This window comes from Lepidochelys kempii, chromosome 1 (genome assembly GCF_965140265.1).
Source record: "Lepidochelys kempii isolate rLepKem1 chromosome 1, rLepKem1.hap2, whole genome shotgun sequence".
NCBI classification, from domain to species: Eukaryota; Metazoa; Chordata; order Testudines; family Cheloniidae; genus Lepidochelys; species Lepidochelys kempii.
In genome coordinates this window covers 18,188,442-18,260,530 of record NC_133256.1, presented here as the reverse complement: position 1 = coordinate 18,260,530, position 72,089 = coordinate 18,188,442, and the positions used below count along the sequence as shown (strand labels likewise).

Sequence of the window (72,089 nt, the reverse complement as noted above, 5' to 3'; positions counted from 1 at the left end):
GAACATTATTTCTACCCAAATGCAGCACTTTTCACTTAGGGCTTGTCATGGCAAGATGCGGTGTGAATCTACCCTGTGCGCATCTGCCATGCACTAACTGCCCGGGTGGACTCTGCTGATGCACATCACTTTGTCAGAGCACTTGGATGTAGTAGTCTTTGAAATGGGACTAGATCAAACCATAATAATAAACTGTTAATGTGCAACACTAGGATCCATACGGACAAACAGAGCATGGCAGGATAGTGCAGGATAGATTCACACTCCGGCTTGATGTAAGCTAAGTGCTTATATAGCAAGCCCTTAGATGGAATTAATTTCATATTCCTCTACACCTTGCCACCCAATCTATTCAGGTCATCTTGCAGAAGAACTAGATCCCTCTGAGTCTTAACCACACTCTTTACTGTGGTCACAATTCCAATTTAATCTTCATATTAATGCAAGGTCATATCATCCTTAGTAAAAATACTTAGGAGGGTCAGACCAATATACAGATCTGCTAGACTTGACCCAAGAAGAATAAACATCTGCCAAGGAGAAACCTAGCTCTTACTTTACAAAGATTTTCATGGGTTTTAGAATTAGATGTTTTTTTAGGCCAGAATTGAATTGCATTGTTGACATTTTGTGGGGAAAGCTACAGAGAGCTGGCCTATCATCCTTTAGCTGGTTCTATTTACTCCTTTCATTAGCGCTACACAGGTCATTAATTTCATCCTGAAAAGTGTAAATAATAGGCTACTATTGAATATTGTTTTGCTTCATATTTTATTAATAAACACTGCATTGTAGTGAGGGGATTTTTCCAGTTCAGGTTCAGTATTTTACAAATAGCTGTCAAATCCAAATCCTTGCCTTGTGGCATTGTATCAGTTCTGTAATTTGCTTCTAATTAATTGGATCTATTTATGGTAATCTACCCTATTGTTTTATTTGAGCAATTTCCAAGCGTCTGGGCAGTTATTCAGTTGTGGGAGAAAGAAATAACATAATTAATTTTATTTAGCCTCTGTATCATCTGTAAGTATCAAAAGGATAAAGCATCCTTCAGTAGCCCATTCACCTTCAGAAAAGGGCTATCATATCTATATTCTGATATGGTGCTGATTCTAATCAGTGGATTCTATTATAGGCCTTTAAGCAAAAAAGAAAGTGCTGATGAAGGCCATAAAAATAAATGAGGCTTATTGCTTCTTGACATCTTTAGCACTTTCTAAGGTTTCCTGAGTGAGGAGCAGTAGCAGACAATAGCTAGGAGATTGTGTCAAAGATAATGAGAAAAATAAATGCATCCTTGGAAGCAGCCAGCAGGAACTACTGCTAACATTCATTACCCAGGGCCTTGGCTGCCCCCAGTATGATGTTATTAATTTGTAGAATGAGCTAAGAGGTGTGAAAGAAAGCTGATGTTTGCTCCTAACCTTCCTGATCATCTTTTTTAATATTAACACAGAGGTCAAATGTGTTACCCGTTTGAAGCTGTCTTTCTTTTTCTGTTCTTCCCCACCCCGCTCCCCACCTTGTGTGGGAAGCGAAGTGAAACATAGGAGGTTACAGAGTAACAGCCGTGTTAGTCTGTATTTGCAAAAAGAACAGGAGTACTTGTGGCACCTTAGAGACTAACCAATTTATTTGAGCATAAGCTTTCATGAGCTACAGCTCACTTCATCGGATTCAGGTATAACCCTTAAAGTAAAATAATAATAATAATTAATAATAATAAATTAGAATAGAGTGGAAAACATTTTAATAAGTTGAGTGAATAGTGGGAGGTGGGGGAGAGATTTGGCTCATTCAAAACCCAGTGTCAGTTTGAATGTATTTTGCAACCCTTTCATGTTTTGCTTTCTGTGAACATTACAGCATTAGAACTTTACTAGCGGAAATACTTACAGAAAGGGAGTTTTAAGTTTGAATGCTCAACTTGTGAAGTTCAGACTGTGTATTTTATTTGCAATTCACAACCAAGCAGTCATCATTTACACTCTGCTGGTTAATTACATGAGTCGCACAGTATTGTTTCTGTTCCCTAGTTGGATGACTTATGTGACCAACGGACTCAGCATGATTTGCAGCAGCAGACCCACCAGTGCCTCTGTAACGATGCTGCCCGTGGTGGGACACAGCTGAGAGTACTGATTCAGGACAAATTGCTTAGAGCAGGGCAGTTACAGCCCAAGGCTGGGGTTCCTTTGCACACCAAGGCAAACCAAACCAGCCAAACAGAGAAGACTTTGGTTTTACCCCACTGGCTAACCATAAGTCATACAAGCAATTCTCTTAGACACTTCAGTTTCCCAGTATCACCACCAGTGCCACTCGTTATGGGGATGTCTAGTTATGAAAACCAATACCCCAGTAAAAGAAAAAAGGTTCTCCTGATCCCAAAGGACAAAGCCCCAGACTCAGGTCAAATGGTAACTTAGATCTTACCCAAAATATATGCATATAGTTAATTCTTGTTAACTAAATTAAAATTTATTAAAAAAGAAAAGAGAGTGTTGGTTAAAAGACTAATACACATACAGACTTTAATTCAGTTCTTGAGGTTCAGATACATAGCAGAGATGAGTTTGTAGTTGCCAAAATTCTTTTTAGAAATAGTCCATAGGTTACAGTCCAATGTCTATATTGAGGGTTACTCCAGTCAACGATTGGGGATCTCAATTCTTGTGGCTTAAGATTTTTCCCCTCTTGAAACCCAAAGCAGATCTGAGATGAAGAAGGGTTGTGTCCCAGGGTTTTTATACATTTCCAGCAGCCTTTTGGCCTGAGAAAACAATAGTCTTAACTTTCCTTCTCCCAAACATCATGGCAATTAGCACAGGATAATGTATCCATTAAACAGTTCAGATACAGGTTACCACAACCTTCAAAGAGACATAGACAATTATACTATTTCACTCAAGTGTCTTCCTATATATTAATACTCCCTTTTTTATCTTTGAATCAAAGCCATAGTAATAGTCAAGACTTGTTTGCTTACATCATAAGACCTGAGCAAACAGCTACCCTTCTATCTCTAACATTGCATTTCAAAGTTCTATTCATTTACATATCTGCATAATGAGTCTTTAAAGTTGGGCCATGGGTCATGTCAGTCTGTGAGTTAATTAACTCTTTCTGGTCCTGTGTCACCTTTTAATGAGATATTATATTACACTCATTATTAACGTCACATCTCACCTGTACTGCTTCAGGCTCCCTGTCAAATCTGCAGTGCTTTGGTTTGTGGGGATCCCCTCTTGATCTGGGCTCCATAACACATAGGAGGCCTGCACCCCCATGGTAGGTTTCCAAAATCCTGTCTTGCACACGAGTTGTGGTGCAGGGAGCTGTCTGCTTATCTGTAGCCATTAGCCTATATGTGCATTTAATATTCTGTGGGGAAAAAATACAGACCAGATATAAATACGCATGCATATTCTGGCGATTGGTCTGTCCCATATAAAATGCTTTATAGATAAACACATTTATGATTGGGAGGTAGCAGCGAGTCAAGATGTGTTGGCTGAACATTCCTAACATGACCTTTCACCCTGTATTGCCGGGGTGCTTTCTAACTGTGTGTATGGAGATAGTTTAATAACAGATACGGTTTCAACAGATGGCACCCAAGAGTGTGTGACACACTTGCAAGGTGTTCTAAGGTTTATAACATGCAGCGCTGTGCACTGCAGATTCTTCCCCTGGCAGCGCTTTACCTCAGTTCTTAACACCATGTGGTGTGAATGACCCAAACACAGATCCTATGATGACATTACGCAGGGCTACCTGATGTCTTAGGCACAGTCCTGAGGGAAGGGTGAGGTTAAGCAGTGCCACCCCAGAAGTAGCACCAAAAGCCCTTGTGACTCAGGAGTACAGTGCCTCCCCTCCATCGCCCCTTGTTGTTGGGGTGTAATCTATGACCCCACAGTCCTCCTCTCGCATCCAGCCATTGCCACTGGCCAACACGTAGGGGAGGTAGTACCAGGGTTTTGCTTTGCCCACTTGCTTGAAGGATGGGATGCAGCCCTTCCTTTCCTCAATACCCAGAGCCATGGCACTGGAAAGTCTAATGTGGCTGCGCAAAGGGGCCAGGAGTGCATTAGGAGTGGCCAGAATTGAGCCCCCAATCAATGTACTCTGATACATTTTATACAATGGATGCGCAGGCAATGTGGAGAGAATTGCCTCCTGTTGCTTTCTTCCCCTTCAAAGGAATTTGGCAAGGCAGCTTATAGTTGCATGGCTGTAGCAGCACCCCCTTATGGACCTTCTAGGTGCCCTGACAGGGTTGTGGGGTCTCTCTGTCTCAGGTGCCCATTGTGGCAGGGCTCTAGCCTGCCAGCCAATTGTCCCTTCAGTCTGATTCCCACTCTGTGGGGGGTTGGAGGGGCTCAGCCCCAAAATGTTCCAAAACAAAAAACAATCCCACCCAACACTGGGCCATCCCTCGCTCTTCTAGTGGGGGGATCCCTTCCCTTCTCTTCAGGCTTGGTTCCCAAACAGTCTCTTACTGGAGGATCACATCATCCCTGGGGTCTGACTGCTTGTCCCCAATGGCTGCTCTGGCTAGCAGGTTTGATTCCCTGCAATTTTGCAAGCAGAGCTGTCTTCAGGCACAGCACTGTCCTGGCCAGTCAGCCATGGCCCATGAACTGAGCCAGGCTCTCTTCTTTTTATTCTCCCCATCATGCTTGCTTTGGCTGCAGGTATAGCAGAGTGGGTCTTGCTGGGCCCACAGGTTCTCCTTAAGTCTACTGGTGTGAGGCCTCTCTGTACCCATCACACAGCTATCTGAAAGGGGAAATGTGTATTTCATTTTTCCGAATATAACAAATCAGTGCCTGTTTTCAAATGTTGTTAATAGTCCCCATAATAGCTAATTTTCTGGATTTATAGAAAACCAAGTCACTACACCATTATCTAATTGTTCAATTGCTTACATCTATATCGATTTGTCCTACTTGTAATCCCAATGAAATGGCTGCCTGGATATTTTCAAACAATGCCTTTTGTTCATGGAATTCATTGCTCGCCACTATTTAACTTCTATTAGAAGGTTGAAGAAAAGATTTGCTGTTTTCTCTTATGAATTACCATATATACTCGCTCATAAACTGGTTCATTTATAAGCTGACCCCCGCCCTAAGATGGATTAGTAAAAATGGAAAATTATTATGACCCGTTGTTAGCCGATGGCCAAGGATGTTTGGTGAGGTGCCAGCTATGCCCGTTTTATACCATCCGTGACTTTAACCGCTAGGACGCACTGTCCCTTCGCGGCGGGCAGCCCAGGCTAGGCTGACGGATGCCCCAAGGTCCTAAACACCCGTGACTTTAACTGCTAGAGCTCAGAGCTCCTTCGCAGTGGGCAGTCAACACCGACTGACAGGTGCCCCAATGGCAGCACTAAGAGCCTCTCCACACCCGTGACTTTAACTGCTAGAGCTCAGAGCTCCTTCGCAGTGGGCAGCCAGGATTGACTGACAGGCGCCCCAAGAGTTTGCCCCGTGGAGGCGGCACAACTCAACGCTAGGCTCTTAGTACTCTCACCTAATGGCCAGGCTTTATAGCCAAAACGGCTGAGGTTCTTTAATTGTGTTGGCTGCTTTACAGTAAACCAGAGAAACAAGTCAGGCTTATGCACAAATGGTTACCAAAATTTATTAAACTAGATTCTAATCATGTGGTTACAAAATTGCTAGTGCCTACTTATTTAAATGTAGAGATGTTACACACACAAACAAGTTACAAAACTGAAGCCACAATCCCAAAGAAAGAAAACGAAGTATAGAGCTCTATTTCAAAATATGTGTACACTAAAGATAGGAGATCAGGTGTGGGTGCTTCTTACCCTCCTTGCATCTCTCGATTCCAGCAGTGCCAAGCCAGGATCAGTCACTCAATTCCGCGGAAAGACGAATAAGGGACAAGGCTTAGGGACCCTCTTAGCTGCAGAAGCCTTGGGAGGCTGTCACTTATCTGACCAGCAGATAGATAGTGAAAAGCACTCAAAAATCATGGTGCTGTAGGTCCCATACTTATACCCCTGTACTCCTTTATTCTCTTTCTCCTTTCTTATGCCAAATTGGGGCTGGTCTGTCTGGGCGACGCCAGCTCTCCCAAGAGTAGTTTACACTTGCAAGGGAGAGAAACAATAAGTTTCGACTACTGGACATTCCTTTTATTAGGGTAAATATTTTCCCACCTAGGATGTTGGGGTGTGTGCATCACGCTATTTAGTAGGGGCTAAGAGCCATGTCTGTCACAGCTTCTCTGTCTGCTGGGAGCCTAATCGTCGTATATGTTCCCAGAGGCACATTGTAGCAGCACACCTGTGCTTCTCACAGCTCCAAAGGCTGTGCTGGAATTGATGTTAAGTGCCCTGTTGTTTTGGCTCCCTTGTGTTCCCAGCAATGCTGGTCTGAGAGGGGGGGCTGGCTGTCTGGCTACACCCATTCATAGGCCAACCCTATAATTCAGGGGTCAGCAAACTTTGGCTCCCGGGCCATCAGGATAAGCCGCTGGCGGGCTGAGATGGTTTGTTTACCTTGAGCGTCTGCAGGCCCGGCGGTAAACTTAAGTAAACAAAGTGTCCCGGCCCGCCAGCTGCTGACCCTGAGGAGCCGGGACAGCAACTGGTGGGGAATTTTTTTCGGGGGGGGGGGAGAAGCTGGGGGTCAGGGGAGTAACCCCCCCATATGACTCCACTCCTAGTCCAGGACCCCCACATTCTCCCCATCCCATCCCTTCCCACCTTATCTGGGGAGGGCCAGGGGAGGATGTCTCTGGCCTAGCTGGAGCTGCTCTGGCAGGCTGGGCATCGGGGCCGCAGCCTGCTCCAGGGAGCCAGACCAGCCGGCACGGCCACAACATGTTCCAGCGGGCAGGGCCGGTGGGTGCGGCCACAGCCTGCTCTGGTGGGTGGGGCCAAGCGGCAGGGCTGCAGCCTGCCAGCCCCAGAACTGCAGCTGCTTCGGAGGCTGGGGGGAGAGCAGCGTGGCCAGAAGTGGAGAGACTCTGGTCCCACCTCTTCCCTTCTGGCTCTGCTGGCTGTGTTGCCTCTCCTTGCTTCTTCTGCTGGGGTGGGACTGTGTCCCACCTCTCCCCCTCTCTATACCCATTCATAAGCCAACCCCTTCTGATGCTTCCCTTTTTTACCAAAAAAATGCAGCTTATGAACGAGTATATACGGTACTTGCCATTGTATAGCATTTAATTGTACAGCAATGTGCAACTCCTCTGTGGAGGAAGATATCTAAATGTATGTGGTTGGCTCTGATTGTCATTAAGAAGAGAAAATGTGTCTGTTTGCAGAATTCGCAGACATTTGGGATGACTTATATAATGCCATAAGTCAAGATATGATACAGTGGACAAGAGGTGAACTGCATAAAAAAGGACTAATTAAAAAGTCCCTGCCCCAATGACTAAATACTAAGGTAAAAACCGTTAAAATGCAATGCAGAACAATCCGAGGCTCTAATATTATGCGTTGAAAAGTGCTTGCAATCACCACTGACTTTGTGTACAGTCATTGGAGTAGAGGCCCTCGCAGCATTGGGGCCATAGCATATGGTTATTGTAAGCCTGATATTGTTCCTACTAAGAATATTGCCGGTGGGCAGTCAATCAGTAAATACATTAAGTAGAGCAGAATTGATAAAATAGATCTCAGAACTTTTCTACCATTTTGAAAGTTTCACATGCTTGTCTCATGAGACTTCAATGTTACTGAAGCCAAGCACCGAACCACACTCTTTCATTCCCAGGTCTGTAGATTAGCACTTTCTCCTTAGCTTGCTATGCATAGAAACTCGTAGGAATATTAATACATTATGTACTTTTATTATACCCTTTCCTGGAAAACCGGGACTCTTATAAATCAATAGGTAAATAAATGTATTATATATGCTAACACCATGCCTCAGTATTGATGGTGGTTCTTAAAAAAGAAAACTAATAAGCTAGTTCAAACAAACTGTAAGTGAATAATTAAAAGAATACCCTTGTATTTTCTTAAAACTCAGTTAATGAAAAATGTCTACAATCACGTCTCATACTCTCTTCTGTATCCATAGAACATAGGACTTGAAAGGACTTCCTGTCCTCTGCCATCACAGGCAACCCTGTCAGATCCCATTCATAAATGTATCAAGCTCCTTCTTAAAACTAATTAGGTTGTTTGTCCCACTCCTCCTATGAAAAGGCAGTCCCAGAACCTCACTTCTATGATGGTTAGAAACCATCTTTTAATTTCCAGCCTAAATTTATTCATGGCCAGTTTATACCCATTTGTTCCTGTGCCACCATTATCTTTGAGCTTAAACATCTCTTCTCCTGCTTGATGCTATCCCTTAGTTAGTCACACAGTCAGGTTGACCGAGAGAGAATGTGGTGCTTCACCCTTAGCCTTTGAGTGGAACTCTTTAAGAGAAATACTGTCAGTCAAGCAAAATGTAGCTTCCCATATGAGCAAAAACAACGAGGAGTGCTTGTGGCCCCTTAAAGACTAAAACCCACTTCATCAGCTTATGTCCAAATACATTTGTTAGTCTCTAAGGTGCCACAAGGACTCCTCATTGTTTTTGCTGATACAGACTAACATGGCTACCCCCCTGAAACCTTCCCATATGAGGAGATGTCAAGGTTCCTCCCCCACTCTGAACTCTAGGGTACAGATGTGGGGACCTGCATGAAAAAACCTCCTAAGCTTATCTTTACCAGCTTAGGTCAAAACTTCCCCAAGGTACAAAATATTCCCCCCGTTGTCCTTGGACTGGCCGCTACCACCACCAAACTAATACTGGTTACTGGGGAAGAGCTGTTTGGACGCGTCTTTCCCCCCAAAATACTTCCCAAAACCCTGCACCCCACTTCCTGGACAAGGTTTGGTAAAAAGCCTCACCAATTTGCCTAGGTGACTGCAGACCCAGCCCCTTGGATCTTAAGAACAATGAACAATCCTCCCAACACTTGCACCCCCCCTTTCCTGGGAAATGTTGGATAAAAAGCCTCACCAATTTGCATAGGTGACCACAGACCCAAACCCTTGGATCTGAGAACAATGAAAAAGCATTCAGTTTTTACAAGAAGACTTTTAATAAAAAATAGAAGTAAATAGAAATAAAGAAATCCCCCCTGTAAAATCAGGATGGTAGATATCTTACAGGGTAATTAGATTCAAAAACATAGAGAACCCCTCTAGGCAAAACCTTAAGTTACAAAAAAGATGCACAGACAGAAATAGTTATTCTATTCAGCACAATTCTTTTCTCAGCCATTTAAAGAAATCATAATCTAACACATACCTAGCTAGATTACTTACTAAAAGTTCTAAGACTCCATTCCTGGTCTATCCCCGGCCAAGACGACTACAGACAGACACAGACCCTTTGTTTCTCTCCCTCCTCCCAGCTTTTGAAAGTATCTTGTCTCCTCATTGGTCATTTTGGTCAGGTGCCAGTGAGGCTACCTTTAGCTTCTTAACCCTTTACAGGTGAGAGGAGCTTTCCCCTGGCCAGGAGGGATTTCAAAGGGGTTTACCCTTCCCTTTATATTTATGACAGGTGAACATAGGCTGCTTTCCTTCAATCTGTAGGCATCCATCATGGCATCAACATGTACTCTATAGTGGAGCTGGTCAGGAATTTTTTGACAAAAGATTTTTTTGTCAGAAAACACTGATTTGTCTGGTTCCGCAAATTTCCATTTAGATACAACCTTCTCACTGGATGGGAAAACCATTTCCCGCTCAGCTATACTACATTTTGCACTAACGATATACCATCAGTCCGAGAGAAATATTATGGGAGCCTTTTTTTAAAAAAAAAAGCATCAATCCCTCCAGGCTCATGCTTTATGAACCTTTATAATATATATAGATAGATATAGATAGATAGATAGATAGATATATTAAATAGTGTTCAACCAATTTCCATAGTTCTTCTAATTACTTCTGTGGCCCTCCCATTAGTGTAGGATCAGTGCACCTCACAGTCTTTAAAGTAATGAACCTCACAACACTGCTGGGAGGTAGTGAACTGCTGTTATGACCCCCACTTATAGATGGGGAATTAAGGCACAGATTGAGGGCAGGGCAGATGTTTAAAGATGCAAGACCAGGGGTCGGCAACCTTTCAGAAGTGGTGCGCCGAGTCTTCATTTATTCACTCTAATTTAAGGTTTCGTGTGCCAGTCATACATTTTAACGTTTTTAGAAGGTCTCTGTCTAAAAGTCTTTAATCTATAACTAAACTATTGTTGTATGTAAAGTAAATAAGGTTTTTAAAATGTTTAAGAAGCTTCATTTAAAATTAAATTAAAATGCAGAGCCCCCCAGTCTGGTGGCCAGAACCCGGGCAGCGTGAGTGCCACTGAAAATCAACTCACGTGTCGCCTTTGGGACGTGTGCCATAGGTTGCCTACCCCTGTGCAAGACAGTCCTTAATGGGATTTTCAAAAGCACCTAGGTTCTTTTGAAAACCCCACTAGGTTTCTATCTGCATCTCTAGGTGCACAATAATACCTTTAAAAAACTGGCCCTTAGTGATTTGCCCAAGGTCATACAGGAAGTGTGTGGCAGAGGAGGGAATTGAATCCACATCTTCCAAACCCCGAGTCAGTGCCCTAAGCACAGGACAATCTTTCCTCCTTGGGGAATTAGAACAGGTCAAATTTTTCCAATTCATAAACATAAAATGATGACCCTAAATACGGGGCCGAATTTTCAAGGTGATGAGCACCCACAATCTCTCTTGGGTATTAAACATAAAAGCTGGGATTTTCAGAGGAGGCCTAAAGGCGTTGGGACCTTACCTCCCTTAGGCACCTTGGAACATTTCCCAATTTTTACCCATTGATAGTAACAAGAATTAAAAAAAAGTAGTCATACAACCTCACCAAAATGTTAAGTAGAAAGAATGGATGGGTTAAATCTTGGCCCCGTTGAAGTTAATGGAAATTTTTCACCCAACGCTGCTATTTCATCACAGCTACCTGTTAATGCTGCCTTTAGTGCCATTCAGAGCATATGGGAAACTATTTGGAAGGGTGTCAGGTTTTTTTCATTATTTATAGTTGATATATTGTGCCACCTACATGTTAAGGATAAAGTTGTTCAGTCGATTCCCCAAGGGTGCTGGATCTGATCTTCTGGGAGATTACTCTGCCAAAAAAATATGAATGATTGAGAAGTTCTCATATTTTGAGGCTGGGAGAAGGACAGTCGGAATGTTTCCTAGGACTGGGCAGCATATGCTCAGATGCACAAAGTCATTAATTTGTTAAGGTACAATTTAGAGATTTATTCAGAATATACATGACTCCTGATAAACTCAAATTCCCTTTTCCAAGACTGCTGGAAAAGCTGATCAGACAAAAGCTCTTTTTCTCCACCTCTTGTCATTTTATTTCTACTATCTAGCAGCCTGTGAAAAACAGAAAAACTTGTTCATTATTTTCTATTCAATCTGTGTCTCTTCTGACCAAGTTTATCCCAGCTCCCCTTGAACTCAGCTGAGAGACAGCCATTGACTTCAGTGGTATCTAGATTAGAGCCTTAACAAATTATTACAAAGACTTGTGTTCACATCTTCTTTTGGCCACAAAGAATCTGATTACCAGACTGTGGAACCAAGTCTACCTGCCTACACAGACAGAGTGGCCTAATAAGACTTGATTTATTCATGCAATGGATAACGTGACTGCACCTTCAGAATAAACCAAAGTTAACCTCTGTGTTACTCCAACTTTGTGTACAGCAGAAATAAGCTACTGTTTAAGGATGGTCCATTGTTTAGGATGCTAGTATGGAATTTGGAAGACCTGGGTTCAATACCTAGCTCTGCCATGACTTGCTATGTAAGTAATTTCCTCTCTTGGGGCCTCAGTTTCCCGTTAGTAAAATGGAGATGATAGTAGTGTCCTAGCTCCCAGCAGTGTTGAAGATAAATATATTAAAGATTTTCAAAGGATCATATACTTCATTAATGGGGCCCCTATAGGTATTATAGACCACTGTGCTACTCCAGTTTGATGCTATCAGTCCCAAAGTCTTTTATTGTGACATGTCTCCCCTGGTAGGGAAAATATTATTTATGTATTTTCAGTGCAGGTTGACTCGAAGGGATGTAGCTGTGGGCAAAGATTTTCAAGAGTGCCTAGTGATTTTTGAGTACCGAGTTTGAGACACCTCTAACGGACGTTTGCTTTTTTCAGGAGGGCTGAGCACCCACCAGCTGACAGTCAGGCCCCTTTGAGATATCTCAAATTCAGCACCCAGAATCACGAGGCACTTCTGAAAATGTTGGCCAGGGATTTTTAAAATATATTGTGATTTTTAGAGCGAGAGCAATGGGACCGTGTGTGAAATGAAGATTGTGTGCCACAGAATGTTATATAGGACCGTACCTTGTTGCAAGGGGTTTTCTTTCCTTCTCTTCCCTTTCATTTACTGATTTACTGAGGTTCATGGATAGAATCTATTGGGTTTGCTGGTTGTGTAGAAATGAAAATGGGAAATGGAGAATTGAACCATCATTCCCAGTATAAGTATTAAAATGGGCATCGTTCCTAGTGGTTTGTTTCTGTTGCAGCTTGCCGAACAAGTTCATGATCAAAGTTAATTTAATTTCTTAATAAAACGTGCTGTACTTATAATGAAGCCCATGTTCAGTTTGGGGATTGGCCAGAAGTTTTGATTGATTATCGTGCCTGAATCAGTTTGCTGGGCATTTTACATGATTGTTCAAGGCCATAGGTATGCGGTGATTTCTGTATGGATTCTGTGCTATTCACTTTCTCACATGCTTCTTTCTTTTTGTAGTTAAAAAATAATCCCGTGACTGTACTGCTGGTGAAAGATGCCATATTGAAAGCCCTGGAGATGGAATTGCTCTTTATCCATATGTGTAGAGTCCTATGCAGATAAAAAATGTGTATCCACATCCAATCTGTGATCCACAAAAATTTTCTGCGGATATCTGCGGATTTGCAGGACTCGAAACAGCTCCATGCGGCGCTGGAATGGGGTGGGGGCCTATCCGCTTTTCACGGGGGTGCACCCTCCACCTTCTACTCTTCTTCCCCCCCCAAAACCCCACCCCCTTTCCCTCCGGCCAGGCCAAGGTGGAGCCCAGCTGGGGAGCCCGGGCAGCTGTGGGGAGCCACGGCGGACCCTCCACCTGCCTGCAGTGCTGGGGGGGCTGAGGGCAGCCCCCAGCCATGTCCCCACACTCCAGGCTCCCCGCCTAGGCTGAGGGCCGATTGAGTGTCCACGACTCCACACAGGCTCCCCACAGCCACCCTCACAGCTCTCCCCAACCTAGCTCCAGTGTGGGAGGAGTGTGCCTCGGAGCCTCGGCCAGACCACGGTAAGAGCCAGGCGGGCAACTGTGAGCTGGCCCCCCCTGGGCAGGAGGGCGGGAGGGCAGGGACATGGGCCGGGGGCTGCTCAGCCCCCACTCCCAGGGCAGGTGGAGGGTCTGCTGCTGCTCCCCACAGCTGCCTGCCTGGCTCTTATCATGGCTGGGCTGCGGCTCAGAGGCCCCCCGTCTGGCCAGAGCTGGGTTGGGGAGAGCCACACGGGCAACTGTGGGGAGCCTGGGTCCCTTCACCTGCGCTGGCTAGTCTGCGCTACAGCTCCAGAGCCCTGTGCAGATACTAAATTTGTATCCTCATCCAAACTGCTATCCACAAAAATGGTCCACAGATATCCGCAGATAAAAGGGGCTACCTGCGGATTTACAGGGCTCTTCACATGGAACCCCCACACCTCCTGGGTGTGGTGTTCTGTCCCCTCTAGTGGCACGAGACCACTTAGAGATCAATGAGTCTGCTACAGCCTTAGCTAAGAGCCATGTGGCTCTTAGCTCATGCAGTAAAGGCTCATGCAATAATTTCCAGGGGTCTCAGGTTTGATCACGCCCACCAACGACCGGGGTCTGTCAGTGTTACACCCAGAACATATGCAATATAGGAGGTAACAGTACGAGCTTCCATGTCTAACCATGCCTGCAGCGTCTGCCTATGAGGTTGTGAGTTAGAATGCCAGAGCCTCCGTTTGGGCAAAATCTGACTTCAAGTGAACTGGAAGGGGGGAGACGTGTGCAACATGGAGTGTTTTGTTTGTTGTAAAAACTGATTTTGAGTGCGTTGGTTTTTTAGGTGTGGGGTTTTGTTGTTGTTGTTGTTTGTTTGTTTTTCCTAAGAGGAATGGAAAACAAACAGAAAACCAGAACAATAAAAGGTAACAGAAGGTAGAACAATATTACTGCTACTCCTACTGAAAGTCCCTGGTCTCTGTATAGGTAGACCATGTCCGTGTACTGGATCGTATAATGCTATTACCAGAACATTATGGACTGGATCCTGCAAACTCCTGTGCGCAGATGGGTGTGCAAAAGTGTTGTGCTCCAGGGCAAATGGAGGCTTGAGCTGCGGGCGAGTAAGTTCAGATGCTAGGCATGGTTCTCTGTACTCTGAGTAGGGTTATGTTTGTGTGTGCCCACTCCCTCAATGGAAAATGCTCAGGGTACGAAGAGAGTATGATGAGGCTGGAGAATTAGATGTGCAAGGCAGCATGGGTTTAAGCATAATTCTCATCCTGTTAATTGGCACTTAGCTTCCTGTGATTCTAGTGTGAGTAATGTGCCCGGACAGCAGCACTCTCATCAATGTGGTTCTTCTGCACTGTCCCGCTTTTACTTTGCATAAAACTCCATACCTGCAGCGTCCAGGATCAAACTACAATAGCTTAGTTATTTAGGTATGTAAACAGAGGCTTCCCTTCCCCACCCCCAGCCTCCCTGATAAAACAGTTAACCCCCATTCATGCAAGAATATTTTTAATTTTGCTCTTGGACTACAAAATCCCTTCCATGTTTTAAGAAGCCTAATGACTCCCAGTGGGGAAGCAATGTGCAAAAATTGCTATTGAAACAAACAATGCAGGTAGTTTATGTTATGAACAGCTTTGCCCTACATAGAGCAAGTTCCCTCTGTTCCAGAAAGAACAAAACATTGTATTCAGTGCATTAAAGTGCAGGTTGATTTACTGTATTCTTTGATCAGATGATCAAAACCCACTTTAACATTACGCACGGGGCAACACTTACTCCTAGCAGATGTATCATTCATAACATGCTTGACATATGTACCGAGCATCCCAGTCCTTGCATTGAGGATCATAGCTTTGGTTGAAGTGCTTGCTTTCTGAAGTAAACAGCAATAAAACTAAAATGAGATTCCCTGATATTGATTGTGCCTGCTTGGCCTGTCTGTGGAGGTGTTGTTTTCCCTGCTGTGCTAAGTAAAAGAAACTAATTTGAGCCCTAGGAGGCATACATGCAGGGCCCACTGGAATTGCAAACTGGTTGCTGAATTAGCGGGTGAGACAAGGAGGCTTAACTATCAAATCTTTTATTGCCCCAGTGCAGGAAGGGAGCAATTAAAATGTGGGGGGGAAAGTAGCCAACTGTTAAGGGGGGAAAATTGGTAGAAAACAGGGACTATATAAAACATAGCAGATTTGAATGTTGTGGAACTACAGGCTTTAAATTACACAAGAGACTAGTTTTAAAGCAAATCAAGTGTAGTTTTTTTCAGCACTACAAAGTCAGGAGTTTAAATGGATTGTGGCCATGTATAGGTATTAGGGGGATGTTTTAATACACAGAACTGGGCTGGTACTTTTCTTCCGACTGTTTGTATTTGTAATTTCTCTTCATCCACTGGAAAATGAATTTCACCTTCCAAATATGGTTTGTGGAAGCTCAAGGCTGCTTGTTGATCACACGCTTCTGGGGTGTGTATGGGATAGATCTGAGGTGTTACACAGTGAGGCAGCTTCTTGCCTGAGGCAGCTTCAAGCACCTCCTAAAGAGACAAACATCCTTTTTACCTAAGTGGCTAGTCAAAGTTCAGGGCCATGAGCATGTTCCATTTAGGACCCGAAATTGGTGAGAGTCAGGTATTTTCTTTGATGCAGTGTCATTTATTTACAATGCTCTGCTTCTCTGAATACAGGAGGAACCAAGAACGAAAGAAACAGTTTCTTAGCTTACAGCCCCTTTAGCCCACAGCTTCTAATTAACCTGTCCTGACAGTTATGTTAATTGAAGGGTTTGTTCACACCCAATCTCACAGAGGTTTGGAATGGATGCAGTCACCAATATCTCTCTGCAAAGCAATCCTTCTATAGAATGAAAATTTGTGTCAGTTTCATGTTCCATACAGATTCTGGACCTGATTTTCCACTGCCTTGCACCTTGTGTGATCATTTACACCTCTGCAAAGTGGATGTTATATGCTACCAAATCAGAATTCTTTCACAGGTTCAGTTAAATCTGCTGATTCTTCAGTGATCTGGAAAAGGGGAGATCAATAAGGGGGCAAAATTTGCAGGTGGCAGAAAATTATTTAGGAGACTCAAAATGAGAGATGACTATGAGGGCAAACCCATGGTAAATGACATGCATTGTTGACAAATATAAAGCAATGTAGATTGGAAGGATTAATTTGAACCACCTATACACATTGCTTGGTTTTAAATGGATGTAAGAACTCAAGAAAATGTTCTGGGACAGAATAATAGATTGTGAACTTAGACTATAATCACTTCAGGGCAGGGACTGTCTTTGTTATGTGTTTGTACAGCACAGTGAGGCCCAGTCAGTGGAAACTTTTGCTCAGTGCAGTGGTCAAAAAAGCAAACTATGTGTTAGAATTGATAAAGAGTGGTATAGTAAATAATACTGAAACTATTAGCTTGTCACATAAATGAAGAGTGTGCTCTCAGCTTGAAAGCTGTATGTTCAGTCTGGTCAACCTGTCCCAAAAAACAAAACAAGACACACACCTTAGCAGAACTTCTGGATTGTTCAGAGGTGGGCAATAAAAATGATCAGAGGAAAAAATATACTTCTGTGAGACACAAGATAAAAGGGATCGAGACTGTGTACCTTAGAGATGAATAAAATGGGGTACGATTGAAGTATATGATAGTGAACAATATAGTGAAGGTAAATTGGAAATTGGGCATAATAAAATCTATAACTGTACAGTATTAATTATTTGTGTTATCAAAGCAGTAGTCCTGCACCAAGACCCCATTGTGCTAGGCGCTGTACAAACACAGAACAAAAAGATGATCCCTGCCATAAAAAGCTTCCAATCTAAGGTCTTGTCTATACTGATGGTTGTGTGTAGGTTTCTTGTAGATATACGTCACAGTGAAAAGAAGGCTGCATCCATCCTGCAGTGTGTAGTTACACATGGCACTGAAAGGCTCTGATGGGTGGGAGGCAGTGGGAAGCTGCTAGAGCCTTTTCCCACTGCCCCCCCCCCCCCCCGAAACCTTTCCCTGCTGCCAAAACCTTTCCTTGCACTGGGGAAATGTTCCGGCAGCAGGACCTACATTGCTAAAAAGAGGAGTAAATAGCAGTGCAGGTGGGGAGGCATGGCTTGGATGTATAAAGAGCAATGTAGGGTACATACCCCAAAGTTCTGGCACATCTTTACTCACCTCAGCAGTGCCTTAAATCTGGCTGGGGGGCATGCAGTGTATGTACTCTAGATGCTGCCATAAGTGCAGACATAGTACCTAATAATAATAATAATAATAATTAATAAAGAAAGCTATTAGGTTGATTATTAACAGGGTAATAAGCCACGTGGATAGGGGAGAAGCAGTAGATGTGGTATATCTTGACTTTAGTAAGGCTTTTGATACTGTCTTGCATGACCTTCTCATAAACAAACTAGGGAAATACAACCTAGATGGAGCTACTGTAAGGCAGGTGCACAACTGGTTGGAAAACCATTCCGAGAGAGTAGTTATCAGTGGTTCACAGTCAAGCTGGAAGGCCATATCAAGTGGGGTCCCACAGGAATCAGTTCTGGGTCTGGTTCTATTCAATATCATCATCAATCAGTAGAGAGTACACTTATAAAGTTTGCAGACTAATCCAAGCTGGGAGGAGTTGCAAGTGCTTTGGAGGATATGACTAGAATTCAGAATGATCTGGAGAAATAGCCTAAAGTAAATAGGACAAAATTCAATAAGGACAAATGCAAAGTACTCCACTTAGATGGGAACACTCAGTTGCACACATACAAAATTGGAAATGACTGCCTAAGAAGGAGTACTGTGGAAAGGGATCTGGGGGTCATAGTGGATTACAAGCAAAATATAAGTCAACAGTTTAACGCTCTTGCAGAAAAAGCAAACATCATTCTGGGATGTATTTCCAGGAGCGCTGTGAGCAAGACACAAGAAGTAATTCTTCCACTGTACTCCATGCTGAGTAGGCCTCAGATGGAGTATTGTGTCCAATTCTGGGTGCCACATTTCAGGAAAGATGTAGACAAACTAGAGAAAGTCCAGCGAAGAACAACAAAAATGATTAAAGGTCTAGAAAACACGCCCTATGAGGGAAGATGAAAAAATTGGGTTTGTTTAGTCTGGAGAAGAGAAGACTGAGAGGGGACATGATAACAGTTTTCAAGTACATAAAATGTTGTTACAAGGAGGAGGGAGAAAAATTGTTCTTGTTAACATTTGAGGATAGGACAAGAAGCAATGGACTTAAATTGTAGCAAGGGTGGTTTAGGAAAATCTTGCTAACTCCCAGTGTAGTTAAGCACTGGAATAAATTGCCCAGGGAGGTTGTGGAATCTCCATCACTGGAGATTTTTAAGAGCAGGTTAGACATAGACCTGTCAGAGGTGGTTTACTTAGTCCTGCCATGAGTGCAAGGGACTGGACTAGATGACTTCTCAAGGTCCCTTCCAGTCTATGATTCTATAGACTAAGTACAACACAAGATACAAAAAGTAGATGCAAACAGATTGGGGAGTACAAGGAAACAGTGAAGCAATATTAGCTTTAGCAGCGGTCTCTGCAAACCAACAGTTTAACCATTATCAAGAAATGTTTTACGTTCATCTGAAGCATCTGTTCCTGGCCTCCATCAAAGTTGGAACACTAGGCTAGATAGCCCACTAGTCCGATCAGAGATGGCAATTCCTATGCTCCTATAACCAGGTAACATCCACCAATTTAATATGGAATATATGGTAAATTAGGATTATTATAAAAAAAAATATGGGAAAAGACCCTAAAGACATCAAGGAGCAATTAGTAGAGGGAGCCTGCCAGCACAGAAATGGGGATACAGGAACTGGTAGGAAAGTTAAGGAGCATGCAGTTGTTAATAAGGGTCCACTTTAGTTTGTCGTCTTGTATGTTGCCTGTTTGTTTTGCTTGGACCATTTGTACCAGTTTTGTTTAAATATTGTGTGTACATTGTGCAGTGTGTCACTCTAAAATTTAAACAATGAAAAAACAAACATAAAGTTGTCAAAAACAGCATTGGATACTAGTCAATTATAGCTCATTTTGCCTTGGCTGCCACATGACTTATGAGGAGAGGCTGAGGGAGCTGGGGTTATTTAGTCTGCAGAAGAGAAGAGTGAGGGGAATTTGACAGCAGCCTTCAATTACCTGAAGGGGGGTTCCAAAGAGGTTGGAGCTCAGCTGTTCTCAGTGGTGGCAGATGACAGAATAAGAAGCAATGGTCTCAAGTTGCAGTGGGGGAGGTCTAAGTTGGATATTCGGAAACTCTGTTTCACTAGAAGAGTGGTGAAGCACTGGAATAGGTTACCTAGGGAGGTGGTGGAATTTCCATCCTTAGAGGTTTTTAAGGCCCAGCTTGACAAAGCCTTGGCTGGGATGATCTAGTTGGTGTTGGTCCTATTTTGAGCAGGGGATTGGACCAGATGACCTCCTGAGGTCTCTTCCAACCCTAATCTTCTATGATCTCCAGCTCTAGAGCTGGATTCCATGGGTGCATACTTGAAGGGGAACTGCTTAAGGACTACCCCCCACACTCCTCAACATGATGTGGGCCCTGCTGTGGTGGGGTGTATAGACATTACACTGCAACAGCAACCAAAGGGTTAATAGACAGAACAGCAACTTTCCCACCTGCAGCTAATTGTTTGACCATTAACAGCTGAGCTAAATGGTTGCAACTCAGGCAGAGAGGGGCAAACTGGGAGGAAGTGGTGCAAGGAGTCTGAACCTCCAAGGACAAAGCACTGGAATGAGTTGCTCTTTGAAAGGGACCTGGGGGTAGATGAAGGTAAGGAGTGACCCAGCAGTGAGTCAGAGGAAGCAGAACTTAGCTGATCAGTACAGGGTACCTAGCTGGAACCCAGAGGAGAGGGAGGGCCTGTGTTGCCCTGTCTGCCTCCAAGGAAGGGGATATAAGCCCTCTCGACACAAGGTGGCAAGGACTTTTGAGCCCAGGATGGGGCTGAAGACCTGGCATATGGTTATTGGATTTGTTTGTTGGTTTGGACTCTTTCTTCCTCCAGAAAGGGTGGGACTATAAGTGACTTGGCTGGAGAGCTGAGTGCTGAGGAGGGGCAAGTTACTGCAGGTTTGGGGTGGCTTTAGACAGAAGCTGCCTGAGTCAGAAGCTGCTACGTTATCCCCGGCCACATGCGGTGTACATTGGCTGGTGAGTGACTTTTCAAGATCCAAACAAGGGCCTATCCTAGTCACACTCCCTGCATCTGGTGAGGTGCAGGAGCTGTCTCCTCCCTGTATCCTCGGGTATGTGCATCACTCCACTCAAGCATTGTCACAGGCTGGGCTGGCCCTTAAAGGGCAATGTGCTCAGCCCACTTGTGTCTTGTTAGCTGCTTCCCCCGGTGACAAGTTTTGAGGCAGATAAGAGGGAGCCTGCTGGTGTGACTGAATCCAAAATTAATAGGCTGATTTCTTTTTCCCTCAGCACCGCTGTTCCTTGTGTGCCATGGTGCATTATTAAAATGAGTTTTATTAAAACTAGATGTGCATAGCCAAGGGAAAGCTTAATGGAAATGTCTAAATTACCCTATTTCAACCATGTGCATGTATAGAACACACAACATTGCACAGAGCAGACTGGATGAAAATGAAGTCCAAACTGCAGATGGAGAATAAACACTTTAATTAATGCTAACTTTTTTATAGTACTTGGAGGACCCACATGCTCGAGGATGTAATTCTGTTCCCATTTGGTCATGCAGAAGCTAATTCTGATGAATCTGCTAATTTTGCCAGAGAGAATTCATAGTTGCCTATCTTCACCCTAGTACATTTTCCCCTGTAATGACTGTTGTTTGACAGCTGTTGTTTTCATGTAAATTTCACAGTACAGTTCATGCATCTTAGTGAAGTGATATAACTAGGAAGATAGTTGTTATTTTTAATGGAACTAAATAGAGCTAATACAATTTTTCTAAAATGCAGTTTTATCCATCGTAGTCCTCTCTCACATTTATGGACCAAATTCTGCTCTCACTTATACCTGTTCAGTCCTGTTGAAATCACTGAGATTAGATGGATGTAACTCAAGGCACATTTGCCCTATTTATGTTACTGAAAGTTAATCAGTTCAGCCACTGGATAGTCTGTGAGCTTGTTTTTTCCACATCCTTGCATCTTCTGTAGTCATTTACCTCACTACAAAGGGAGTGTATAAGTGAGTGCTAGTGTTTTATACCCACTTCGCACAGGTGTAAATGGCAACACAAAGTGAAAGCTGGTGGAGAATTTGGCTCTGCTCCATGTTCAGAAGTTATATGGCAAGAATGTGCCTCTTAGTCTTTCTCTGCAAGAAATCCTTCTCAGCATTAGAATGGAAATAGTCAGCAAATGCGATATATGTGTTCAAGCACTGCATACAGTTAACACAGACTGGAGGTGGAACTGTATTTCACGCATAAGGCTCAGATTTTTTCATTGATATTTTTAGTAAAAATCAGGGACAGGTCACGGGCAATAAACCAATATCTGACCTGTCCCTGATTTTTACTAAAAATATTCCTGACAAAATGGGGAGGGGGGGTCCAGCACCCACAGCAGCTGAGGGTTGTGGGGTCCCCTCACCACCCGCAGTGGTTGGGCAGCTGCTGGGGGTCCCCCCCACTGCGGCTGAGCACCTGTGGGGTCCCCTCTGCCACCTGTCACTATTGGGCAGCTGTGGGGGGCCCAGCCGCCCATGGGAAGTGGGAGCTCCAGGGTCCCCTTGCTGCCTGTGGCGGCTGGAGTTCATAGAATCATAGAATATCAGGGTTGGAAGGGACCTCAGGAGGTCACCTAGTCCAACCCCCTGCTCAAAAGCAGGACCCATTCCCAATTAAATCATCCCAGCCAGGGCTTTGTCAAGCCTGACCTTAAAAACTTCTAAGGAAGGAGATTCCACCACCTCCCTAGGCAACGCATTCCAGTGTTTCACCACCCTCCTAGTGAAAAAGTTTTTCCTAATATCCAACCTAAACCTCCCCCACTGCAACTTGAGACCATTACTCCTTGTCCTGTCCTCTTCCACCACTGAGAATAGTCTAGAACCATCCTCTCTGGAACCACCTCTCAGGTAGTTGAAAGCAGCTATCAAATCCCCCCTCATTCTTCTCTTCCGCAGACTAAACAATCCCAGTTCCCTCAGCCTCTCCTCATAAGTCATAGAATATCAGAGTTGGAAGGGACCTCAGGAGGTCATCTAGTCCAACCCCCTGCTCAAAGCAGGACCAGTCCCCAATGTTTGCCCCAGATCTCTTAATGGCCCCCTCAAGGATTGAACTCACAACCCTGGGTTTAGCAGGCCGGTGCTCAAACCCCTGAGCTATCCCTCCCCCCATGTGTTCCAGACCCCTAATCATTTTTGTTGCCCTTCGCTGGACTCTCTCCAATTTATCCACATCCTTCTTGTAGCGTGGAGCCCAAAACTGGACACAGTACTCCAGATGAGGCCTCACCAATGTCGAATAGAGGGGGACGATCACGTCCCTCGATCTGCTGGCCGTGCCCCTACTTATACATCCCAAAATGCCATTGGCCTTCTTGGCAACAAGGGCACACTGCTGACTCATATCCAGCTTCTCGTCCACTGTCACCCCTAGGTCCTTTTCCGCAGAACTGCTGCCTAGCCATTCGGTCCCTAGTCTGTAGCTGTGCATTGGGTTCTTCCGTCCTAAGTGCAGGACCCTGCACTTATCCTTATTGAACCTCATCAGATTTCTTTTGGCCCAATCCTCCAATTTGTCTAGGTCCCTCTGTATCCTATCCCTGACCTCCAGCGTATCTACCACTCCTCCCAGTTTAGTTGTGGGGGACATTCCCTGCCACCCTCAATGCAGGTTCCCCACCACCACCCGCATGGGCTGGGAGCTCTGGGGTCCCCTTGCAGTCCAGGGGCTAGGAGCCCCAGGCAGAAAATGTCATGGAGGTCTCTGGACGTCATGGATTCTATAACTTCCATGACCTCCATGACATCACAGCCTTACTCTTGCATAAGAACATAAGAACGAACATACTGGATTAGACCAATGGTCCATCTAACCCAGTATTCTGTCTTCCAACAGTGGACAATTCCAGATGCATCAGAGGGAATGAACAGAACAGATAATCATCAAGTGATTCATCCCCTGTCGCCCATTCCCATCTTCTGGCAAACGGAGGCTAGGGACACTTCAGAGCATGGTGTTGCCTCTCTGCCCATCCTGGCTAATAGCCATTGATGAACCTATCCTCCAGGAACTTATTTAGTTCTTTTTTGAATCCTGTTCTACTTTTGGCCTTCAGAATATCCCCTTGCAAGGAGTTTCACATGTTGACTGTGCATTGTATAAAGAAGTACTTCCTTCTGTTTGTTTTTAACCTGCTGCTTTTTAATTTCATTGGGTGACCCCTACTTCTTGTGTTATGTAAAGGAGTAAATAACATTTCCTTATTCATTTTCTCCACACCCGTCAAGATTTTATTGATCTCAGTCAAATCCCCCTTAGTCGTCTCTTATCCATGCTGAAAAGTCCCAGTCTTTTTAATCTCTCCTCATATAGAAGCTGTCCCATACCCCTAAGAATTTTAACTGCCCTTCTCTGTATGTTTCCCAATTCAAATATATATATATTTTAGATGGAATGACCAGATCTGCATGCAGTATTTAAGATGTGAGTGTAACATGGATTTATATAGAGGAAATATGATATTTTCTGTCTTATTATCCCTTTCCTAATGATTCCTAACATTCTGTTACGTTTCTTTACTGCTGCTGCACATTGAGCGGATGTTTTCAGAGAACTATCCACAATGACTCCAAGATCTCTTTCCTGAGTAGTAACAGCTAATTTAGACCCCACCATTTTGTATGTATAGTTGGGATTATGTTTTCCAATGTGCATTACTTTGCATTTATCAACACTGAATTTCATCTGCCATTTTGTTGCCCAGTCACCCAGTTTTGAGAGATCCTTCTGTAGCTCTTCGCAGTCTGCCTGGGACTTAACTATCTTGAGTAGTTTTGTATCATCTGTAAATTTTGCCACCTCACTGTTTACCCCTTTTTCCAGATCATTTATGAATATGTTGATTAGTTCTGGTCCCAGTACAGACCCCTGGTGGGGGACACCAGTATTTACCTCTCTCCATTCTGAAAATTGACCATTTATTCCAACCTTTATTTTCTTATCGTTTAAACAGTTATTGATCCATGGGAGGACTTTCAAGGATATCTGGGACAAAGTTGTTCTGAGTGAGTGGCTAAATACTATAACAAGTGAATGACCGAGATACCTGGTACTACTCTAATGCCTTTCCATCAAGTTAGATGGAACGTGAAGCAACACTTTACAGTTATTAGCCAGATCTAAACACTGGCAAGATGTTACTAATATGAAATTTTCAAATGACTTACTCATAATGAATAAAGGAATATTGGCTTTTGTGTACGGTATTAGCTTCCTCAGTTAAGTCTGCATAAAGTAATGTATAGACATCACTGACACAAAGCCATGTGAGAGAGACTCCCTGTAGACTGGACAAACCTGGGCAATGAATAACAGGAAAAGCAGAGACGTTTTGGCTGCTGTCTTTTTACATATAAATAGCAGTCCCAACTACTCATAGCTATTAAATGATAAAATGATCCCATGGTCCTTTTCACGAGAGTAAGGGTCCTAACCTTGGTGTTCTGGACAAATTCCAGCTCTGATGATTACATGCTCCCTGCCGAAATTAATCTTGCAGTTTCAATTAGAAAAGTTATTCTTCACTTCCCCTCCCCAAACCCTGTATTACTGCTGCTTTTCTCCATTGCTCTGTTTCAGTGGAGAATAAGCAATTTAAATACCAGCACATTTAAATACCAGCAGGTCCTTTAGCACTTTGGGGCCCTTCAAGGTGAGGCAATTGACAGTAGTGTTGTGCTTTACTGTAGTCAAAGAACAGCCATGTACTGTACTTCCCTCATGGATTCTTTTATTTTAGTAGAGAGAAAACAACAACCAAACAGATATGAAGCCTTTATTTCGAGAGCTCAGACTGGATGTGTGATTCACTCTGTCACAGCAGCCACCTGGAAATAACTCACAGGGTGTTATACAGAGGGAGAGGGGGTCCTCTTGAAAGGTAAAGAAAACGGAGGAGAAAACTTTGCGGTTTCATAACTACATACATCATACATATAAAGCCATTTAATATTAGCAGTGTAAATGAGTCTCCCGCTATAACATGTTGTGGGAATGCAGTTAGACTTTACATAGAAAATGATGTGGAGTTGTGAAAACAGTAAAATGTTTGGTTTCAGAGTAACAGCCGTGTTAGTCTGTATTCGCAAAAAGAAAAGGAGGACTTGTGGCACCTTAGAGACTAACCAATTTATTAGAGCATAAGCTTTCGTGAGCTACAGCTCACTTCCTCAGATGCATATCGTGGAAACTGCAGCAGGCTTTATATATACACAGAGAATATGAAACAATACCTATTCCCACCCCACTGTCCTGCTGGTAATAGCTTATCTAAAGTGATTTCCAGCACAAATCCAGGTTTTCTCACCCTCCACCCCCCCACACAAATTCACTCTCCTGCTGGTGATAGCCCATCCAAAGTGATAACTCTTTACACAATGTGCATGACAATCAAGCTGGGCTATTTCCTGCATAAATCCAGGTTCTCACATCCCCCCCACCCCCATACACACACAAACTCACTCTCCTGCTGGTTTGTGTCATGGACAGACTAAAAATACCACCTTTGCAAACGCAACAGCTTCCCTATACTCCTTGAGGTGCTCGCTAGTGTATTTTAATCTACTTATTCAACTCTGTGGTAGCAATTCAAGGAAGAGGGGCTTTGCCCAATTACAATTCAGTTCGTTCAGAACAACAGGGTGGTTTTTGTTGTTGAGTGCGGGACTCTGGAAGTAATGTGCAGTGGATAACAGGATCAGCAACAATTTTATTTAACTTATTAATGGCAAAGTTAAATATTCTTATGTGCCAGCAGATGGTGCACTTTTTATATTAACTAGCTACATACATAGACACCTATGCACAGATCTCTCTCTCTTATCTAACTCGTCTATAACAGTAGTTTGTGTGTTAATTGAGACACTGTCTTGGATCCATAATTTGGAAACAGTCAGCCATCCCCTCTCCTTCCAGCTGTATAGCAGCCTGCGTCTGTTGGTAATGTCCTATCTCTCCGTGTTCTCTCTCCATCCCTCGCTGAGCTGAACGGGCATTTTCAGGATGGTGAATCAACATAGCTGGCATTGAATTAGCAATTCTTAGTATTTCTGGGTGTTCAACTGAACTTCGATGAGGTAATTACTTCTGGAAATACCAGTTCAGCACAGCCAGGGACAAACAGAAAAGAGATGCAGACTTTCCCAGCGGGGACAGCTGGGGCTGCTGATTAAGGATGGATGAATCTGTTTGGGAAAACAAATCAACCTAAGCCACAGTTCTGAAAAACTTCCAGACGAGTTCCTATCTTAGTGAAAATGTTTGCAACAATTCCAAAAAGAGATTTGGCATGGTTTGTTTGTTGTTTTGATTTTATTTTGTTTTTCGGCTCTTGAAGGGTTTTTTTGCCATTGTTACTATCTAGTTTTCTCAAAGTCCCATGATCTAATGATCACAAATGCTAAATTACTTTTCTGGTCATATCCCTGCAGTGTCGCTAATGATGCTGTACTTGGATAGTCTCCTAGAAAGCCTCATGTGGCTGCATCTTCATGAAATGCACACGTGTGGTGCAATGAATGATGATATAGAGCCATTATTAACTTGGTGATAGGTTGCATTGTATGCCGCCATAATTTGTACCAGTGCTGTCATCTGTACAGCTTAGTTTAGTAGTGGAACAACACCATACTATATTTGAAACAAAATAGTAGTCAAGTAACGGGGTTGAAATGGGCAAAAGTAATGAGGAAAAGCTGTAATAAATGATACTTTATGGCATGCAGATTTTACTTAATAAATACACTCATCCAAAAGGGATTTGAGACCCACATTTGCATGGTAGTTGTTCCCAATGAAAGAAGTGGTATCATAGAATCATAGAATATCAGGGTTGGAAGGGACCCCAGAAGGTCATCTAGTCCAACCCCCTGCTCGAAGCAGGACCAATTCCCAGTTAAATCATCCCAGCCAGGGCTTTGTCAAGCCTGACCTTAAAAACCTCTAAGGAAGGAGATTCTACCACCTCCCTAGGTAACACATTCCAGTGTTTCACCACCCTCTTAGTGAAAAAGTTTTTTCCTAATATCCAATCTAAACCTCCCCCACTGCAACTTGAGACCATTACTCCTCGTTCTGTCATCTGCTACCATTGAGAACAGTCTAGAGCCATCCTCTTTGGAACCCCCTTTCAGGTAGTTGAAAGCAGCTATCAAATCCCCCCTCATTCTTCTCTTCTGCAGGCTAAACAATCCCAGCTCCCTCAGCCTCTCCTCATAACTCATGTGTTCCAGTCCCCTAATCATTTTTGTTGCCCTTCGCTGGACTCTCTCCAATTTATCCACATCCTTCTTGAAGTGTGGGGCCCAAAACTGGACACAGTACTCCAGATGAGGCCTCACCAATGTCGAATAGGTACTGTCCATCCATATCAGATTGTTGTGTGAGATTATCCGTACATGTAAACAACTACTCCAGAGCCATAGGAAGTCTTAATTGGACTACACATCGGGCATTTTCCCAAAGAACAAGCCCACATCAAGAGTATCAGATGCTAAGGACTATAAAACTTAAACATAGTAAAATTCCCATTCAAAGATCACTTGGTGGGTTATGTGAAAAGCAATGTTCCAGCCATAGAACCTATTCTTTAAAAAGTCAGGGACTAGTCTGTCTTGTCTTCTGAACTCGCTCAAGTATTTCTACAGCACCCATCCCACTGGTTTCTAAGCATTGTGATATTTATACATGTTACTACAGAACTGTGAGGCAAGTGGGAATGGCCACACACTTATCTCATTATTTGTTGGATGCTTTTGTAATGCTGAAAGATAAAATAAGGCTGCAGAGCAGAAGGCGAAAGGAAAATAGTGATTCCATAGCCAAGGATGAACAAACGCTATTTACGAATTGATTGAAGCAGTCTGGAACGAATATCGTCCCATGCTGCTATACTAGTGATGATATTGTACTGCCATTTTGGAACATTAACAGTGGGTTTGTGTTGATCCATGATCAATTATCATTGGTGAGACCAGTGCTAGTCAATGGGAGTTTTGCCATTAGCTAGAATTGGGTCTGAGGTGGAGTCAATTCCTAGCCTGAATATCTTTCTGTCACAGATCCACAGGACCTGTGCTAGGCCCTGGCTTTAAGGAATGGCTTGGGAGGACCCCTTCAGTGTTCCAGACCTGCAAGGAGGTCAGACTTTTCCACAAGGATAGATCATGGGACCTCAGTGCCTCCTAATCTGAGCCTGGGGCTCCACCTTTCCTGCTTCTCACTGTGAGCTCTGCCCAGTGGGAGGCAGATTCCTGTTCCTTTTCAGGGATCAACGCATGTGCTTCATTTCCGTGCAGCCTTTTCACAACAGAGCCTAGGGAAGTTCTTGGTTTCACATAGCGAAGCAAAGGTTAAGGCAAAGTTCAGACTGGCCAGCACCAGGGCTTCCTCAAGCATCCTGCTGTGGGAACCATCTTCACTTCCTTTCTCTGTTCCTCCTGTTTCAGTCCCAACTGAAAGACCAGTGTCTCTGTGAGGCCGGTCCTTGTCACTTCTGCCCATTGTGATCCTGCTACAAAGCCATGCTGCATTCACATGTTCAGCCTGTTGGGAGCCTCCCATGGATAAGTGTCAATTGTTCTGTTGCTGAGGTTTCCATTTTCTCTGTAAGGTCTTCCACTGAGATGGGTTGGTTCCAGCTAGTTCTTAGTGACCCATTCTGATCAGCTGAGACAGCTATGTGACAAAGCACCTCCTGTCTCCTGATTTTGCCCCAGAAGCAGCATTTTAACCCTTCTGCATCCACTGGGTGGCAATAGCAAAGTGATAGGTACAGTCATACAGATAGTTCATAAAAATATTGCAGAAAATTCCCACTTCTGTCACATCTTCTTGTTAGGAAGATTATGTAGTTCAGACAAAGACAACTGCATCTACTAGTTACTTTTGGAGATATCACTGGGAGTTGGTGTCAAAGGAAAATAAATTAAGCAAAACATATGCAAAGACAATTAGCAACATAAGTAGGATTATGCTGAATTACAGTCTTGAGTGAAACAAGATGTTCAAATACCCAGCATGCTGTAGCATCTGAATTATTCTTTGTTCAGGGAATAGTGATAAGATAATGGCACAGGCATTCCCTTTGATTACAGGAAAGCTTTGCTCGTGTTTGTCTAAGAGTATATTTTATGATCATTAAGAGCAATGAAAGCAACTCAATAGGTAAAACCAGAAGATCAGAAGAAAACTTTTTCCAAGTCAAAGTCCTCTTCCCTAGGCTGCTTAGGTTGCAAACTGCTGCAGGAGTCACAAGTTCCTATTTCACTGCTTCCACAAACATGAGCAAATGCATGTACACCTTTGGAATAAGCAAACAAAAAATCAGTGTAGGGGAGTATAGTAATATTATGAGTCCTTCTCCAACCTCTCAGTGATTGGGAAAGAGTATGAGATATGCACAGAACCCAAATAAGCAGTTTGTGGGTCACTGTCCCCCTCTAGTGGCTGGTCCATATAAGAGGTCTGAGTTTGCAGTAGCTTCCTCCTAAGGAATATACTCTTCTGTCTCACACCATAGAAGCTCTGGTTTCTAGTGCTGAAGGTCCCAAAGTATAAATCCTGCTATTAGCCCAACAACACTGGTTATACTGACTTTCCCCTCCATTCCCGCACACGAAAACCAGCTGTCCATTCTTACTCTCCCAGCAGAAGACACCCAGGCAGTTCTCACAAAGAAAAAACCCCTTGCCCACCCCTGCAAAGCTCCCTGTGAGTTGGTTAGATTCACCAACCCTCCCACCGCCCACACCCTGCCCGGACTGGGGAGGTGCACATTGCCAGAGAAGTGGCTCTATAGGAAGAGAGAAGAGAACGTTCCAGGGATGCAGTGAATTAACAGATTCTCCAATAAATCTGGCTATGCCCCATATTTCCCAGCTAGTTTCCCCTTTCTCTCTACGCTACTTTCCAGGCTTTGCTTGCCACCTGCAGTCACCCTGGCAGGGGGAAATTGCAGCTACTTTTAGCTACAGCTTAGCCCCCAGCAGAGTTTCTGCCTGGGAGAATTTAGCCCACTGCATATAAATAGCTGTGGCCGAGAGCATAGCAGTAAGTTAGACTCTTTTCACATTGTGGAGTCAAAATGTGTCTGACTCAACTAACGTCCCAGAGGGACTAGATTAAGGGGCTTTGGTGTAACATAGGAAAGGGCATGATCTGAGGAAACCTTGGGAATACTGCAGAGAAGGGAGTCAGCACCATAGGAACTGGATGAAGTGGAATGAAGCATGAGAGAAATTAAATATCTGTCACTAGGGGGAACACAGTATCAGATAAGTGGATGAATGCTCCCCTGGAAGCCACTGAAATATGGGGACAGGAGCATAACACCATATGGAGGGCAGGCCGGTGAATCACAGCAGAATGACAAAATGCGTTTTGCTGCCCTTGCTCATCACACTGAAAATATTCAGCAAAGGATGGGGGGTAGAGATGGGGAGGGGACTCCAGCTGCTGTGATTGGATCAATAATACCAACTGCTATATGGTGTCAGATGTGAGCGCTACCTGACTGAAGACATGACAGAATCATATTCATTACCAAGGCGGAGAAGGAGTACAAAAGTGATTGGTTGGCTGACTGAGTTTCAAGCAGTCAGACAGACTTAGGACTTAAACCTATAACAACAAATCCAGTTTATCTCTCAGGAAACTAGTTTAGCTCTTAGGAGGAGCCAATTCATAAACTCTCAGCAGACCATCTGCACTGCTTTTCAACAGGACTCAGCCAGCAAGGATATGGAGATACTCTTTTCCTTCCATTACATTCACCCCCACCCCTCTCTCTCTGTGAGACAAAGATTGGGAAGGGGAGCAGGGAGATGTTCCCCTGGTTTCTAAAACAGGTTACATTGTTTTAACCCTGACTAACTTCAGTAAAGTCAATGGAATTACACTGGTATAAAACTAGTATAAATCAGATCAAAAGTTGGGCCCATTGCTCAATTAACAGTTTGACCCATTTTGATTGTAGAATACCCAGCAATTGACACAAAGGATACATGCTACCTACCAAGGTACACTATCAAATGGTGTTTAAGGGGGGGTAATAAGATCTTGTATAGTAAACCTATTTTTCCTGGTTTTAGTGTTCATTAGTTGATGCTTTGGATTTCTGTAACACTTCCTTTATCGTTACAGTATCCATGCTGTCAATAAGTCCTTTGTGTCAGCCTGTGGAAGTGCAACCCAACACCCTACAAAATTCTGCTGTGTCAGCTTCAGCCATAGCAGCAAAGTCAGCAGAGTTCTTGTAAAGCACTTAGAGCAAAGTGTTTGGCTGCCCTGGGAAAGGTGCACATTTTTCAAGAGGGAGTTCCCATGGCCTTTGTCAATCTAAACCTTTTGGTCCCATAGAATTAACCTTTCAGTCAGACTCCATCTATAGTATGCAGATCTTGAAGCTCAGCTGTTTTGTTTTTAGGATTTGACTTTGCTGGACTTGTTGACATTTTTGTCTTTTGTCATTTTTGTCAATTAAGACATTTAGACAAAATTCTGAAATTTTAAAAAATGGGGAAAACTTTCAACATTTTTTTTACAGATTTTCCCCCTCCCCCTAAAACTTTTTAACCAACAATTAATCTAGTTGAAATGTTATCAATTTCAAATTTCAAAATTTTGGTTTCTGAGGGGAAAGGTAGGAAATCAGGATGAAAAAATGGTTGAAATCCTTGTAATTGCTGCTCCTCATTTTAGATCTGACCATACTCCGTGTGTAGAGACCTAGAACTTACAACCAAACTCAGAGGGTGTGAAAACATGTGAACTAATACCAACAAGAACCCACAGTCAGCACACAGTCATACTGAAATTAGAAACAGGTTTGACATGATGAAGATGACCATGAATGATTACCTGTGTGGATGACCACAACCAATAGTAACATGCCTTTTATATCCTGAAATAATGGGTGATATTCTGATTTACACTGGTGTAAGTGAGAGTAGAAGTAACTCTACTGAAGTCCACTGTTAGTGGTATAAGTGAGTGGAGAATTAGGCCTACATGCTCTCACTTCTTTTGCTGGATACAAGTAGTTATAACCAGTAATTCAATATCTGAATCCTTTTCACAGTATAGACGAGTTTTTAGTGGGAGGCCATTCTTGGTCAGATCCAAACCAGGATGGGGCCTATTTTCTTGTTTTATATCTTTAAATTGTAAACTGTTAGGGACAGGGCTATTCTTATTGTGGTGGGTGTGTTGGGGAAGAGTACAGTACCTAGAACAATGGAGCCCAATCCTTGACTGCCTGTAGATGCTAGACCAATACAAATCATTATAGTCTCTCTTTGGTTGTGGTTTGGATGCAACCAAAATCATGTTAGAACAGCCATTCTTATGAAACTTCATTCAACACTGATGAAAAATCTTATCTTGCGAGAATTCCACTTTCAGAAACAAATACATCTTGGGATTGACTGATCTCGTACTTCCATCATTTTGGCAGAAAATCTTGTAAGACTCATACAAGAGTTTTGTGCCCATTGAATGAATCCACTTTAATGCAAATCCTGTAAGCCACTTCTACTGGGTTTAATGAAAGCCCTCCCCAGTGGTGCAAACAGAAATAATTTCTTGACGGTACTGCACTCATGGAAGGGGCAAAAGGGCAGTGGGCACATGACCTCTCCATGTGACTCCTCCCTGCCCCAACCCCACAATTTCCCCATCCACTCTGACACCCCCCTTTTCATATATAAACATCAACATGCTTAACTACTCACTCCCCCCACCCCAAATATGTAGTATTCAGTCTGTTTATATAGAATATGGGAGTTGGGTAAGGAGCCATTTCAGCATATGTATGACTTATTAAAAGATAAATTTTAAGTAGAAATGTATCCTAAACTGCTTTATGGTATTGTACCCAAACATTGCATTTAAATGAGGGATTCAACTACCTTTATAGGAGCAGACTCCTGAAACTCTTACCAGCCCACAAAAGTGGTCTATACTCATGCAAATAGTCCCATTGTCTTCAATGGGATTGATCAAATGATTAAGGGTTTACAGGATTAGGTTCCAAGTTTGTAAATCTTTATGAATGAAACTGACAATGCCTGAGCTGTCAGATCAGAAGGAGTTTCATTCCAGTAAAGGTGGGCAAATGTGTGATAAGTCTTAGCTCCGTTGCTAAGACGAGGAACATATTTTCAGCAAAGTTCTTGGCAGATTCCGGAGGCAGCTGGTTTAAGGCTGTCAGTGTCCGGCATTATAATCTTCATTTATAATTCTCTCACCCACAAAGCTGGAAAATGAGGCATTTATTTTCTTTGTTTTGCTGCTCCAGTTCCAGTTAACAAAACGCTTGTTAAACTAGTTTGGCTACAAAGAAGAATTCTAGGTACACTGGGGACAATACCTGATTCCCATCAGGCATTAGAATTGGTTCTGGCATCAGAATCCAAACATCCTCTGGTCAGTGCAAGCAGAGGCATTCCTCTAACGATTTGGACTTGATGTGCTGCAGTACGGATGTCATGGATAATTCAAACCAATGGGGAGAAACAAATCAAAAACACTGTTTAAACACCTTTCCTCCCCCCTCCCCCCCCACGCCTCTTGAGGACTCCTGGCCAATGCGACAGCACAATACATGTGCTAACAAATTTTAAACAAAGCCTTTGTTTAAGTCTGTTAGCATGTGTATTATGCTGTTAAAGCCATATAAAGAATGAATGTCCTTATTAGCCGATTTCTGCTCTGTTAAGGAGCAGAGTGCAGCCCTAGCCGCAAGTCTTTCTGGTACCACTTTCCCCTTAAAAATCTCTTGCATATTGGACGGTACCACCCTACTTGCACCCCTGGCCCTCACCGACGCTCAGGATCGGGTCCATCACACGCAGCATGTGCTTTTCAAGCTCTCTGAACCAGCTGACGTGAGTCAGCATGACTGTGTTGTGTGTATTCTGTAGGCTTTGGACAGCTTTTTATTTCATGCACCATTCCCCACTTGTTATAGTAATCCTACAAAGTAATATTTCATTAACACAGTTAAAAAGCTGAAAGAAAATTGAGAAATAATTGTACTCAGGCATGCTTGTAACAGATTTCATTGCACTCTAACATCACAGGCTGCGCTCCCATCCAAGTGACATCTATTGACTGAAAAATAAACAAGAGTTAGCAAGATGGTTTATTTGTTCATTTTCTTTGTGATTTGGGAACTTGGACCCAGCTAAAAACAGCCCAATTAACCCACCTTAGGTACCAGATTCAGAAGCAGCTATATAAAATTGTATATATCTCAGCTAGGCCAATTTCTCTTCCCACTGAAGTCTGTGGGGGGAAAAAGCTGGTACAGAGAGCTTGAAAAAAACTTTCACTGCGGACAGAATTTGCTCTGACATGTGTCACTTACAACACTCTAGGTGTCAGTAAGCAATGAAAATCAGGATTAATCTAAATGTGCATCACAGATGATGTAAAGTGTTTACAGAGGGATTTGAACTGCAGTCAGCTGTCAAAATGGCACACTGGTTGTGTAAACAGTAGTGAGAGCAGCATAATATCAATGTGAAGCCATTTGCTAATAATAGCACTAAAATGGCTAGTGTCTGCAAACAACAATGTGTTCTAAAAATGGACATAGCACAAATACTTCTTAAAATTATTTAGGTTGCAAAGAGAAGAACTATCAAGTTGGAAATGCCAGAATTAGCTTCTATCATAATCTTCATACTAACTGGTATAGATGAAAAGAATAAAAATAGTCAAAAATACACAACTTTTAAAATATTTCCCCCCACTTTTCTCTCTCTTAAGAACAGCACCCTCCCCAGACGTTCTCTGTCCTATTTGCCACAGTCAACCCCCTTCATACCCTGAACCCCTTGCTGCCTCCCAGAGGAAAATGTTCAGTCTCAGTTTGTCAGGAGAAACAGAAAAATGTGGACTGTCGAGTCTAAAGGAGCTCTCAGCTGCTTCTCCTCCCCATGGAAAGTGGGTGGGGTGGTGCTTTCCACACGTGGCCCACATAGCTGGTAGTGGCTCACATTCACGTCACCACCTTTAAGGAATTTGGGTCCATCCCTACCTGTGCCTAGTTATTTGGTCTCAGGCAATGGGTTAGGACTTGTTTCTGTGGGGGTGGGGGGGTGGGGTGTCAGGTGACCAGGCATCATATGATGATAGCTTGGGATGTGTCTTCCTATAAGAGAAAGTCTCCTCAGTCAGAGAGACGGTGGCCAAGGTGAGGAAAGATCTAGGAGGGTCTCTCCACAGAAGCCCAGAATGGGCCTGGCAGAGCTTACCTGCTCAGAGGTATTGGGGGAGTTGGGTCCTGGTGCCCTGACACAAGAGTAACTGAGACAGACCTGCACAGAGGCTCTTGCAGGAGACCCAGGCGGGACCCAGAGTCAGGGAGGACTTGGAAAGGGTCTCTCCACACGAGCCAGATTAAAAGGGCTGGCTGGACCTACCTGCAGTAAGGGAAAGGAGCAGGAGTCATAAGAGGAAGAGGCTTGAGGATCTGCCAGACAGCAGGATCTGGACAACCAAGCCACTGATACTCTGGGAAAACATAACATAGCTACAGAGCTCTAGACAGAGAGGCAAAATGGAACACTAGACGACATAAAAAGAGAGATGATAGAAACCATCAAGAGGCTGAGGATGCTAGCCAAAGAGGTGACCTTACAACCTTGAGTAAGACAATCAAACAGTTAATAAGAAACTTTAGCAGCAATGGAGGCCCTATGAAAGGTATAAATAGAAAGATTCTTTGTACTCAAGAGTAACAAAGGAAAAGATGGTCAGAACATTTTCAGGCTGTTTTAGTGGACAAAGTCCAAGCAAACCACTAGAAATAGGTGATGAGGACTTACCACTAGGCCTTAGTGTTGATTTAGGAAATATTACAATAGTAGTTAGAAAAGCCATTGGTAAACTTAAAAGGGAGAAAGCAAATGCAAAGGATATTACTACTGCAGAGATGCTTAATGTGAGTAATGAATCTGCCCTCCAGACTTTCCTTGGGTTTCAGATGAAATGTGGAGTGAAGAAAAATACCCATCCCAGAGAAGGAAATGCCTTATAGTAAAACTGTGAAAGAAGGGGGACCTTCCCAACTGTGATAATGGGTGAGGAATCACATTACTCTCAATGTCTGGTAAAATCATGGGCAACATCATTCTGGAATGTATCAAGAAACAAATAGATCTCCAACTTAGAGAGGAACAAGCATGTTTTAGAGCACTGAGATCAGGTGTGGACAATATCTTTGTTCTCAGACGAAACATAGAAAGTGCACAGCGGCAAGCATTAGAATCATCAATGCTCTATGGGATAATGTCAAATGTTCAGTTAGAGATAGTGACATCAGCCAATGACTTGCAGTGACAACTTCAGTAAGGCCAGGGTGCATTATGCCCCCTCTATTATTCACACTGGTCATTGACCATGTCATCAAGATAGTAACCACAGAACACTGAGGAATATTCTGGACATATGATAAAGCACATCTGGATGACATTCTTTTTGCTGAATACATTGTCCTGCTTAGTTCAGTACATCAGTTAATGGAATAAAAGACAGTTATTGGCAGAAATGGCAAAACACTTTGATTTGTTCATCAACAAAGGGAAGACAAAATATATGGCTCTCAATGTCCCCAAAGCGACAACCAGAGTAGACATAGAAGTGCTAAAAGAAGTAAGTCCTTTTACTATGATCTAGGGAATGAGATGTGCAGTAATGGTAGCACCATGCTAGATGTCAACCAACGAATATCAAAAGCTGCAAACAACTTTCATAAACTTGAAAAGATTTGGAAAAGTAGCATGATTGACACTTAAAAAAATGTGAATTTTTCATACTGGCATCATGTCTGTCCTCCTTTAAGAAACAAAGTCATGGAAATCTACAACAGCAATTGATTAATTCCAACATAAATGCATGTGGAAGATCTTCAGAGTTCATTGGAGCATGTTTCTTGCAACATCATAAAACAACATGGTAAGAAGGTGACAATGAACTTATTTAGGACACGCTTTAAGGATGGCACCAACATGACTTTCAAGTCAAGTGACGATAAGGATACAACATGGAAAGAGAAAGAGGGTAACCTGGAGAAACATTACACAGAACAATAGCGAGAGAAGCCAAATCCATTAACTTGACAGCAACCTGAGCAGACCTGCACAAGACCACATTTTAAAAATGGCAGAAACTGGTGGATGCCACGTGCATTTGAAGGTGCAGGAGGGTAAAGAAAGAAGGACTTGGGTTTCGGGGAAAGAAGTAAGCCTCACAAGAGGCTGAAGACAACATGGAGCGGGAGAGAGGCTTGTTTTGGTTGTAAGTTGATGTTTGAACCGTGTTTTAGTAAAGGATATTCCCCCAAGGAGGGAAGGTGTTTGACCGACATGAGAACCTGGTTACAGTTATAGGAAAACCCAAGAAGGGGAAAGTGCAGCAGTGGCAGGGTTGGATGCTGGGCTAAGAACAATCCTGTTACACCTTTTTTTAAACAGACAGACCCAACTTTAAGTTGCACTGTCGCTTGGATTTCTGGCGCTAGCAGTGAATGTGCCGCTATTGGTCATATCCCAATCGTAGAATCATAGATCTGGAAGGGACCTCGAGAGGTCATCTAGTCTAGTCCCTTGCACTCGTGGCAGGACAAGTATTATCTAGACCATCCCTGACAGGTGTTCATCTAACCTGCTCTTAAAAATCCCCAAAGATGGAGATTCCACAACCTCCCTAGGCAATTTATTCCAGTGCCTAACCACTCTGACAGTTAGGAAGTTTTTGCCTAATGTCCAGCCTAAACCACCCTTGCTGCAATTTAAGCCCATTGCTTCTTGTCTTATCCTCAGAGATAGAAGAACAATTCTTCTCTCTCCTCTTTGTAATAACCTTTTATGTACTTGAAAACTGTTATCATGTCCCCGCTCAGTCTTCCCTTTGTCATCAACCTCACCAGTCCTTTGCAGTTTCCTGGTGCTAATCCTGGTTCTGCTGCAATGCGCACTCCCCAGCAGTGATACTGCTGTACACACTGTGTTGCTCCATGAATCTCCAACTCTGAAATTAGCCCAAGGTCCACGTTTTGGCTGATGCACTAGTAGCTGAATTGAGGACTTCTGCAGCTTAAAGCATGAGTTCCAATAGCTGGAGATAAAAAGCAAAGGCTCCCTAGTTGGGGTGGTGATAGATTCACAACCTCTATGGGTCAGATGCCGACGAGGACCTGTTGCACAGAGTCCCTAGTGCCTTTATGTATAAACTCAAATTAGCTTCCTGCTCAACCACCTATAACTTTGGAGAATGGGCAAAACTCTACATTTGCAGTTTGAGAACATAATTATTAAAAAGCATTTTCTCAAAAATAAAAATGGTAGAATGTATGCAGAGCCAGATGGCATATATGCAAACCATTCTGGGACAAAATGAAGGGCAATTTAGGTGTATTAGATAATTACACAATTAAACTTCACCATCATGGCTAGCCACCTCTACTTTTGAGAAAAGTGCCCTAAATCTTTGATGCACAGGAACAGACTTACATCTCTTTGGAAAGAAAGCCATAGTATTCTCAGAGCCTATCTGAACCAAGTGTTACTCAGCAGTGCTATTAGTAATTCATTTTTGTAAGCATTAAAAACACTCACAATTCATATTAAAATAAGGAATAATCTTGTGGCTTTGATTAAACAATTTCTTAATACTCTCCTCTCTATATTCTGTTATGTTAAGCTCTATTATTCCAAAGTATCAGGTCCTACACACTTTCCAAATGCAAAAAACACCCACTACAACTCCAGTCAAAGTAGATAGGAGTAGAGTGTTCAGCACTCGTGAAAATCCAGGCTTATTACCCATGCGTATCTTAGGTATGGGGCTGTTATGTCAATGGCAGACACCCCCTGCAAATGCAAGGCAATATATAGATGTTGGTGGTCATTATTACTTCACATTGACAAAGCCATGTCAAGTTACCTCAGACATGGTAACCCACAACACCCCTACTTCTGAGATACAGGAACTCTTGTAAGCAGAGACAATATAAATCTTGGTAGTATGTGTTGTTTCTTTTTTCACTCATATGGCTATGTAACACAGGAAGCAGCTGTGCCTAATCAATGAATCACAAAGTCTGAGGTAATAAACAGCCTTTACTGGTGATATGTACAGTTTCTAAACAGAATAGTACCACATCTTACAATAAGCATTTCTCTGATAAATACACACACACACACACACTGATGAACAAAACTCATAAACTGTCTGTCTATCTGGTGATACTCCATAAAGTTTCTAGGACAGTCAATTGTGCTGAATCATGCCACATTGTGAATGGTGATGTGATGGAGACCTATGATATGATTGTCACACTCATGTATACTTGTGGCCTGATCCTGCATTTGAACTTATGTCCCTAAAATAAGCAATACATGGCAAGGCAGAAGGTCCAGAAATCTGGAGACTTAATGCCCTAATTTGTACAGGTATTATGACAAATGTCCTGGTTTTCAAAACTTAAACCTAACGAAGGTGCAGTGTAGAATGAGCTTTAGGAATGCCAGAATTGCTATACCCTTGGCTGGCTCTCACATCTCCTTCAGTTGGTCCCCAGGTAGCTCTGGTGGTTCCTTGAGGCTGTACTTCTGGCTGCTCCTTGTCCTGAGCTGGGTGGATGCCGTAGTTGGGGTGCTAGCCCCTACTACTATTTCCCCGGGTCTTGGAGGGGGATCTGACTACTTCCTGCCATCAGCTGCGGATGCTGTCGTCTAGACACTGTTTTTTAACATAAGGTCACAATAGTCTCTGTCCCAGGGGAAATATCAGAGGGATATGAAAGAAACGCACCCTAGGAGCGAAGTGGAAGAATACAAGGTGGAGAGAAGTGTTAGAGAGCTTATTCCTTCACTCTCCCACTTCCCTGGTCCTTCTCGCATGAACAGAGTGCAACAATGCCCGAAGTCTGAAGGTGCAAACAATTCAATGTTTATTGGGGTGAACTTCCAGCAAGCTTAAATCCAAGTTCCTTTTTCCTTATTTTCGAATCCCAACTTACTTCCTGTTTGCCCCTAATTTATATAGTAATATTCTTAGCTATACCTTAACCAATCATTCTACTAAAATTTAACTAACCAATCCTAACATATTGTAACATGATTAGCTAACCAGTTATATCCCACCACCTTAATTAGTTTACATCAGCAAAATTAATTATACAGCAGACAGAAACAATCACAGAACAAGACAGAGACCATGCCAATAAACAATAGCAAAGTGGGAACTATAATGACAAAACAATACAGAAGTGAGGATTTCACAACTACATCTATAAAGACATAAGGGTTTCCCAGCTGTGTCTATTGATAAGTGAGTTCTTACCAGACAGAAAACTATCAACCTAAATTTCCTTTTACATCTTCTAGGCTCTTCCCTTTCTCTGGAGGTGATAGGTCGGATCACCTTCCTAACAGCCCCATATTGACTAGTTTGGAATGTGAGGATGTGACCGGTCGCTTCCCAGCTTATGGCTGCCTCTGCTGCTTAGCCAAAGGCATTGGCCTAAGAACAGGCCCTCAGACTGTCACAGTGAGAGAAGGCCCTTACACAGATTCTTTCTTGTATACCTCTATTACTAGCTATATGATAAACATATACCTACATTCTTAAAGTATAAGCCTTTACAGGCAGGCCTGATTATCTATATCCTTACAAGAAGAACTGAAAAGACTGCTAAGCCAGATAGATACAAACTGCACCTCTAGTTGTTCAGTGTTTCATACAGCAGTGTTTTTCACCAGTCTTTTGCCATGTACAAGTATTGTGCTATCATGGGTGTTGCTTTCCACTAGGGTGAGCAGACATCCTGATTTTATAGGGACAGTCCCGATATTCGTGGCTTTGTCTTAGGTAGGTGCCTACCCCCCCCCCCCCCCCCCCGCAGACACACACACACACATCCTGTCCCGTATTTTCACACTTGCTATCTGGTCACCCTACTTTCCACGTTTGCCGCAACATGCATGACTGAAGCTGTTACCTCTCTCTGTGCCTCTTGGTGTCTGTGTTCATGACAGATAGAACATCAGCCTTCTCTGCAGAGAATCTCTCTGCACAGAAACTGATGATTTTAAGTGCCCTCTTTGGCTGAGGTCCTGAAAGGGCTGTTCAAGTTGAAGTGCATGTCTTGTATTATGGTCTCTCCCATCCTTAGATGCAATGGACGATTAACAGGAATCACAACACAAACGTATCTGATGGAGCCTCTGTGTTTCATACACAAATGGGTCACTGGAGTCCTCTCAAGTCATAGCAATTGGGAACATCTGATGTCAATAGGACGTCTGTGCTTCTGAAACCCAGTCTGGTTTTTATTTAGTGCTTATGAGTGGATTTAGATGACTAATGTAGGCATGAAAATGTTTGCAATAATTTCTCAGTGCCTCAGTGTAGCCATCTGCAATATGAATATGGCTAAATGTACTTAACGTGGATGCTGAGTCTTAGTCATGGTAAAGCACATTGTCATGTGTAAGGTGCTGTACCTACACAAAGCAGTGCAGTTAATTCTCTAATATTTAGTGCTGTGGTTGTGTGCTGGGAATTATTGGGGTGTTAGCGAAACACAGAACATTTAAATCTTGGAATTTATCTGTAGCTGTGGCTTTGCAAAGAAAATCTGTGCTCGTTTGAGACAAGTAGGTAAATCTGACTGTCTCATCTAGATCACTGGATGGGCTGCAGCATTCTTTCTTGAAATATCTCTGCTTGACGTAGACAAGCCAGAGAGAACACTGCTACAATCAGTATTGCAGTTGCAGCTGAATAATTGTTTAGGTCTTGCATATGGCTGTATGTGTATTCTCCATTCAGTGTGTATATGATCAGCTCATTTGGCTCAATTTCCCGTTTGATTTAGAAAGAGCATCCTGCACGCAAACTGACTTATCTATGAATTGGTTCTCCCATCAGGTTGTCTAGCTTTGTCAGGTTTTTTTCTTCATCCCCTTACCTAAAAGAGAAAAGCATTTAAGTTTCCTTTCTCCCGGTGATTCAGCAGTGCCTGTCTCAAAGCATAAAATGTCACTGGGTCCCCTGGGCTGAGCAGGTTACTAAGGTCTACTGTGCTGACTGATGCAATTAGAGATTTTTTCTTCCAGGTGCTGTATATGATCACTAACGGTTTTGCAAGTTTTCAGCTGAATGGAAGGGAGATTTCAGTGACTGTAGGAACTTTGAAAGTTAAAACAATTCAGTAACATTTAAAAGTACTTGTATATTTCTCAAATGCCTTAATTATAGAAAAGGGAAACGTGAGCTATGCGTATAGAGAGAGCTGAGGGACAGCATACATGCACTGGGCAGCTTTTCTTCCACAGAGATGTTTATTACTAGTACATATTAATTATTAATCACTGACGGTATGGTCTGTATTGTGCAAGACGCAATGACAAAAAGCCTGCCCTGAGGTGTTTACAGTCTTAGTGACAAAGACCAGTCAAAGAGGCAACAACGTCCAGAGAAAGTGGTAATTTAGAATTCTGAAACAGAGATGAAAGCAAAGGGCCCAGTCTTTGACCTCTGCTAAAGTCCCTTTGCATCCCTAGTTGATCAGCTACAGCTGTCAACTTTGTGCAGCCCTGTGTCTGGCCCAAGCTCGAGGTAGGATATGTGTACACTGCAGCTGGTGGCATGCCTCCCAGACTGCTCGAGCTAACAAGTTAAGAGTAACCATGTTGATGTTGCAGCATGGTCAGCAGCTCGAGCAAGCCTCCTACATCCATGCCTGCCTACCCCCTAGGTCTGAGCTCGGGTGGCTAGCCTGAGCTGCTGCCCATGCCACAATGTCTATTTTTAGGTGTGCAGGCTGGGAGCAGAGCTAGTGTGTCTGGGTCTAAGGCATGGTCTCAGCTGCTGTGTGGACATCCCCTCAGAGGTGAGTGCAGCTGAGGATGGCACCTACGCTTGGGGTGGAAGAGAAAGGAGATGAGTGGGAGTGTTACAATGATAGGGGTTAGTGGGTTTGTAGGCCTCATGGAGAAAGTGGGTTTGCAGGACACTTAAATGGAGAGGTTGGGAGCCTGAGGTCATTTCAGGCATAGGAGAAGATGAACAAAAGCACAGAGATAAGTGGGAGAAGGAAATGAAGGGAATAGTGAGGCTGACATTGGCGTGACAAGGGAAGTTCAGTTAAGCCAGTTTATCCTTGACACAGTGTGAATCAGCACAATTTTATCTTCACTAACATGTTCTCTCCCCTGAGCTAATTCTCCTTAGTAAACCTACCATTATAATCTTCCTGTACACTTTAGCATACAAGTGGCACGAGTTGGCCACTTACTTTCCCCATTTCCCATGCACTCCCGTCGCTGCAGCTCATGTGCAAGGATGGGCTTGTGATTATGCCTCCTTAAAATTCTCTTCTTTTCCTCTATTTCCTCTCTTATTTTACATCATTTTTTCATCTTTGTGCATATGAGTCACTCTGCCTGTCATTCTGAAGGGCTCTTTCTCCATTAAGTGCCTCTGTGCAATCCTCCATATGGAAGACACTGTTTTGAAAAAACAAGTTGTAGTGTACTGAAATTAACAAGATCTCCAGCACAGTAATGACAGTGGGCATGACAACTTGCAAATAAACATTAAAAGGGATTATCGCCTTTTCACACACTTTTTCAACTGAGTTTGCAAAACTTTCTATGTGCAATATAATGTGTTAAATGGCAGCATGATTTATTACTCCTTACCATATGGAGGCTAGTTTATGAAGGCAAGTAAAACACTTGCTTTTCACAAAACACACCAGACCCTTTTTGATACAATTACTTTACACAGTGTTAGGGATACAATCAGCCATATTTAAAGTAATAGACAAGGGATGTTGTATTTCTCTGAGGATGAGCATCTCAACTCAAAATCTGATGCCTCTATACTCCTTTGTGAAGGCTTTCCTCAGCCGTGTTATTTCCTCATTCTTCTCGTGTCCTTACGCTGGGAGTTTTGTCCTATGTATTATGTTATTCAGTTAGACTGTCAGCATTTTGAGGCAAGGGTATTTTTTATTTGTTTGTATTGTGGTAGTGCTCAGAGGCCTCAATCAGTAGCAGGGCCCATTGTGCTGGGTATTGTAGAAACATTTAGGAAGATACAGCCCCATCTCAAGAGGCTTACCATCTAGATAAGAACAGATATAATGAGGATAGATGGTCTTTTGGCTACAGTATTGGCTTGGAACTCAAATTTGGGATCAGTTGTTGGCTCTGCCGCAGACTTACTGTGTGTTCTTGGGCAAGTCACTTACTCTCTCTGCCTCATTTCCTTATCTACAAAATGGGAATATCACAACTTCATTTCTCCCACCCTTTGTCTTATCTCATCAGCTTGTAAATTTTTTGGGGCAAGGACTGTCTTTTAGTATATGTCTTTGTAGTCTCATGTACAGGGGAGTCTGGATTTCGGCTGGGGCCTCAAGGCACTCATATAAACAATACAGAGCCTACATGACACTGAACCACAGTTTCAGTGGAAATACCCATAACCTGACTAATCAACAAGTCTGGTATGAATCCTCTCCTAATAGAATACATTATTTGTTGCACTCACTTGAGTCCTGGCACAAAAAGGTGGAAAGGGAGGAAAAGAGAAACAGCTAAGGTACCCCTTGGGTACATAGGCTAGATATGTGTACATCTTCAGTCATTCAACAGTTGCTTTTTGTGTGAGTAGATAATTATCAATACTCCTGCCAGTGTTTGTTTTAATCAACAGTATGCACCCTCTACTGGCCTGGGTTCTGTCACAGGTGCCTGCCTGCCTGCAGGGAATAAGTCAATTGCCTCCAGCGTCTTTAACCAATATTTTCCTTTTCCTGGGGTCTAATTTATTTAGTTCATACAGCTTTCCCAAAAGAGTTTCTCTTTAAGTTCAGCAGTTGCCTTCTTGAGTCTGGGGATTTTAGTCCTGGCCTTCCTGACACATAGATTCTCCCCTCAGCTTTGGGAATCTTCCCAGTCCTCCCCACTTGGGATTGGGGTTTTCCGTTGAGTTCTCCCTCCTCAGCACAGGTGACCCACAGCACCTCTTGCTGCGGCTGTGCTTATTATCTTGGGCGAGCTGTGGCTTTCACTACTTCTCTTTGGGCTAGTCCCTGTCCCAAGTTAATCCCTAGGCTCAGAGGGTTCAGCAAGTAGGCTTCTCCTGCTGGTTATCCCCGTTCTGAGGGAAGCGGCCCTGACTCTGGTTGAATAGGAGAGAGGGGAGCCTTGCCCCACCCTTTCTACAAGGCGCTGGGCTCTGGAAGGAATACAAGCACAGATTTTCCCTAAATACAGATTATTCCCTGGGAGCACTTCCTTTCTCCACATATCTGCTTTTTATAATTTTCCTAGACTTTGGGGTACCAAACCTCAAAGGAGCCACAGCACAGGATGGGGTGGGATGATCTCTAGACCCTACCATCATCAAGGGGACAGACCACCCCATCACAGACTCCACTGTAAATCTCTTATTTTTAGTTGTGGTATAATAACACCTGAAGCCATCTGGGATCCATACCCATTCCTAGCTCCTGCAGCAATGGCAAACATGTAACATTTGGCATCTTTATATTTTCTGTTTTCTTGTTACAGTGCAACAAACAAAACTCAGTCTGACATTTGGATACCTGGAGTCTCTCTTAGGTTCCATTTCCTTTCACTTTTACTATATTGTTTCACCCCTTTCTACCTCGCCCAACTTATTTTCTCTGTACCAAATAGGTCCCTTCATTCCTCCCTAAATTACAATTCTTCTTAGTCTTCTTTGTTTCTCCCTCCCTCACCCCACAGCCTCAGATGTGATGAAGAAGCATCCTTCTCACTTCACCATACCTCACCTGCATGGATTATTCTGAGACATTTCCCCTGTCCCATCATATAAGAGGTCTGTTTACCAATAGCCTCACAGGGCTCACATTTTGTTTTCTATATGTATGAAGTTGAAAGACAGGGCAAAAACTGGGAAGAACAGCTAAATGCACTTGACATCCTCACCTAGCCTCATGAAAGACAACATGGAAATAATGTACATGTCAGTAGAATGCAGGCTTAGTATGGAAATCCTTCCAAGATTTGCATCTTCAGGCATAACACCAGAAAAAAAAATGTCATTTTCAGATTTTCTCCTGCACCTAGGCAAAAGGCAGAAGACAGGTGCGTGTAGTAGCCAGGTGTCGGTTGTTTAGTGCTGTAGTGATATCTGATGTCCTGGAATTTCCCAAGCAATGGCAAGTGTGAGTGGGAAGATGTGTATTCCAGGGAACGTATCACTAATCATTGTAATGATTGAGACCACTCTAGGGGTGATGGGGAAATGATTTATTGCACTTGCTAATTGCAGTGGCTGGATTAAAAATGGAAAACTCTCCTCCTGTGACACAGTCTGGACCTGTCAGAGCACCTGTCCTTTACATTTGAATTAATCATGGCACTTACTTTTGTAACTCAGCTGGGAATCTCCTGGAGAGCATCAATATGGAAGACAATATCTAGGATATCTTATATGTCTTTGTTCTCTACATTATGGAGTTCTTCTCCCCACCCCTCATCATCAATTTGGTGTCTTTCATCCTATTAATTACCTCTCCATGGACACAGAGCAAGTAGATGCAAACAAACAAACAAACAAACCTTCTTTAGGGATTGCAGGATAGGTTCTTGTGCAAAAGCCTCGAGAGCTCTGATCCCTTTCCTTTATCCTGTATGTTGCCAGTTTTGTAGCTCAGTTTCTGTTGGTATTGCCTGCCTGTCCAGCTGTCACAGCACTTGAACACCTGCAATCACTGCTGCTGCATATCCTGCTGTACACTCTGTTATCTTGATTCTAATTAATCAAACTCAGACAGGCATTGGAGAGGATTCTCCATCATACAAAATGCTAATGAGAGGAGGGACTTCTTAAACCTACTGCAAGACCTCAGAAAGACTGTTTTGCTCCTATAGGAGAAACAATGGGAATCAAATCTGGAATCCACATTTCTTCCCTTCTCTGTTCTATTTCTCAAACAAATATTTCCAACTATTAGATATGCCAGTAGCAGGTCCTCTGTAAACACTAAAGACAGCAATAGAATCTGAAACTTTCTGTTATTTTTCTTCAGAAAGACATGATGAGAGGAAGCATATAGGGCTCATTTATAGATCTGACCTCAGGACAATTCCATTTTGCAGCAAATTTCAAGGTTTCAAATATGCTGCTGTTTTCCTTCCATGTTGGAACAAAAACCAAAACACTGTTTTTGCAAAAATAGAAGTATGTGTGGTACTGGCCTGGGATGCAGAAAATCCTGATTCAAGTTCCTGCTGTACCTGATACACAGCAGAGATTTTCATTAAAGGTCACTCCAAAACCTGGGTCTCCCATATTCCAAGCCAGTAACCTAACCTAACCACCCACGTATGATTATAGTGTGTGGCTGGGAGTGTGTGCCCTGAACCTAAAACAACCTTCCTGACAAAAGTTTAACGGAAACAGATACATCTTCACAAAACATTTGCATTCTGATGAAACAACATGTTTCACTGAAATTTCATTTATGTGAATATGTTCCATACAGCTCTACCCATTTATGTGAATTAGCTGCTCTGAAATGTGTAGGTTAAATCTAATTTGAGTTTCTCTTATTTTATATTTTTAATGGCTTAAGTCTTAAGTTGATTACCCAGTTGGGGAATGTGATTTAGGTAGCAGTAGATAGACTGACTTGAATGATTATTTTAGAAAGTCCCTCTTTGCATTGAATTGATTGACCTTGTTGTGAACATATCGCTGTGCTGTCAGGAACTTGTTACTGATTGTGTGCTATGAGCAGCCGTGAGCTATTTTCAGTACCATACAGCTTCTGACGCTGTATATTCACATGCAGTTTCACACATAACATAAAAAGAAAAGGAGGACTTGTGGCACCTTAGAGACTAACACATTTATTTGAGCACAAGCTTTCATGAGCTACAGCTCACATGGGGAAATAGTTTTACTTTGTGTAATGACCCGTCCACTCCCAGTCTTTATTCAAGCCTAAGTTAATTGTATCCAGTTTGCAAATTAATTCCAATTCAGCAGTCTCTCGCTGGAGTCTGTTTTTAAAGTTTTTTTGTTGAAGAATTGCCACTTTTAGGTCTGTAATCAAGTGACCAGAGAGACTGAAGTGTTCTCCGACTGGTTTTTGGATGTTATAATTCTTGACGTCTGATTTGTGTCCATTGATTCTTTTACGTAGAGACTGTCCAGTTTGGCCAATGTACATGGCAGAGGGGCATTGAAAATTGGCCAAACTGGACAGTCTCTATGTAAAAGAATCAATGGATACAATTAACTTAGGCTTGAATAAAGTCTGGGAGTGGATGGGTCATTACACAAAGTAAAACTATTTCCCCATGTTTATTCCTCCCCCAATCCCCTCTCCCTCGCTGTTCCTCAGATGTTCTTGTCAACTGCTAGAAATGGTCCACCTTGATTATCACTACAAAAGGTTTTCTCTCCCCCACCCCCCCGCTCTCCTGCTGGTAATAGCTCACCTTACCTGATCATTCTCCTTACAGTGTGTATGGTAACACCCATTGTTTCATGTTCTCTGTGTATATAAATCTCCCCACTGTATTTTCCACTGAATGCATCCGATGAAGTGAGCTGTAGCTCACAAAAGCTTATGCTCAAATAAATTTGTTAGTCTCTAAGGTGCCACAAGTCCTCCTTTTCTTTTTGCGGATACAGACTAACACGGCTGCTACTCTGAAACACATAACCAGTTCTAGTGACTATGTTATGTGCTGGTGCTCAAATACATTATTCAGGAAAAGTTTCCCATTTTAATCGATTATGTGATTTGATTATTCAGTTTTAAGGTATTTGACCAGCTCTAATATTTGTAGGCTACATATTGTGTGTGCAGGAAACTACGTGGCTGCTGTATGGGGATTTGGGTGCCTTTTTCCCAGTCTCAGGTCTGTTATTGACTAGGCGTATGGCCTTGGGGAAATCACTTTGCCCTCCATGTGCCTTTGATGCTTTGACACCTGGCCAAAGCTCCTCTTCTAACTTTAGATGTCTTTTGGAATAAACCCTGATGCTTCTTCCTCCCCTCTGGTCTTTGGAGAGCTGGGGTCTATTCCCCCCCCCAAGTTCTACTGAGAGAATAGACCCACTGAAAGGGATATTTGGGGGAAGGAACAAAGCCCTGGTCTAGAGCTAGTAAAAAAAAATAAATTAAAAGCCCATTTTTCCATTGGGAAAAGCAGATTTAATTAAATCAGAACATTTCATGGGAACATACTGATTTCATCAATAATTTTCATGAATATGTATAGGTATATTTCACTTTCATATGTTTGACATTATATAATAGTTAAAACAAAATGCTTCAATGAGGTTGTTCCAAAGTTTCTGAAATGAAATATATCAGAATTTTCATTTTTTGGAAAACTTGGAAATTTCAACTTTTTGTTCCAGTTTGGGATGAAATGAAATTTTGAAATGTCAGAATGTCCCATCGAACAGAAATTCTGTTTCTCTCACGTCAGGGCTGTTGTATTAATCTTGGCGGACTAGTGGGTCCAGAGTCAAAGACGTTAACAGGACTCTGTCACTGTGCACCATTAAATAGATTTAAACAGGGCTCTGGGGTTGGTATAGAAAGCCCTCAGCCTGCTTAGTTCCATGGCAAACGCACCAGTACAGATTTTTAAACCTTTTTATTGAAGATACAGAAAAGCGAAAAGTTAAAAAAGCATTTGAAACTAAAAGTAATAAATAAACTTTCATTTTAGCTATATCACTAGTTCCCTTTCTCTTTGTCTGTAGAGACTCTTTAGAAGAAAATAAAACTTAATAGGTAGTAAGAAAGATGGTATTAACTATTCTTTTGGGAGAAAAAATAAAAAGTTAGTTGAGATAAGCTGGAGCTGTTGTTGTTGTCGTTGCTGTTGCTGAAGTCTGATCCAGTTTCCGAGAAGGCAAAACAAAACACACAAGGGGAGAGAAAAGCAAAGCAAAGACAGAAAATGCAGCATTTGTCCCTTGTCTTACTTGCAGCCTTGTTGCTGGAAAACAGAGGCACAGCACATGGTCCTGTTCGCCACAGTTGCACAATTAGCCGCAGTCTTTGGCTGATATTGGGAGTTAGCTCGACAACTTGAGCAGCCACCACGGAACACCAATTTCTCTGGCTGGCCACAGATCTATTTTGACTGGGTGCTGCAAGAAGAATTGCCCCCTCCAAATAAAATGTGCACTTCATTGTGCAATAGGCAAGGACCCTTGTCCTATATGACATGTTTAGATCTCAATAAGGCAGCAGTGATACTGCACTCCAAGCTTGCTGTCCAAGCCTCAGGCTCCCCACAAATCCTAGTCTCTCCCCCTCTCCACACTCAGTCTCAGTCTCCTTGCCCAGCCAGTTTTCATCCCCCCCTCTCCTGCCCCTAATCCTTGTCCCCAGTCTCCTTGCCCAGCCAGTCCCAGTTTCCCCTCTCAGCTATTCATCCTGTCTGTCTCTTCCCGGACCATACCACTGGCTCTCGGTCCTGTCTCCCTTCCTGGGTGCCTCATCCGATCTCAGTCTCTCCCCTCGCCCTCTCCCCAGTTCTTGTCCCAATCTCTTTCCAAATTCTCCTTCCCTACCAGTCTCTTTAGCCAACCAGTCCCAGTCTGCGCTCCCCCTGTGGCTCCTACTCACAATTTCTTCCCCTCCGCACTCCAGCCCCGGCCTGCCCGCCCCTGACTCCTTGTCCCAGTCTACTTCTTTCCCTTCGACCCAGTCCAGCTTTGGTACCCGCTGCATTGTAAGCACATAGCTCCCTCCCCTACATTGCCAATGCCCCAGCAGGGGGGTTGCTGAGAGCCCAGGCTTCCTGTTCTCAGTGCCCATATCTCCTTCCTACACCCTGGCCCAAAGCAGCCATTACAGGGAACGTCCTTCAGAGTCCCCATAGCCCTGGGCTGGAGGGAGCATTCTCAGTTGGTCTGTGGGGATGGTGCATGGTCAGCTCTAGAAGCCATGAGAGGTTCACTCAGGTTCATCGTTGACAGAATCTTCTGAAATTTAGCTGTTAAATTCTAGTAATTCTCTTCGGAGCAATGTGCAAGCTGTGATTTTTCAGAGGTTTATAACTTGGGCGGGTTTTTCCAGCGACAGAAAAAGGCACATCCTTAGCACACAGGCTACCTCACTGCTAAATCTCACATATCTGCTTCAAAGCAGGGGACACTAGACATTTCAAAGAAATGATTGCCAGAATTTTTTTAACATGGGCAAAACAATACAATTTCCCCTAGTCTCATTCTTGGACACAGCTGAACCATTTTGGCCAAGATGTTTCAGATACATTTAGCTCGAGGCAGACACTTGGAAGGGAACATTTCTGCCTAAATGGTTAAAAGTTAGCAAAAGTACAAGCAACTGAAAACAGGGTTTTATAATGAGAAGTGTCAGGCGACCTTAATAACAGGCTGTGCTATTAGCTCCACCTATAATTAAAGGTAGGGCAAAAGGTGGAGGGAAGAAGTGTAGCTGGCCAACTGTATTCAGCCTTTTGGAAGAGAATATGCAAATACTCTATGTGTGAGTAAGATGTAGACTGAGGAATTAGATCCTTCCAAAATTTGCATCCTCAGGAACAATGCCAGAAAGTATCATGTTCAGGTATTTTCCTGCTCCTAGATAAAAGGCAGAAGGACAGTGTCAACTAGCTATCAGTGAATTGGTGCTGCCATGAAACCTGTAGAAAGGAAGTAGGCATTGGTGAATGTGAGAGGGAAGATGTTGACTCCACTTCTAATAATCACTCTAACTGTTTTAGCAATTGAAATCATTGTTGGATTGTGGGAAATCTGTTTATTGCAGTGATTAATTGTATTGACTGGATCAGAAGGAGGAAACTGTCCCCCTGTGACATGATCCTTGTCTCTCTGAGTATATTGAGATTTCTCTTGCATGTGATGATGATATCGTACATCCACTCTCTCTTGTCTCCAGAGAGAGAGAAGTTTGGTCATACAAATAAAATGCTCACTTTCCTGTGGACGTATTTAACCATTGCTAGTCTCTGGTTTGCCACGTGGCTCAGCGTCTTTTACTTTGTGAATACTGCTAACTTCTCCAAACCACTCTTCCTGCAAATGAAGCTGAGAATCTCTGGGATGGTTCCATGGCTGCTTGTGGGGCCAGTGCTGGTCTCCTCTGTCACCTCGCTCCCTTCCATCTCGGTTGATCATAGCCATTATCACTGCAAATCAATTTGGAATCTATCAGAGAACATCACTCTCAGAGAGATTAATGGGGTTGTGACAGAACTCCATATCCAGCTTTTGTATTTGTTGGGATGTTTCTTTCCCCTTATTATATTTTTGGTGTCATCCATCCTGCTGCTGATCTGTCTGAGGAGACACACCAGGCAGATGAGATGTAATGCCTACAGCTTCATGGATCCCAGGACAGATGCTCATGTAAATACAATTCAAGCTCTGCTCTCCCTCCTTGTCCTCTATGTTTCTGGTTTTGAATCTGTGGTCCTGATGACATTGCCTATCTGTCTAGCTGGTAGCCTCTGGACACCTTCAATCTCTTTACTGATTACTGGTTGCTGGATATTCTTCAGTGCACTCCATTATCTTGATTCTAATGAATTCTAAACTGAAACTGGCATCAGTGAGGAATCTTCACTGTATAAAATGCTGTCTGAGAGAAGGGACCTCTTAAACCATATCAGAAGATCACAGATGTAGATAACCCCTGTAGGAGACAGTTGGAGTCAATACTTGTTTCTCTACACTGCTTTCCCTTCTCCATCCTACTGCTGAATAAATAAATATTTTACTGGAGTAGCTACTATGGCCCCTGTGCCCTTGAAATATCTATGAGATAGAAAAGAAATGTGAAATTCTCTAATCATTCTTTTCTCCTTCCATGATCACAAGTGGAGTCCACCATCACAAGAGGAATCCATTACAGCTTGGAGTTCTAGCTCAACAGGAGTCCTGTCCATGACTAGAGTTCCGAGGTCCTATATTACTACAAACAGTTAATAATAGGGCTATAGACTAGTTGCTTACAGATAGCCATCTTTATTGTTAATAAGAGTCTCAGAGATTGTTACTTGAAGGACCAGTGGGAATGAATTGAAAGGAGGCTACACACCCTGAAGTTCGGGGGAGATTAGGTGACAAACTATGAACTTTTTTCAGAGTGACAGCCATGTTAGTCTGCATCAGCAAAAAAACCAAGGAGCACTTGTGGTACCTTAGAGACTAACACATTTATCTGGGCATAAGCTTATGTGGGCTAAAACCCACTTCATCGGATGCATGCAGTGGAAAATACAGTAGGAAGATATATATACACAGAGAACATGAAACAATGGGTGTTGCCATACCAACTGTAACGAGACCAATCAATTAAGGTGGGCTATTATCAGCAGGAGAAAAAAACCTTTTGTAATGATATGATAATCAGGGTGGCCCATTTCAAACAGTTGACAAGAAGGTGTGAGTAACAGTAGGGGGAAAATTTGCATGGGGAAATAGTTTTTACTTTGTGTCATTTACTTTGGGTCATTATGCAAAGTAAAAAGAACAGGAGCACTTGTGGCACCTTAGAGACTAACCAATTTATTTGAGCATGAGCTTTCATGAGCTACAGCTCACTTCATTGGATGCTTCATCCGTAGCTCACGAAAGCTCATGCTCAAATAAATTGGTTATTCTCTAAGTTGCCACAAGTACTCCTTTTCTTTTTGCGAATACAGACTGACACGGCTGTTACTCTGAAACCTATGCAAAGTAAAAGCTTTTTCCCTATGCTGTTTTTCCCCTACTGTTCCTCACACCTTCTTGTCAACTGTTTGACATGGGCCATCCTGATTATCATATCACTACAAAAGGTTTTTTTTTTCCTGCTGATAATAGCCCACCTTAATTGATTGGTCTCATTACAGTTGGTATGGCAACACCCATTTTTTCATGTTCTCTGTGTATATATATCTTCCTACTGTATTTTCCACTGCATGCATCGAATGAGGTGGGTTTTAGCCCACAAAAGCTTATGCCCAAATAAATTTGTTAAACTATGGACTGTGCATATTACTGGAACAATCTTCCGTGCTCCTTACATCTCTGGCAGTTATGATGGGCTTGAATTGGAGAGGAGTGGTGAGAGATGATGGGGAACAAACCTGCATGCTTCATTGAACCTGGTATCGAATACCATAACTTTGCAGCAGGATCAAACAACAAAATAAAGTTTAGAATAATATGAAATCCAGCTAGGACAAGATATACCTGGCCTTTTATATGCACACTGTACACTCTCCAGGGTGAGCGGTTAGCTGAAAGTAATAGCGAGGACAGAGATTTTTCACTCTGCTAATTGTCATTGAATACTATAACAAAATTGGAAATTGAGCTGGGTGTGCATGCATTTTGATGATAAATCCATGTCCGAGGCTTAAGAAGTAAGTAGTTGATTAAAGTTACTCTCCCATATAGTAATTTATTTTATACTTTTAATGGCTTATTATCTGTAGGTTGATTGCCTAGGTTGTGAATGTGGTGTAAGTAGATATAGACAGGCAGACTTTTTAATGCTTTTCTTCAAAATCTCCCTCTTTTATTTGAATTGATTGAATTAATTATGATCCTATCAAAGTATATGCCAGTACGGTGACAACATATTGCTTGCGGTAAGCAGCTCTGAACTAGGTGGCTATTCAAATACACGTTTTCATACTCTGCCACCACTAGTTTGTTTAATATTGTTCATACAAAGACATAATTTTCAAAAGTTGCCATGTTTCATTGAGTGATTTAGGATTCAATTAAATGTTTAAGGTATGTGACAAGTTGCAATATACATGTGCTGTGTGTAAGAAATAGTGTGCATATGACTGGAAACCAACTGATCTAGATCTAATCTGCATTCTAGTTCGTTGTCTTGCTTTGTTTTACAAAATTGAGTATCATTACCCACATTTTGTTGAGAAGGAAATTGTGGTCCATGTTAACATTAGTTTCCCCCTTGGAAAATATGGCTAATGCTACTTAACCTCCTTTAGAAAATGCTCTGCTACCTCTAGGTGAAAAGCACTTTGTGAAATGCTAAATACGTTGATTTGCTTTTAGTTTTTTCTTGCACTCATTTTGAAGGAGCTTTAGATTTTTTTTAATATTTGGGGATTCATATATGATGCTATTATGTAAACATTCAAATGGCCTCCTAACTGAGTTTTTGGAAGTGGATTGAACTATCACGCTGCAGAGTGTAATATCACATTATAAAAAATGAGCTTCTAGTGTTTTCGGTTGCTAAAATATAACATCTAAAATATAAATTGATTGCAACTAGGTACATCTGCACTGCAGCTGGAGGTGTCATTTCTGGCTTGGGTAGACACACACACACTAGGTTTGATTGAGCTAGTGGGCTAAAATATAGAAGTGTAACCCTGGTGGCACAGGATAGCTGGCTAAGTACGTACCTAGGGTCTTCGGCAGGATTGTACTCAGGTGGCTAGCCCAGGCTGCTGTCTGCATTGCCACAGGTTCACAGCTACATTTAGCTCACTAGCTTGATCAAAGCGAGTGTGACTATGTCTATCCAAGCTGGAAATTACACCTCCAACTCCAGTGTTAACTTGTCCTAGTGTTGTCTGCAGAAACAATACCTCTGAGGAAGGTGTTAATTGCTTGTTTACATCACAATAGAATTTTAATTATAAAGTCTACTTGTGTTAATCTAGATTAACTATTTCATTGCTGTTCATGTTAGCAGAAAAATTAAGTTAGGATGTAATGGCAATATTTGCACATGGGGCTGCGGAGTAGCTAGTGGCTGGCTGGGTTTCCAGGCTTCAGAACTGAGGATTTTTAAACTTTCTCCTCCTCTTATTTAAAGTCACCTCCACCTTGCCAAAAATGATGGACCAAAGAGTTGTATCACCACCACCCAATGACTTAGTGCCAAAGAACTTCCCATCTCTTTCTATGTGCCAAATACCTCAACTATCCCCTATCCACCCATCAAAATCTCTAGTTCCACCTCCCCATTTATTTCTGTGGAAGGAATTTAATGTCAACGTTCGTGAACACAAGGGGATTCCATATTAGATTAAATTAGATGGGGCTCGGGGTGGGAAAATGGGGGGAGATTACTCCATAAATCCATGATTCTTGCCACATTAGTTATGTCTAAGGCACTGTATAGGCTAACAGGCCCTGTCCTATTGCACAATGCTGCACACATATACCTCACTACGGACCTCATTGCAGCACCCAGCCAAAGGGAGAGCGGTCTTCCTCTCTCCAAAATACAGAGCAACTCCATTGAGGCTGATTCAGATTTTGGACAGATGAAGATTCGGTATGTGATATGATTCCCTGGCACCAGACTGAGGATTGGAGAATTCACATGGTGGTAGAACCGCTGGCTGGCCCCTGCTCTGTCCTTTTTGCATTACTCTGAAGATATCCTCCCCTACTAAAGCCTTCATGGCAATTATAATAGTTTGGTGATAATTGTTAGCCATTCAGGGTGATAGAAACAGACAGGAAACAGATATATTCGAAAGGTATATACATTAAAATGTGGTTAGAATACTTTTTCTCTCTTCAACTTTTCCTTTGTTCCCTTTACTGTATTATATTTTTTCAGTCTATTTTTTGCCAGATTAAACTTTCTGTTTTCTTATTACAATGGTGTGAACAAAACTTGCCGAGAACTTTTCAGAGACACAGATCACCAGCTACCCTACTTGAAAGCAATGAGAGCTGTGGGCACTCAGCCACTTAAAATTCAGGCCAGGAACTTTTCTGTTTCATATTCTACTTCTGCTTAGTTATTCCTCCCTTTCAGCTTTCCCCCTTATTCCCCCACATAATTATATGCAACTCTTCATCTTATCCCCAAAGTTAGTTCTTTTCTTTCCCAGCTGTTCCCCATGGAGCTCTAATTTTTATTTTTTCTCTCCTGAGTTGGGATGAGGGAGCATCCTTCTCTCTCTCTTCCCCCTACCTCTGCCCTTGCACATCCTCCACATTCATAGACTTTCTCCAACATTTCCCCTCTCCCACAGTATAAGGTACATTCAGAACCATAGCCACAGAGGTCTCACCTCTCACTCTAAGTAGGAATATCAATGGTAGGGTAAACCATGGTGAGTAGCAGCTGACCATCTGTCCACCAACCTGTCGAAGAAAATATGTAGATACCAGATGTGTGAGTAGGATGTGGATTCCAGAATTAAACCATTCTGAGATTTGCATCCCAAATATCAGCACTGGCAAAATGCTTCCCATGGTCACTTTCAGATCATAGATAAAAGGCAGGCAGGCTGTGCATGCAGCTAGCTGAATACCAACTGACCCCAGAGGAGATTTATTCTGGAACTCCGCAAGAGGCAGGCAGTGGTGACTCAGAGTAGAAAAAATTTGCCTCTGTTTAGCATTCCACTAATTATTTTAATAATTTTGGTCATTGGAGGGTTTGTTGGAAACGGATTTATTGCAGTCATTAATTGCCTTGATTGGATCAAAAGTAGAAAAATCTCTTCCTCTTATATGATCCTGATCGCTCTGAACACATCAAGATTTGTGTTGCAGGGGAAGTTAACAGCGCATATCCAGTCTCTACTTTCCAAATATACTCAAACTGGCTCCTCTGTATACAGCATCTGTTATCCTACGGATGTTTGTAAACCATGCCAGTCTCTGGTTTGCCACCTGCCTCAGCGTCTTGTACTGCATGAAGATCATCAGTTTCACCCAACTGCTCTTACTGTGAATGAAGCAGAGAATCTATGGGATGGTTCCATGGCTGCTCCTGGGGTTGGTGCTGGTTTCTTCTGTCACCTCTATCCCATTGTTGTGGACTCTGTGTGCAATTCAGCACTGCAACTCAACAGGGGATCATCTAGAGAACAACTCTGTGACAGACATTAATTGGCATAGCCCAGATCTCTTTTTTTTTTCTGTACATTGTAGGGAGTTTCTTTCCTCTTACAATATCTTTGGTGTCTTCAATCCTGTTAATTACTTCTCTATGGAGTCACACCAAGAAGATGCAGCAAAATATAACCAGCTTCAGGGATCCCAAGACAGGTGCTTATATAAATGCCATAAAAGCATTGATCTCTTTCCTTATCCTCTATGTTTCCAGTTTTGCTGTTCAAACTCTATTATTACTGCTTAACAAGGTAGATAACTACATCTGGACTTCTGAAATCTGTGCAATAATGGTTGCTGCATATGCTTCGGTATACTCCATTCTCTTGATTTTAATTAATTCCAAACTAAAAGTGAGGATTCTCCAATGTACAAAGTGCCATCTGAGAAAAGGGACTTCTTAAACCATATCATGAGACCCCAGAGGGATACCATCACTCCTGAAATAGAACTGGAATCAAGCCTGATCCCTCTTTTCTCAACATTTATTCTCTTTTCCATCCCATCCCTCAATTAAAAATGATTTCCCTCTTTTAGGTATTAATATGACTGGCACTCTTTACAACCTCAGAATATTGGCAGAGATTGAAATTTTATTTCCATCACTTTTCTCCATAAGCACATCACAAGAGGAATCCTTTTGAATTGGTCATCCATGTGGGGACAAATGATCTCTGTAAGCACGGAGAAGAGTATTTGAGCTTGTGGTTTCTAAAGACCGGTGGGAATAAATTGAAAGGAAGCCAAACATTAACATTCTGGGCAGCTGAAGTGACAAAGCATGGACAGGATGCAGCGTGGGCACAATCTTACAGTTTAGTGGTGTTTGAATCAGACAATAAAAGTATATGCACAGCTGAAGGTGGGGGGAGAAAAGCACAGTCAAAACTTACACAGGGATCAGTGAATCTGGCATCAAATGTCATCTCATTGCTGCAAGACCTGAGACCCAAGAAAGATTAGATTTGGAGGAAACGCCTGTATTCAGACATAACTGTCTCAGTATGTACACAGGATGTGTTTCCCAGCTTGATGATTCAGCTAAAAGTAATACAATGGAGAAAACTAGGCATGTGAAAATGTGCAGTTGAATTGTGTTTGTAGATAATAACCTGAACAGCGTTTGTATGCATTAAGCCTCTGATATGCATTGAGCAATTTCGGGATTTAAATAGATGATTCAAATTCACCCTCTTGTACAGGATACGTTATAATGGCTTGCTTTTTAGACGTTTATTGCCAAGGTGATGAATATGGTATAGCTAGATATAGGCAAAAAGACTGACTTTCATGCTTGCTTTAGAAAATTCCTCTCTGCATTGAATTGTCAATGTTCTAATCTAGTCCCTGCATTGTCATGTGATTTGATAACTGGTTGCTTTTTGTGAGCAGTCATGAGCTATTTCTATTACTGCAGCCTTCTATATTGTACATTCATATGCGGTTTTACATACAGCACAGCCATTAGAGCTGGTGGAATACTTTTGATCAGATACATAATTCAACAAATGTTCCAATGGTTCATCAAATAATGTGCTGACTTGTTCCGTTTTTAAGGTATTGGCCCAGCTCCCGTTTTCTCAGGCTATATGTTCTGTGTGCAGGAGTGTAGTTGGTTACAGGATTGTAAGTCTGCAGGGTCCCAGTCCTGAAATTGACTAGCAGCATGGTTTAGGGTAAATCACTTGCTCTTGTTGTGTCTGTTTCCATCTGTTAAAAATGGGGGGTTTACCCCTATTTGTAAAATGCTCCTAGATCACCAGCCAAAAATTGCTATATAAATGGTAAATATATCAGTTTGCTTTGATTTTTTTTCTTTTCTTTGTTTTTCATTGGTTTTGTCGAAGGAGCTTTTATAGGTTAATAAACATTTATTCAATATAATGAATGTGTAAATGACCACATACTTGCTTTTTGGTGGGTAAGAGTAGGAAATTCATTGCATAATTTTCTGCAGAATCTAGGTTCATAATTTTTTAAATGATGAAGTTTGCAATACTTAGAGTTGCAAAGTTAACTTGCAAAATGTGAGCTGAATGTGAAATGATATGGTGATATCTGCCCCAAAGTACAAAAATAATAGCTCTAAGACAAGTTAAGTTCTCTCTCTCTGTCATCTTGTTAGTCTTATCTCTGAAATCTACTAATAATAAATAATAAGTGGTTTACTGCTGATCAACTTAGCAGAAAAAATGTGCATGTGATTTTCAATCACTGCTGGATGTAATAGCAGGTATTGGTGCAGGGTGTACTGGGGAAACTAGTTGCTGTCAATATCTCTTAGGTTGGTAAACGTGGAAAGAAAAACCTTCTCTACAGTTTTAAAGTTCTCTACACTTTTGATGGGGGGAGAGTTTAGGGGTGCAGTACTGTGTAAGTCAGAGTTCCCACCACTAAATCTATGAGGATTTTCTGACAGACAGAGCCCCACCACCCAGGGCTGACAGCCAGAGCCCAGCCACCCTGCTCCAGCTCTCAGTGCCCCACAATGCACCACACTGACAGCGGTGCAAGCACTCCTGATGAGGATGCACACTGCTGACAGAAGGAGTTAGTGTGGACATACAACACTGATTCAATTACTGCAGTGACTGTACGTTGACATAATGTAAGTCACCTTAATTTTGTAGTGTAGACATACTTATAGAATCATAGAAATGTAGGGCTGGAACAGACCTTGAAGTCATCAAGTCCCCTGTGCTGAAGCAGAACCAAGTAAACCTAGATGCTCCCCAGCTGTTTGTCCAACCTGTCCTTGAAAACCTCCAATGATGGGGATTCCACAATCTCCTTTAGAAGGCTGTTTCAGAGTTTAATTACTCTGACAGTTAGCAAAAAGAAAAGGAGTACTTGTGGCACCTTAGAGACTAACCAATTTATTTGAGCATGAGCTTTCGTGAGCTACAAGTGAGCTGTAGCTCACGAAAGCTCATGCTCAAATAAATTGGTTAGTCTCTAAGGTGCCACAAGTACTCCTTTTCTTTTTGCGAATACAGACTAACACGGCTGTTCCTCTGAAATCTGACAGTTAGAAAGTTTTTCCTCATATCTAACCTAAATCTCCCTTGCTGTAGATTACTTCTTGTGCTACCTTCAGTAGACATGGAGAACAATTGATCACCATCCTCTTTATAACATCCCTTAACATATTTGAGGACTTTTACCAGGTCCTCCCTTAGTGTTCTTTTCTCAGAACTATACAGGCCCAGTTTTTTAACACTTCCTCACAGGTCAGGTTTTCTAAACCTTTTATCATTGTTGTTGCTCTCCTCTGGACTCTCTCTGATTTGTCCACATATTTCCTAAAATGTAACACCCAGAATTAGACATAATACTCCAGCTGAGGCCTGTGCCAAGTAGAGGGTCACAATTACCTCCCACGTCTAGACCTAGCCCAATGGAGAATTTCTATAGGGACTTTGCAAGTATGGCAAATGTGGTGAATCTGAGTGGCAAGATGTTGACTAAAGATGAGCTGCAATCGGAATTTCAATCCCACAGGGAATTTCCCATTTTTAAAAAAATGTTCCAGTTAGGAATGAACGGTCAGAAATGCAATCTTTCCCAGGGAATGGAAATTGTCAAGAAATAATGCTTCCACTTCCCAAAACTCCTTGACTCTGCAGAAGCCTTCCAAGTGGGCTGTCCAAGAGTCTGGGGCTCTGGTTTTGTGGCAGCCTGCCTGGCTTCCATTGAAATCAACACATTCCTGTTGAACATTTCTGTTTCCACACATCACCATTTTCCGGAGGGAAAAAAGTTGTGCTGGAAAATTTCTGACTAGCTCTAATGCATTTCAGGGGATGTCTCTGAAATGGATCAAGTTTTCCTGCAACATCAATTGTCCAGTGTGGAATATCAATTGGTTAGTGTAGAAAATGCTCATCTGCCTTTTGTCTATGAGCAGAAAGAAATTTGAAAATGATATACCTGAAAATGTTTTCTGTTGTCGTTCCTGGGGATGCAAATCTTGGAAGCATTTCATTATTCAGTCGACGTGCTGCTCAATGGTATTTGAATATTTTTTTTCACACCACTGTTTACAGATGCCCAGTTGCATTTTACCTATTCGCTCTAGAGAAAGTGATTGGGTGACCATCTGAATTCCAGGAAGGGGACAAGGGGTACTCCCATACAGTGGGAGAAGAAAAATGATTGGGGAGTGAATGGAATTAGGAATTAGAGTAGTAAGATGGGTAGGGAAGCCTTCCTTCCTTTGCTCTTCACATTTTGGGAAAATAAAGAAACAACAAGCCTAAATAGGACAGAGAAAATGACAATATATATGTAGACCTCAGCTGTAAAGGTGGCAATACAGAGGATAAGGGAAAAGATCAGAGCTTTTATGGCCTATATATGAGCATCTGCAGTAAGAGTCATGAACCTGGCTACACTTTTGTTACAGCCACCAGGTGTACCAAAGAGAGGTAATTAACATTATGGATGCCTCCAAAAATAACACAAGAGAAAAGGAAGACGCCGTATCATACACAAAAGAAAGATATGGAAATCTGAGATGTCCCGGTTAATATCTGCTGCCCTGCTGTCTCTGCTGAGTTCAATAGGTAAGTTCTATAACTAACCCAGACAAAAGGGAGAGAGGTGACAGAGGGAACAGCACTAAAACCAGGAGCACAAGGAAACCATACTAGCAATTCTCAGCTTCAGTTGCAGAAAACTAGCTAAGTGAAATTGACCATTTTCATACACCTGGAGACACTGAGCCATGCGGTGAACCAGAGACCATCAGGGTTTGCAAACATCTGTGTGACAGCGGTTGTTTTATACATGAGACTATCTAAAAGTCTCTGGAGAGAATAGAGGTTAGATGATCATATAGCACGTGAGTGGCAAACTCAAAAGGTCTGATTTCCAGCTCCAAATTGAATCTGCTAATCCACCGTTGCCCTTTGAAGTCACAGGGATTACAAGGCAGTGCCCCTAAACCTCTCAGGTTTGCTTTGCTTCTGGATCACTTTCCGGTCAGTTCACTGTGTGGTAATCGTGATTTGTTTGCAGAGCTCTCCAATCAGGAAATACCAAGAAGCAGTGGTATAAGTGAGAGCTTATTGCAGAATCCTTTTCTGACTTGTACTGTGCATTTGGGTGTGTGGGCAAGGATCCAGAGCATGACCAGAGATGGAAAATGGCATATATTAGCCTCTGAAGAGGATAAAAGTTGCCACGGTTAAGGGACCCAAGATGTCTGGGTTCAGTGTCAATCTCAGTCACAGTCTTCCGCTGTTTCCTTGGGCAAGTCACTTGGAGCCAGCCTTTAAGAGGTATTTAGGCACCTAAATGTACAGATAGGTGCCTAGTGAGATTTTCACTGGCAGGTCGGTACCTAACTCCCATTGATGCTGTTGAAAATCCCATTAGGAGCCTATCTGCATCTTTAGGTGCCTAAATAGCTTTAAAAATATGTCCCTTAATCTCTCTGTGCCTCAACTCTCTGTGTGTAAAGTGGGGAAAATAATACTTCCCTCCTCTCAGGAGTGTTGAGGACAAATTGATAAATACTTGTCAGGGGCTCAGATAGTACAGAGATTGAGGAAATGTGTAGCCTAGATGGTAGCCTAGGGTTTGTCTTGGGAGAGTGGGCGGGGGGGGGGGGAGGAATCAACAGGATCAGAATGGGGAAGACAGTACCTCATTGATTACACTTGATTCACATGTTCAAGGTTTTTTTCATGACCCTGGAGCTGAAAACATAACCTTTTAAATATGACAGCTGAGACACTCAAACATCAGTTTCACGTCAAAAGTATTCAGCAATGAACATAATGACAGATGATGAATATCGGTAAAATTGCCAATTTAACTAACACAAAAATTTAAAGACGGCCTAATCTTTACATGCTCTCAACATCAACAAATGAACAAATGTTCTAATTGCAACAGTCAGTGTGAGGGGTATGGAGAAAGGGGAGACAGGCAGATAAAATAAAATATAAACTAATAATAAATGAATAAACTGTAAATTCTTAAATTCTTCACTCAGGCCATGATCCTGCTAATACTGAAATCCGTGCTTAACTTTACACATAGGAGTAGTACCAGTGAAGTCAAGTTTGAGAATGAGAGATTATTCATAGGTAAGGAAGAGGTTTAATTCCTGCTTTTTTTAAGTGCAAAAGTCCGTTCAGCCAAAATTACGGATTCAGGAGCATTCTCCATGCTAAGTTAGGGTTTACTTTGAGTTATGGAATAAAGACACATTGACCTTCCTCAACTTCCCCTCAAGCTGTCCATTATCATTACCCTTTTCTTGTAAGCATGACAGATGAAATGGATCTCCAAGAGGGATTTAAGAGAGGTATAGTTAGGTGCTTTACAGATCAGTTCAGGGAGGGCTTTTTATAAGGGTCAGTTCAGGAAGGACACATACTTACAGTAAAACCAAAACTCATGGGCACTTAGTATCAGCCTGTCAATATATCCACATAAGACATTGAACATTTTTTGCTGGAGAAAAAAATGTACATTGGTCCAAGAAAGGAGACTAGTGTAATTTTTTATGACAAGGTCAATGTGCTTGTTCCTCTGAGCAATATACCTCCTATTTATGAAGATGGGGGTCTATTTATAACCATAGAACAGAGCTTCTCAGACTGACTGGTATGGAGATATTTGTTGTAGGTGCTATCCAGCAGCATACTGTGGTGTTTCTTTTCCTGTTAGTATTCAGTTTGCTAATTTAATTCGAAAGCTACTTAAGCAATAATGCTCTGGAATTGTGTTAGCAAACAGAGCCACTAATATGACATTAAGAACACAATAAACAATACATTAAAATATATTATAGGTCTGGCTTGAACTGATAAAAGGCAGGACATTCAGCCTTGAGGAGAGTCCCATATAACAAGCACTCCTGAATAGTGACATTGGGTTATGTGAAGGATGGAGTTTGAGCCTGTCCTCTGCTACAGAACATTGTTGGTTGGAAAGAAATGTACTTTGCTTGCTCACTAACTACTTTTCTATATTAAATAGATGTTATCCTTTATTTTTTTCTCTCCCAAATCATTTATATGAAAAATGACTTTATGTCATGAAAGCTGGAGATGAACCAGTAGGGTGTTAGGGGATGCTCTGTGCTTCAACATAGATTGAAACCATAGGAGGAGCTCTGGTTGCACCAGCCAAGGAGGAGGTAGAGTAGTGTGAGGAGCCCAGGTCCCCCAGCCAGGAAATGGAGGTAGATCTCCCTTATACTTTTCAGCACAGAAGGGTGAGCCGTGTTCCCCATAACCCCACTTACTGTATCCCCCTCGGGATGCTGCTCTGGCTTGTTCCAGTTGGCAACACTTTCTGCCCTACTTAAATCTCACTGCTTTGTGCTGCTAGGTGGCTGCCACCTACCACCCCAGAGCTGGCTACCACTTGGTAGTGGAGGAAAAGATTCTTGTATATATAATATTTACAAAGCATTTTGTAGTCCTTTCTGATTACAGGTGCCAAATAAATATAAGATTATTCTAGTATGTGGAGATGTAGGTGCTAATTGAATCACAGGTTACTTGGCATGTGTTATACAAAAGGTCAGACTAAATGTTCTAGGAATCTATGTTAACTCTGGTCATATAGTTCTTAAAATAATCCTGATTTCTGAATATTTTTGTAAATAAAAGCACAAAGTTGGATTCACTGTGGTTGTATTGTAAGTTACTTGTGAGTATTTTGATAACCACTGGCTGCCCGTGAAAGTGACTCGGGAAGTTTCACAGTTTTGGGCTGAAAACTCCTACTGAAAGTATGTTGTTCACAATTTATTATTATTCTGTTTTAAAAGTTTGTCATCCAATCAGATAATAGGAACAACACTGTGTGACTCAGGTAACCAACCACACACCACAAATGGTAAATAATTGAACCACAAATAACAACTGAACAATTCAATAATTGCATGACTGGCAGACTAAAAATATATCATGCTATTTGGTCAGTGAATACTTTACAATAATGAATAAATTCATGAAAACAAGGATCAGCTAGTGAATGATTTGTGAACCAAATCCCTGCAGAGCCCCACTGAAGCCAAAGGTCTGTGCATGTTAAGTTTGGGGCCCAAAGGAGAGGAAGGATGGCCTTGTATTTGAGGTACAGGACTGGAAATTGGGACATCCAGCTCTGTCTGAGACTTACTGTGTAGACTCAAGCAAGTCACATTGGATATACCTACAGAGGCCACAGGAGTGACCTAGTCCCAGCCCAGGGCCACAGACATGGGCTCATCCTCTAAAAATAGCTATGTGGACAATCTGTGAAAATGGGACAATAATACTTCCTACTGTCTTATCTATTTAGATTGGCTCTTACCCTGTGTCTCAAGCACAACAATGCTTCAGTTTCAGTTGGGGCCTCCAGATAACAGGAGAACACAAATAATAATGAAAGGGGACTGACTAGTTTTGTACTCTATATTATTTGAGACAATATTTTTACAATAAGTACATGTTTTAATTTATATAAGTATGTCTGCAAAAAGAACAGGAGTACTTGTGGCATCTTAGAGACTAACAAATTTATGAGAGCATAAGCTTTCGTGGGCTACAGTCCACTTCATTGGATGCATAGAATGGAACATATAGTAAGAAGATATATATATATATATATCAACAGAGAAGATGGAGTACTCCTGTTCTTTTTGCGGATACAGACTAACACGGCTGCTACTCTGATAAGTGTGTCTATAGATTATAGATAGGCACAATGTGTGAGTATATGAAATATAATTAAAAATGGAAGACTATCCCAATAAATGTTTCTCTAAATTATCTGAAAACAATCTCCTTTCATGAAATGCCATTTGGTAATGGAAATAAGCAGTTTTGCTTTTTTAGCCAATCCATATCAACTAAAAACATTCCAGTGACTTAATATTCTCCCAGTGCAATCAACAGGAACTTATTTGAAGCAATGTACTTTTGTTTGTTGGTTTAAATCAATACATTCTAAATAGTGGCATGTTAGGTATAACCGATATATTAGTCTTCAAACCAGCAGAGTGTCTGTCTTTATTTAAATCTAATGTGAAGTTCTTAACCATCACATTTGTGCCTAAAATGAATATAGATTTGCTGAAACCATTACAGCTTAGCACAGGTATCATCTCTGAAGTACTACGGAAAATATATTTTAATGTAAACCAATATGGTAGCTACATGGCACTTAAAATCCTCTCTTTAGAAAAAATCAATATAAGTTAAGATTCATTCAGGAAAAACAGCTGTGTTTTTGTTCTGTGGAAGCCCTCAGCTCTCCTATGGAGACTGATAGCCTGATTCCCCATTCTGCCCTGCCCGCTCCATACCATTCTGGATAAAGGAGGTGTTTATACTGGGTGAAAGAGGCCCCGTGGAATGCACCTAATTTAAGGGGATTATTTGGTTGACAGAAAGATGATTACCTCTCCCCCCGGTCCCAGTACCCTTTGGGGCATGGAGGTATGGATTACAAGAATACACTTGCTTCTGTTTGTTTTCTGCTGCTGCAACCACCATTATTATTTCTGATGTATTTGTATTGTGTCAGCATCTAGAGGCTCCAGTCAAGGACCCAGTCAAGGATTGTGCTATGTGAGATATTGACTATAAGGATAGCAGCACCGGTAGCTACATATGTGACTTTTTAAATTGTCTCCACATGTTAAGTCTTTAAATTGTGGACCCAGCAAATTCTGGAAACTCCCATGCTACAATTCAGTACATGACTCATGCTATGATACAGTACTGACTTTATTTACCTCGTCTGTTACCATATTTTGATTTCCCTCAAAGTAATTTATGTGAGTTTTCACAAGGCCCTTGTTAGTATAGCCAGTCTTAAGGCTCCAAAAAGGAGACTCTTAGTTTTCATTTTGTTTTTTTAAAAGTGAGTCCCTAGCCCCTTTCCTGACCAAGAAGGCTTGTGGTTTCCAAACCCAAGTGCCCTTCATGGAGGACTCAGGGCCAGCATCTCCTTCCACCACCCCAATTTATATAGAGGGCTCTCCAGCTGATTTAGATGTATGTAATGCGGAGACAAGCAGTTTCTCAAGTAGTTGGCTCCCTACACTTTAGGTCTTCAAAGGTAACAATCAACACCATGAATTGCACCCAAAACTTATCAGCAACTAGTGCTGATCTTGGCAGTGCTGGTGCAATGTGCTCCTGACTGAAATGTTGTTGAGTAAATAGCAGCCTCATTCTGTGCTAATTTCCTTACCCAACTGATCTTAAAATATAGCCCCATGTAGAACATGGTACAGCAAACTAATTTCAAGGTGATAAAGCCATTGATAACTATGGCAAGGTCTGCTTGGGAAAGGAAATGTCACACACTTTGTACAAGGCAGAGGTGGAATACAACGCTCATAGCCAGGTCTGCAACTTGGGCATCTGCTTATGGCCTGGAACCAAAGTCCCTTGAAGTCACTGAGCTCGGGATAAGGGTTCTGTTTTACAAATGGGCCTCAGTTTGTTGGTCTTATATAACCTTCAGCAATTCTCCTGCTGCTTCACCACTGAATCCCACCACTATCATCTCACTCTTATTTGGATTGAGTCGCAAGCAACTAGCCCTCATCAAGCCTCCCCAGCTTACCTAGACACTGTGTTTTTCATTCCACTGCATTAGCAAAGTCATATGTGACAAAGATGTATATGTATCTATCTAAAGTATGGATGCGGGCTGAATTCATAAAGAAAATGCAATGCTGTATCAATTCTTTTTAAATTAACCAACCCCTTTGAAAAGAAACCAGGAAATACTTTGTTATTACTTATCCGAAAGTGACAGGTTCTGACAGCTTGTCATCCACTGCATAAAACTCAGCTGGTGCCTGCTTTACTCCCATAGTCTGTCGTCCACTCATTCATTATTTCTGAAAGGTTAACCTCAACTTCCAGCTGATGGATTTGAGGAGGGCAATAATCAAGCAAAGCTAATTTAAGGCAATGGTACAAACCCCTCCTGGCTTTCTCAACCATTGTTTTTTTTTATCCAAGGCATTGGGGAGATTTGCAGATGGTTCAGAATGTTATGGATTTCTCATTATAAGGTAGCAGATCAAAACTACTGAATACAGCTGTGAACAAAATATATCAGATCAAATGAATTCCATGTAATGGAGGCTATAACACAGTCTTTATATCACCTTCCAAGATTTTATCTTTTATGTGTTTTATCTTTACAGTGAAAATGTCTGTAATGAAAACAGGACAATTATATTCCTTATGTACTAGGATGCATGTATGGATATGGTGTAAACAAAAATCCTAATCATAAGATTGTCATATAAACCAACAAAACAGAGCTAAGATTGTGCCTTTACTCATGGTACTGAGCACTGACAGTACAGCAGTCTCTGTATCCGCATGTAACTCAATGTTTATAATAACTCATTGTGCGTACGCTCAGCGGTTGCATTAAGCTTGCCTGGGCAACCTTAATTCTGGCATTTCCTAACTATTGAGTACTTGGCTTTTCAACATTAATGTTAATTGAACATAGGAAATTGCATCCAAAACCCCCTTATGTTTTCTAAAAACTTAAAATTGAAAAAACAAAATGTCATCCTTTTGAACCATAGTGCCTTCCTCCCCGCTCCCCCCCATGAGTCATCAGCAGGGTTGGGATCTTTACATCCACAACATAGCCCTTTACTTGAACTAATGGAGTAACTCGACTTCAGTAACTCAGCCAGAGGTTCAGGGTCTATTACAGGAGTGGGTGGGTGAGGTTCTGTGGCCTGCCATGTGCAGGAGGTCAGACTGGATGACCATGATGGTCCCTTCTGACCACAGTCTATGAGTAGTGCATAGCAGTAGAAGGCTATTATCTTCTATATGGCCCTGCCACAAAAGGGGAAATGGAGACTCAAAATTTGCCATTGGGTTTCACAGTTATTTGCTAGATACCTAGAAATGTTGACTCTCTGAACTCCAGGGTTCTAGTCCAGAGGAGTGTGCAGTAGGTGTTAGACCCTTCTGCCCTGTCTCCTCCCAGCCTCTCTCTGTCTCTTTTGTTCATATACCCTCCCTCCCACTTCACCTTCCCCTACTGCTCTGACCTCTTGCTCCTGCTCCTGTTTCCTCATACAACTCCTATCCTTTCCCCTCCATGGTCTCTAGGATGGAGCGTACTCAATCATTCTGTGTGGATGGATGGCACATAGGAACTATGAGGGGCTGGAGCATGCTCAGTGCAGACGGAATCTTGTGAAAACTTAGTGGCCAAACTCTAACAGGTCTCTGCAGAGCATATGTGAACTGAGACTTTCAGAGGTTCATAATTTGACCAATGTTAGGGATTTTTTTCATGGGCAAGCCAAAAGGCACATCGCTGGCACCAGGCAGACCCCCTGGCAAATTTCAAGTCTCTGCTACAGAACATGGATGTGTGGGAGCTTCTTACCAAAACAGGTGTAAGAATATTTTTAGTATGGTAAAAACAAAATATTTGCCCTTTATTCTCATTCTCTGAAACAGCAGAACTGTTTCAGCTGAAACTTTCGGAAAAAAAATAATCAGCCTGAGGGAGACACCTGGCATGAAAAATTTCAGATGGTTAAATGGTTAAAATTTGACAAAGTTATAAGCAACTGGAAACCACTTCTTGTAATGAGAAGCCTTAGGCAACTTTTGCTACAGGTGACGTTGCCTGAACCACTATAATATTAATCCACAGTAGTTCAATAACTGGCACAAAATATACTCCTCTCTCTCATGTATATGGAGCAGCACCAGGAGAGAGCATGCCTGCTGGAGGCACAGTCTCTCAGGTGCTTCACACTACTTTCTACTCAAAGTTGTGACTGAATGCCACAGTCTAGTCCTTAAAGTGGAACTCACACTGACATCTATGAATCCAACTTCATATAAAGTTCTGTCAAGCTGTGGCATTTCCTACTATGCTCTAGAATCCCTATTTATTGAGGGAAGCAGATCTCCTTCCTTAAGCCACTACTTCAGGTTGTGGTGGCATGATACAAGGTGATAGTGTGACTCCATGCTAGCTACCAGGTAGGAAACAGTTGATATTTGATTTCTGGCAAGTCCAGGAAATTTGTTACTGCCTTAGCTTTTAGCTGAATCCAGTATTACTTCAAAGCAGTTTTGTTCGCAAAACATAAGATATTTTTCTCCCCCACAAAAGCAGGAGCATGCAGACACGGAAATACTTATTGCCTACTTTCCCAAAGAGGATCTTAAATAAAACTGCTCACTTCCTACAGGTCAATGTCACAAAGGCTAAAGTTGTGGATTCAGATATTATCTACTAACTCTGGAAGGAAAATATCCTTTCCTCATATCCCTGCAGATGAACGAACCTATGCAGTAACTTTACCAAGAGCACCTCACCCTTCATGCCCACTTGTCCTTCATGGGGACACACTATTAATCTCGCTCTGCTTCTATTCTTTTCCTGAAAGCATCTATAATTTTCTTTTGATGTTCTCCATCTGCAAAGGGGGGGAATATATAGCATTTCTAGACATATAAAGAAGTTTCAATTGATCACTATATTTATTACAGCTGGGTGAATACAACAACCAAAAATGATATCTGAGAATATTCTTTAGTATAAATCTCACTGCTTCACTG

The 72,089-nt window shown here is 42.3% G+C and overlaps 1 protein-coding gene and 1 pseudogene across 1 annotated transcript; both read left to right on the top strand.

Annotated features, from left to right (window-relative positions):
• The first annotated feature begins 52,330 nt into the window (after positions 1 to 52,330).
• Positions 52,331 to 53,269, top strand: LOC140905630 (taste receptor type 2 member 7-like). Its single transcript, XM_073329135.1, is given in 3 exon segments — positions 52,331 to 52,388; positions 52,391 to 52,880; positions 53,143 to 53,269. Coding segments are annotated over 3 exon segments (675 nt in total).
• A 3,478-nt stretch (positions 53,270 to 56,747) lies between these two features.
• On the top strand, positions 56,748 to 58,907 carry LOC140905628 (taste receptor type 2 member 40-like; annotated as a pseudogene).
• Positions 58,908 to 72,089: the final 13,182 nt, after the last annotated feature.